Raw genomic sequence first — 60,948 nt, 5'->3', positions numbered from 1 at the left:
ACACTTCACCCTGACAAACAGGGCGACCATTCTGCCTTTGTTGGGGCTTTCTTCCTTCTATGGCTGTTTGTCTCTCTTCCGAAACGCTTATTCTTCTCATACAGTTAAGCCTAGTGACTATTTGATCCTTCTGTTAGGATATTGTTGCCTATATCAAACCTTAAATACGCTATTCGAATGCCTTTTCTGTATCAAAAACGCTACCAACCCGCCCCGTTTTATTATCTTCTTGGTTTCTCTACACAACTCCTTAAAATTTAATAGATGTGGCATTTCATTAATTACACTTCGTGAAGAAATTTGAAAAGAAGAAAGTTTCGACAGCTAAGTCCTTCTCTTTTAATGAACGCCTCATGAAATGTCCTTTATGTAAAGGTCACCATTAGTCTTGATTAACAGGCATGGGAAGTGTTGAAAGTTCACGTCAATTTTCTCCTAGTACTTTATCGACGCCATGATAGAGAACTTGTCACAAGAAAAAAAGATGATAAGTTGTTCTCCTCACAATGCCAGCTTCTCGAAAACACCACCCTTTTAGCAACAGCATTAATAGCAACCTTCAATTAACTCTTATTAAGACAGTTCTATCCCCTAACAGTGCCCATGGCTTTGAGGGTTGACAAAAGCAGTGGGTCCTGAATGGGGACATGGAGAGTCACCAAGACAAAAGACCTAATCCTCATGAGCAAGTGCTACTCTTGGTTACTGTTGGCTTTCCCAGCATCAGGGCACCCCCTACTGACTAAAGTCCAAATGAAGCTGCTGGGAAACACCATCTCGTGAATGCCCTGAGACATCACCGACTGGCTACCCTGTGAAGAACCTCTGGCTGCTGTCTCAGGAGCTTGACTGGGTCTTCATGAGCTGTGTGGTGATATATTAAACCTCTCATGTGACACTCAACACCATTCAACATCTGAAAGAACTCTTTTCCCATGGTTCCCACCAAACATTCAGTCTACACCACTGAAAGGATTGAATCAAAGATGGCCGATGGAGTCCTCACCCTCTAACCCTTCTGAGGGAGTGAGACCCTGCCACGAAATCTTCCGAGCTTGTCTTCTGACATTGTGAACCCCCTGTAACCGTGACAGAGTGCTCAACTGTCCCTAACCCCATTCAGCACCCTGTCATATACCTTCCCTACCCCCACGCTCTTCTTTCTCTCTAGAACCCCACTTTCTCTCTAGAACCTCACAAAACACTTCTCTTCCTCTACAAGCCAATTAATGGATAGTGTTTTGAACTCCAGAAGATGGTTTGGTTTTTCGTTTGTTTGTTTCAATTTTATCTTACTACAAATAATTCTATGGTCTGCACGTTTGTTCAACTTTCTGAATATACGGCTCCAAAATTCTGCACCAATAGGAATCACCAGGACCAATGGGAACCTTTGAGACTTCTCCCAGCTTTTTACCCTCTGAGAGATTATGTCCATCCGTACTTTGAGTAGAAGTATATGGAAATCTCCATTTCGATTCACAGGCACCAGCTCTGAATATAGTGTGTTTTGATTTGGTAAGTTCAGAAGTCCCAAACTGGTACACTCTTTTAATTGCATCTGATGGCTCCCACTGAGTGGTGGGTCACTCCTCAGCATCCGCCATGCACCCCTCTTCGGTCATGATGGTCTACTCGTAGTTTTTCATTTCCAAAAAATCTTTAGTAGGCTTTAGTGGCTGCTGTCCATTTGAAAACAATACAAAACTAGTTCTCTTTGGCTGTCCTAGAACTTATTCTATAGACCAAGATGCCCTTGAACTCACAGAGGTCCATCTACTTCTGCTTCCCAAGCACCTGGATTAGCCGCACCCACCATCACCACCTGACCAGAAACAGACAATTCTGTTTGCACGCCCTCTTTCCCTTCTATTATTACTTTTTCATACTTTCTCGTGTGTCTGAATATATATTTGTTCTAAATACTCACTTGGGTCTTCACAGAGCATTTGGCTTTCCGTGTTTTCTCTCTGGTTGATCTGGGTTGATTTTGACATACAGCCTGGGGTGATCCAATGCGCCCCTTTCCCCGGGTTCTTCGCTACTATCCCAGCCTTCCATTCACTGCTCCCTCCTCTAACTTTGGACTCAAAAGGCTGATGTAAACCACCTTTTGACACCACACAAGGTTGGGTTGAAAGCTACCCATTTCTCTCTGCCCATTATTTTAACCCAGTACCACAATGTTCTCAAAGCTGAGACAACATTCCACGGTGTCACATCCGTTGGGGCAGCACTTTCTCTTCTCCTTTTCAGAGACATTCTGGAGATCCTCCTCCATGTAGCCTTCTGAATGAGGGTTAGAATTGCTCTCCCAGGTCCCTAGTGTGTCCTATGGAGATTCATTTAGGGATAATTGACAAGATGAAAATATCCTCTTTCTGCCCAATAGCATGGTGTGCCTTCTTGCAGCCAAGTTTCTTGTTACGTTCTTTTGAAAATGTTCGCAGGACTGGAGAGATGGCTCCGTGATCAAGAGCACTTGCTGTTCTTGCAGAAGACCAGTATTCAGTTCCCAGCACCCACACCGTGAGACACAGACAGACAGAAAGAAGAGAGAGCACGGGAGAGACAGAGAGAGAAAAGGAGAGATAGAGAGAGACAGAGAGAGGCATTAAGAATAAATTACTTTTGGTTGCTTTGATTGAGATCCCATATGCCTCTTGCTAAGATTTTTTTTCCAGAAAATCCACACTTTGGACAGAATTTTGTATCTGATATTTTTAATCTGATAATTATCTGATCACTGCTGGGTATGAACTGAATGTGTCAAGTTTGAAGGTTTTCAGTTAATTTTTAATCAAACATAAAAGTTGGTGATTTGGGTTCTTTTGCTTAAGACAGAGTCTCACTCTGTAGACAAGGCTGGCCTCAAACTCACAGAAATCCACCTACCTCTGCCTCCCGAGTACTAGGATTGAAAACATGCACCACCATGCCTGGTCATAAAAGATATTTTATTAAGTTTAAAAAAAAATACTTGGTTTCCCAACTGTAATTTCAGTGGACACACAAAGAACACTGTGGTCTGGTTAGCTGTGTTTAAAATGCAGACACCTGAACGCCGTTACAGTGAAGGAACCAAGGCGTTCGTGTCAGTAACAGATGCTCCATGAGGCCCACCTTATTCCAATCTACATTTAACACTGCTCTAGTAGTTTTGTGTTGTCACAGCAACAAGACACCTAGCAAAGGCACCTCAAGGAAAACAGACTTTATTTTGTCTCATGTTGCAGCCATGAAGGCTGTCAAGTCACGGAAGGCATGGCGGCAGGAGTTGGCGTCACATCCCATCCACAGACAGGAAGCAAGGGAAAGTGATGGTTGGCACTCAGCTCACTTTCTCCGTTTTATCCACACGGGATTACAGCCCATGAAATGGCTCTGGCCACCTTTGGAGATGGTCTCCTCACACCAGTTAACCTATTCCAGGGGATCCGATCTCTCACGGACACACTCAGACATTTGTTTCCATGCTGATTCTAAATTCCATCAGGTCGATGACCAACGTGAACCATCACAGACACCATCGGAAGACAAGAAAATGCACTCCTTCCTGCATTTCCTTCTGGGAAACAGGAAACAATAAAGGAAAATGACTAGGCACTAACTGTGGTCCTCTTCCTTCTCCATATTCCAAAGACCCTCAACACATGAGTACACGTGGCTCTTTTCCTATCTGCCAGCTGCCATTGCGTGTGATTAGAACAAAGATCTGTATAGACTTAAGACCCCATGATGGTGTTGGAGATGTAGACCATTCACTAAAGTGCTTGCACTGTAAGCAAGAGGTCATGAATTCAATCCCAGAACCCAAGTAAAATGCCAGGGACAATAGCACACACCTATAGTTTCAGCACTGAAGAAGCAGGGACGGAAATGTCCTGGGGGTTACTGACCAGTCAGCCTAATTTAGTCAGTAAGTTCCAATCCAATAAGAGACCCTGTCTTAAAGGAAGTGAGTGACATTTTTCAGAAAGACACCTAAGGTTGTCGTCTGGCTTTCATACATGTGTACACATATGAATGCACACATGCATCATCATTGTTAGCACCATCACTCTCACTGTCATCATCATTATCATTATCATTATCATTGTCATCTTCACCGTTGTCATCACCATCATTGTCATTGTCATCATCATCATCATCATCATCATTGTCATCATCATCATCATCATTGTCATCATCATCGTCGTTGTGGTCGTCGTCGTCAACGTCATTGTCATCATTATTCATTGACATCATTGTCATCATCATTGTCATTGTCATCATCATTGTCATTGTCATCATCATTGTCATTGTCATCATCATTGCCATTGTCACCGTCATCATCATCATAGTCATTGTCATCATCATCATTGTCATTGTCACTGTCATCATCATCATCGTCGTCATTGTCGTCGTCATCATTATTCATTGACATCATCATTGTCATCATCATCATCATTGTCATAATCTTCATTGTCATCATCATCATTGTCATGACATCATCATTCATTGTCATCATTGTCATCCTCGTCAACACTGTCATCGTATCATTATCATCATTGTCATTGTCATCTCTATCGTCTTCATTGTCATCATCATTGTCGTCATCATCATTATAATCTTCATTGTCATCATCATCACTGTCATCATCATTATCATTATCATCATTATCATTGTCATCACCATCGTCTTCGTTGTCATCATCATCATCATCATCATCATCATCATCGTCATCATCGTCTGTTGGGAGCCCTCATCCCAGTAGTGATGTGGCTTTTCCTCATTGTTAACATAACAATACATTAAATGTAACAATTCGTGAAGGGGGCTTTTCCGGTTAGATTTGTGTTTCCTTTTGAGTCCCAGCTCTTCAGAACACATTTTACTCAGTTACCCCCCAACCCGCAGCAGAAACAACAAAGCTGTTTATCAAATATTCCCTTGATGAACAATGGAGAGAGAAGGAGCTGGGCACATGCTGCTGAACATTGAACCAACCTTCAGCAGTATGGCCACGCTCCAGAGCTGGCTGGGGACTGTCCGATCGATCATCTGGACACTTCTAATTGGGACACACCAAGGACATATGGATTAGCATTTTTTTCCCTTGGACCTGAACACAACAGCTGTTCTCCGAACTGGAGGCCATTTGAGTGTGAGCACAAACCTCCCCCAGGACCTACTCTGAGCTCCACTGGACCACAACCCTGCGGCTCTCAGTTCTGGTTTCCTTAGACATGCTCTTGGGCCCAAGGGAACTGGTGAGGCTGCTGGTCAGATCTAAATACTTGCCGGTGCTCTACCTGTAACTGTGTTCTGCCTGGTTTAGGGACCTTCACGGCATGCTTTATGAATTCCAAGTTTTGTTTATGAGTTCATTGGCTGTTTACACTGCTGGGCTCCATAGCTAAGCCAGACCAGGTATTCTCAAATGTTCAGTCAGTCTCAAATGTTCATGGAGTCTCAGCTGACTCCATGCCAAGTCCTCGTTTGTTCAGTAATGGCTTTCTGAGCAGAGGTTGTGTGCCTGGCACTGTGCTAGGAACTTGTAAGGATACATTTGCAAATGACAGAGATCACCTTTGAACACCGTATAGCCTGGTGTTCTCTCTCTCCACACACTACCTCACACCAGGCCTGAGAAGATCAAGACCCTAGACCCCTGCAGGCTTCTGGATCTCTCAGATCCGCTTCAGGTTGCTTCATTGTCTGGATGCTACTGATTGATATTTTATTTTTAAAAGTCCTCTTGGCGCATCCCTGGAGTGCTGCTGGAGCAGCTAAATAGACAAGTGACAGAGTGACAAGTGGGTTTACAGCTGGGAGGGATGTGGTCATGGTTTGATTTGCCTTGGTTTGGTTTGCCTTGGTTTGGTTTGCTCTGAGAGGACGTATGGGGACAGAGGACACATGATTGGTATGGCGGTTTGAATAAGAATGACCCCATAGGCTCATATATTTAAATGCTTAGTCTCTAGGAAGTAGTAGAACTATTTGAAAGGATGAAGATTAGAAGGTACGGCCTCGTTGGAGAAAGCCTGTCACTGGGGCCTCTCTCTCTCTCTCTCTCTCTCTCTCTCTCTCTCTCTCTCTCTCTGTCTCTGTCTCTCTGTCTCTGTCCCTCTCTCTCTCTCTCTCTCTCTCTCTCTCTCTCTCTCTCTCTCTCTCTCTCTCTCTCTCTCTCTCCTCTGCCTGTGGATGAGGTTGTCCTCTCAGCTACATCTCCAGCACCATGTCTGCTTGTGTGCTGCCATGCTCCTGCCATGATGATAATGGACTAAGTCTATAAAATTCTAAGAAAGCCCTCGATTAAGCGCTTCCTTCTGTAAGAGTTGCCTTGGTCATGGTGTCTCTTCACAGCAATGGATCAGCGATTAAGCAATGGGAGTGGAAAAGAATGTCTTCATGCCAATTCATCCCACGTGTTGTCCCAGGTGACACTTGGGTATTCAAAGCCTATGACAGCCCACTGGCAAAACCGGCCAGCCACAGTCTGCTTGCCATGCTGGGTATCAATAATCCCACTGAGTCTTTTCAATGGCTCATTGTGAATGTCATCTCAACCAGATTTGCAGTCACCTAGGAGCCATATCAGTGGGCGTGTCTGTAGGGGTGTTTCCTGAGAGATTTAACTGAGATGACATACCCTTAATGTGGAAATCACAATCCCATGGGCTGGGGTCCTAACAGAACTAAAAGGAGGCAGTGAACTGCCCCTCATCTCTCTGTCTTCTCCCCTCTCTCCCTCTTTCTACTCCTCTTCCCTCTTTCTTCCCTGATCCCTGACCTTCCCCCTCTTCCTGTTTGCTGACCTGACTATAGACACATGACTGACACCTTAGCTCCTACGTCCATACCTTCCCCATCACGATGATCTGCATAGCAAATATGATCCAAGGTAAAATAAACTTTTCCCTCCATCGGGTGCTTCTGTCAATGGCTTCAGCATAGCAGTGAGACCTGCAGCCCTGTCCCTCACCATGGAAGTGAGACTGATAGCCCGTGCTATCATCCTGCCCCTTACTTGACTAGATATACTCAGAGGGGGCCCTTGGCAGCCTGCTAGGTTTACAAGCAACCACCCTCAAAGGTGTGGTGATCCCCAGGGTCTTAGAAAAGAACTACCTCTGAGGGCCTTGTGTAAGAACCTTCTACCTACATGGTACCACATGTCAGGCTGCCCTGCCACTCTGGGGCTCTGTCTGTAGGATACTAAGTTACCAGACCAGTCCTTTAAAGATGATTAATGGCAGACAACTGACTTTCTTTCTACACTTCCTCCTTTTTATGTAGCTTCTTTGGTTTAATATTTGTTGATTTTATCATCATCATCATCATCATCATCATCATCATCATCATCATCATCACTGTTTTAGGCTCATGTAACCCAGACCAGCCTGAAACTTTCTACCTACATCAAGATAACGTTGGGATTGATGATCATCCAGCATCCCTCTCCCAAGTGTTGGAATAACTGGATTCTGCCACCCTGCACAGTTTATGTGGTACCGGGGACCAAACCCATAACCTGGTTGTATGTGAGGGCAGGATTCTTCCAGCCAAGCTCCACCCTCAAGCCTTTGAAAAAGTTTCTGAAACATACACAGAACGTTTCTTCCAAAGGATTTTAGGAAATGCACGATAAGTTAAGACACCAACTTACCCTTTTGTTCTATGTACATTTTGATGTTTTTTTTTTATTTATTGGGGGAGGGGATGTGCGAGTGTGTGGGGAAAAGGATATAACTCGAAGGTATTGGTTCTCTCTTTACATCACGTGGGATCCAGGGATCGAACTCAGGTCATCAGGCTTGCAATCAAGCACCCTACCCACTGAGCCACCTTGCCGGCCCTTTACCACCAATTCTCTCGGTAGAATCTGCCCAGGATTTGTCACACTTTCACTAGTGCTCAAAGCAATGCATGGTGTGGACCATCTTACCCAGTAGTGAGTAAGGGCTACTTAGCAGGTCACCCTGTCACCAGCTATCACCCAAGTAATGAATTTGTATTGTAGTTAGGTCACAACAACCCAATGATAAGAGGATCTGACAGGAAGGAATCAAACAGAAGTCACCCTGAATCTCTTTGCCTCTGCTTCTTAGCTCTGATGTGGGGATAATGGTGCCTCTTCTCTTCATCCAAAGATTCCATGCTGGCTGGTCATTGAATGGAGAGATCAGTTTGGAGCCACTGTAGAGAAAGACAAGACACTGACTAACCCAGATGGTTCCCAGGCACTCACTGGGGTAAGGGTTTGGGCCACAGGTATGAAAGAGGTGACAGTTTGATCCTTTGAAACTGTGGGCAGTTGAACCCCTCTTGGCAAATAGTTCATGGCTGTACTTGCTCTAACTACCCCCAGTCATCCCACTGGATGATGGATGCTGTTAGATCTCATGGCTCATCGAGAAGAAGCATCAGCAAGACGGGCCATACAAAAAGAAGCCATCTGAACCCATCCCCAGACAACACGCAGCACTAATGTGCCCATTTCCAAGGTCCCCTGTGGAGGCCCAAGACTGGGTCTGGTCCACTCTCCTCCAGCATGGCTAGAGAACTATTTTGCCTCCACTTAGATGGAGAGAACTGCCAAGTTCCACAGGAGAGCTATGCAAACCTAATTACATTCTTACAAAGAAAATGGCTCACAGACTGCCATGCTCTCCCCCTTGGAGCTATGAAAGACCTGCAGCCATGGCCATCAAACAGCAGGCCATCCTTTGACTGACTTCCAATCATTCCAACAAGAAACAAGAAGAGAAGCAGCTCTGTGCTTGCCCCTCCCCATGCTACCTACACCTCCTCAGGTGTTCCAGAACCTGATGGCTGCCTTTGGAACTCTTCCTGTCCCTGCATGCTTCTGGTGAGATAATGACCAAACCACACCAATTAGATGAATAAGAGAGACAAAGGGGTGTGGGAACAGTTCCTTCAGGGCACACACACACAAATGTGACATTCTAGCGTCCGGTAAGGAATTTTAGCCAAATTACATACCCCTGGGTAAAAGAGTCTTTTCTTGGAAAATGCTTTTAGCATAGAAAAAGAGGGAGGTAATTTTGGTAAAGCCCACCACCTGATGTTTCATGACTGTAATAAGGCAAACTGGATTAGCTTTTTAAAAATTACCCCTTTGTGAGTGGTGAGGCAGATAGCTTGGCAGGCAGATGGCTTGTTTGCCTCACAAACACGAGAACCCGAGCTTAGTCCTGAGAACTTGTGTTTGAAGGAGAAATATATTATATATATATATGTATATATGTGTATATACATATATATACATACATATATACATACATATATATACATATATATATATATATATATGCATTGCTTTGCCATCTCTGTACCATGGGCCTCACTGACCAGCCAACAGAGGCTACTCGAGGAGGCCCCAAGCCAGAGAGAAACCATGTCTCAAAAACCAACCTGAACAGACCCTGAGAAATAATAATCTCAGTTGTCACTGAGCCTGCATGCTGTACACACACATGCACACACACACACACACACACACACACACACACACCTGAGTACACACCAACATACACAAAAGAAGTTCCACCGTGTTTCTCAGGATGAGGGGTTGCTGGGTTTGCAAAGAGGCAGGAATTTAAGAATAACTTGCTTAGGGGTGTGAGAAACAGTAGACAGACAGAAAGTCTCATCTAGACAGACAGAAAGTTCTGGACACATGCTTGAACTATGAGGCCACTGGTGGGAACAAGGTTGAGCTTGACTAGAGTTTCTTTTCTTTTTTTTTTTTTTTTTAAGAATTAGTTATCTATGTTTTGATTGGTTGGTTGATTGATTGGGAATGTGTTGTTCTTGGGGATCAAGCTCAGGTCATCAGATTTGGCAGCAAGTCCTTTAGCTGTGGAGCCCTCTTATACCCCCCAACTACAGTAGACCTATCAAACCAAAGCAACGTGAGAGTCTTGTGGTGGATGGGTCTCTTTGAGGGAAGGCTTGTGGATTCCACACAGGTCTGGAAGGGTGTTTGCCTCTGTCTAAGCTTCCCGCTTCACTCATTCCTTCCAGCTGCCTGAACACTTCAATAAGACTAGAGGGTTGTTGTACTCTCTACCTGCATTCTTCTTAGTCACCTCTGGGACTCAGCATAGCATGGAGCGCCTGGGCCAGGAAGTCAAAGAAAAAGAGAGACCCAGAGTCTTCTTTTGCCAGGAAAGCTGACTGAATTTGCCTGCCCTCCCACCCCTTCCTTCAGGCTCAGTCCTCCAAGTCCCTCACACTAGGCACTCACTACATCTCTCTTCTAACCGTTCCTTCCAGTGTCCCACGTTGGTGGTTGTCCTAGTCAGGGTCACTAGCACTGTGACGAAACACCATGATCAAAAGCAACTTGGGGAGGAAAGGGCTTATTTCATTCACAGCTCCATGAAACAGTTCATCACTGAAAGCAGTGAGGACAGGAACTCAAGCAAGGCAGGAACCTGGAGGCAGGAGCTGATGCAGAGACCAGGAGGGGTGCTGCTGACTCGCTTGCTCCCTGTGGCTTGCTCAGCCTGCTTTCTTATAGAACTCAGGACCACCAATCCAGAGATAGCCCCACCCACAATAGGCTAGGCCCTCCCCCATCAATCATTAATTAAGAAAATCCCCTAAAGCCAGATCTCAATTGAGGTTATCTCCTTTCAAATGTATCTAGTTTGTATCAAGTTGACATAAAACTAACCAGCACAGAGGTTTCTGTAAACACTTTATAAAGATTGGAATGCAATGACATCATCACCACTCCCCCAGTCCCCACCCCTCCTCCCTGGCTCTACCTCTCTTCCTCCAAACCTTCCTATGAATCTTGCCGTACCTGCTTTCAAATTCATGGTTTCTTTTTCTTTGTTATTACAGTGTGTGTGTGTGTGTGTGTGTGTGTGTGTGTATGTATGTGTGTGTAATGCTACTTGTCTGTGTGTATTTTCAGAGCTGCTCATTTAGTATTGGACAGCCAATTGGTCTGCTCTTCCCCTGACAAATGGATAATGAAAGTGAGTTACATATACACGGTGAGAATATTGTTCCGCTGTAAAGAAAAATGAAATCTTCAGGTAAATGGGTAGAATCAGAAAAGATTTTACTGAGTGATGTAACCCATACACACACAAACAAAAAAGTCATATACTTTCTCTCATATGAGGCTCCACACTACAAATCTCCAGATGTCTCACACACACACACACACACACACACACACACACACACACATCTCCTGGGGTAATTGCAGAAGCCAAGGAAGTAACAGGGAAGCAGTGTCGGGAAGTTAGGAAGAGCAGCAATAGAGAGGGGATATTGGGCTTCCAGTCAGTGATCTGATAAGGGAAATGGAAAGATGGGGGGCTATAATTAGGGAGGGAGGTAAATATGGGAGGGGAGAGGAATGCAGGATAGCAGAGAGGACACCTCACTGCTCATGAATGATACTATTAACTACCTAAGGGTAAGACACGGAAGTCAGTGTGTATAAAAGTAGGGGCTGGCCGTGAAGCTTTATTCAACTGTGAAAAGTGAGGTTATATCATCTCCATGTGTGAAACCAGAAAGCACCATAGCCAGAGAAGTCAGCCAGACTCAACAAGAAGGACAGCATGCTTGCTCTCAGTCCTGAACTCTGGACTTGAATATGTACATACAGATAGCATGTATGATACTGTACACATATATATGACACGAAGGGAAGGAATGGGGCTAAGAGGGGGACAAAAGAGGACAATGGGCAGAGGGACAGAACCAATGGAAAGAGTATATAGGGGGTTTATTAGAGTGGCTTACAGGCTGGAGTCCAACAGTCCAACAACGGCCTTCTCCTGATGGACAGGACAAGAATCTATTTCTCTTAGTTCATCCCAGGAGGCTGTATGTCTCAGCTGGTCTTCAGTCTATGTTGGAGTCCTAAAGACATAGGTTCTAATGCCCTAGAGAATGCCTCGGCAATAGGATAGATGAACTTGCCAGTGAGGGTAAGGGCAAGCAGGCAAACAGCAGAAGCTCCCTTCTTCCATGTTCTTTTATGTGGGCTGCCACGAGAAGATGCGGCCCACATTGAGGGTGGGGCTTCTCATCTCAAACGATCCAGCTAAGAAAACCCCATGTGATAAAACATCCCATGTTCTGCCACACAGAGTCCAGACTCAATGTCTCTTCTTGGTTGTTAAGTTGTTAAGTTGACTACATCTGGAGTTAATTAAAACTCAAGCAGCTGGATATACCTCTGTGTGTGTGGGGGGGGGTCTTCTTAATTAAATCATTTGAAGTAGGATACTCAATTTCAACCCAGATTTTTTTGAGGTGGGAAGATACACTCAAATCTAGGCCACACCTTCTGCAGGCAGCATGTATAAAGGACATGGAAGAAGGAGGCTTGCTCTTGCTCTGCTAGCAAGCACGCTTGCTAGAAAAGCCACTCCTTCGCTGGTATAGGATTCTAGTGTATACTGAACACCAGCTGAGACATCCAGCCATGTCAACTGAACAACCACTCACTGGATTCTTGGACCTTCTGTTGGGACACAGTCTTGTTGGACTAGCTATTCTACAGCCCAAAGCTATTCTAACAAATCCCCTCTCTGTGTGGCTATATAGATTCACTCTATAAACTCTGTTTCTCTAGAATGGCAGTTCTCAACCTGTGGTTCATGACCCATTTGGGGGCTTGAACAACGATTTAACAGGGGTTGCCTAAGACCACTGGAAAACACATATATGTACATTACAATTCATAACCATAGGAAAATTACAGTTATGAGTAGCAACACGTATAATTTTAGGCTGGTGGGGGGTCACCACAACACGAGGAGCTGTATTAAGGGTCACAGCGTTAGGAAGGTGGAGAACCACTGCTCAGGAGAATCCTGGATAATACACCAGATTTACCTGTAGAGATTCACATACACAGCTGGGAAACAATATAGACTCTGCTAAGGGAGGCACAACAGAGAAAGAAACTGGAGGATGAGGGGGAAGCAGGCACAGAGATGTGCGTGTAGAAAGATGTCATAGTAAAGATGTGTTCATTTGTATTCTGGTTTTAAAATTTAATCTTGTTGCCAGCCATAGTGGTATACACACCAAACCCATCAACTGGGAAGCTAAGACAGGCAGATCCCTGAGTTCAAGGCCAGCCTGGTCTACATAGTGAGACCTTGTCTCAAAAACAAACAATGAAAATAATTAATTTTTGTTTAAAAAAAAGTCCTAGTTGAGACTTTAATATGAAAAGAGTGAAGTATAAAACTATGGTAGTACATATCCACATGTATGATACATACATGTAGTAGTACAAATGTATTATAGTATACATATATGAGACCTATAAACAATCAAAACTTAGAATTGAAACTTTACATATCTGTATTACATGCATTAGTCCAATGCCAATTCTGCCATAATCTGCCCCTTCCCCACAGAACTGCAAAGTTGTGCTATCCATCCATTCGCATTTCACAGGCCAATCACCATCATGGATGTCTTTGTAGAAACATCCAAAGACTTGACTCACTTCCCTGAAGCTCTCTCCCAATCTCTTTCAAGTGATTGTTTCACAGCATGCTAGTCTTGTGCCTTGTGTGGGTGGGATGGGGGTGAGGTGACCCTGTCTTCCTCTTTAAGTGGTACTGCCAGCTTGCTATAGGACAATGGAATTCTGGAGCAGACCATCAACTTGAGGAGATCTAGAATCTCTTAGAGACTGGCCTCTGGGCATGCCTGTTGAGGGGTTCTCTCCCTTAGCTTAATTGAAGTAGAAAAGGCTGCCCACTATGGGTGACACCATTCATCCTGGACTGCATGAATAGGAGAAAGTGGGCTGAGCACAGCACTCATTGCTCTCTGCTATTTATCTTTGTATTTATGTGCCTCTTTTTGTGAATGTATGCATGTGTGTGTTCCATGTATGCATCTGTGTGTGCATGTGCACCAGTGTGTGCATGTGTAGTACACACATCATAATGCTAATCTGGCTGTCAGAGACAACCCTCTGGAGTAGATGCTCTCTCTTACCCTTCATCTGACTGAGGCAAGGTCTCATGTTTCTGCTTTGTACTTCCGGCTAAGTTAGCTAGCCCACAAGTTTCTGGGCCATTTTCCTGTCTCCACTTCCAATCTTGCTGCTGGGATTACAGAGTCAAGCCACCAAATCTGGCTCTTTCCCATCAGTTCCAGGCTTCGAACTCAGGTTGTCAGGCTTCTGAAGCAAAGGTTTTGACCTGCTGAGCCCTTCTACATTTTTGTTCATGTATTTGTTTCTTGACTGTGATACAATATGATACAATGTGATACAATGATACAATGTGATACAATGTGATACCAGCTGCCTCAAACTCCTGCCCTTGTGACTTGCCACATGAACTACAACCTGGAAAGAGAAACTAAGCCTCCACCCCCACCTCTTTACTTTGTTTCTTGCCAATTATTTTACCACAGCAGTGAGAAAAGTAAGTCAGCACAAGTTGGTAATTGTTTGGTAGTGAATATGTGCAAGTCAGAATGACCCTTCCTTCCTGGTGGCGGCTTGTGACAAGGACTGAAAGATGAAGAGAGGGTAAGAAGGACTTCCATCTCTCTGACAGGGATGCCTTCATTTGTCCTCTAAGCTGTGGCTGTGGACACTTTGATCCTTGTGTAATGAATGATATGCAGTGTACCAGCCAAGTGGGTTTCACACAGAGTTCCAAGAAAGGCACCTCCAGGATGCCTTTAGGGAGTGGAGTATTTGAACAGAACTTCAAAAAGGTAAGATTGTTAAGGGTAAATACAGGGAGAGTACAGAAAACCCAGGCTCGAAGTCCAAGGGTGTGGAGGGGTATGGCCACAGGTGTCGGGTTGCTTGTGTCACGATAAAGTACAGCATGGTTGACAAGTGAGGGACAGAAGACCCGAGCTAGCCAAGTAAAAGGACCATGTTACCAGAGTCTATCAGCCACACACCAGGATCTCCACCCTGGAACCTCACTGACATTGGAACTACATTCTTTTTGTTATGGGATACCTGTCGCCATCCTGTGCTTAGGAGCTGCTGGGCAGCCATCCTGGCCTCTGCTCACTGGGTGCCAAGAGCAACCACACTGCTAACAGAGGCAACCAACCATGTCTCCAAACCGGCCAGTGCCTCATGCGTGGGGAAGCTGTTCAAAGCAAGAACAGTTATTGGAGGAAGTGAGGAGAGCAACGGCCTCTATTAGAGGTTGCCAGAAGCAATGCCCTTAGTGAATTAAGGCAGGGAGCAAAGATGAAAGACTGGAAAGGGCAAACAGGAGACTCGCTGAGTCCAGGGGCTGGAGAAATGCTTGGTGAATGTAGTTCCTACTGTAGAAGCCCAAAGACCCAAGTATCCCAGCAACCCCTGTGTAAAAATGTCAGGCACGAAGCTAACAACCAGCAGAGCCACTTAGTAAGGGTCAGGTTCAGTGAGAGACCCTGCCTCCAAGGAAGCATGTGGAATGATAGAGGAAGACATCTGTCTTAGGATTTACCGCTGAGAACAGACACCATGACCAAGGCAACTCTTACAAGGACAACATTTAATTGGGGCTGGCTTACAGGCTCAGAGGTTCAGTCCATTAGCATCAAGGTGGGAGCAGGGCAGTGTCCAGGCAGGCATGGTGCAGGCATAGCTGAGAGTTCTACATCTTCATCTGAAGGCTGCTAGAAGACTGCTAGATCCTCGAGGCAGCCAGGAGGAGAGTCTTAAAGCCCAAGCCCCCAGTGACACACCTACTCCAACAAGGCCACTCCTCCTAAGAGTGCCACTCCCTGGGCCAAGCATATACAAACTATCACAACATCTGACACTGACCTTGAGCCTCTGCATACACACACACACACACACACACACACACACACACACACACACATGTGCACTTGCACTGGCACACACCAGACACATATACTTCAATCCCAGCATTTCTCAGGCACAGACAAGAAGATTCTTCAGACAGGAGGACTACTGGCCAGCCTAACCTAATTGGTGAGTTCCAGGCCAATAAGAGACCGGAGAATAATACCCAAAGTTGTCTTCTGACCTACATTCATAAACACACACACACACACACACACACACACACACACACACACACACACATTTAAAAAAGAAGTTAGGATTAAAGATAGCAGGTACATGTTAAGGGGAAGGGAGGAAGTCCAACCCTTCATGGCATTGCCCAAAGGATCAGGTGAGATCAGATGAGAGTCTAAAGAATGGGTGAAGGAGGGCACCAGGCTGTCCCAAAGTGAGTGACACTTGAAGAGCATGTGGCATGCCATCAGCAAGCCTGTGGGCCTTGCTTCCTTTCAGGAGTTACATACTTAGCCCATGCTGAAGCAGACACTGGCTGTCTATTGAAGCACGGTAGTTGTGCAAGGGGCTAGTTCTGACGGTCACTTCCTACTGGTCTCTCCACACAAACATACTAATGTGAGAGGAGGGCACACATGTGCAGTTTGCAGAGGACACTCTGCCTGGAGATAGAGTAAGCCCCACAGGCTAAGCATATAGTCCCCCAGGACTGCCCTTACCCCCACCATCTTTGGACCTCTGATCTCAACTTCCGCCTGGTCACCTGCACTCCTGAGTAGCCAGCTATAAACTATGTCTCTGTCTACACCCTCCTCTTTTACAACTTGCTAGGATGTCTTTAAAGGCCCCAAGGGGAAAACCCTTCATTTTGTCATTATAATCGAGGACAGTGATGGATAGTCAGATGGAGAAGTTCACGGGGTGGGGTTCATAAGGGTCCAGTACACAAGAGCTTCTGTCCCCATGGAGTGAGCATAATACCCTCCGGCCTGTGAATGTGCTCACCAACCCACAAAGCCATCAGATCCCCCTGTCCATGATGCTTTGTGGAGTTCAATCTCCGGCTGTGGCCGCCCTAGGAAGTTTGGGAACACAGATGAAGGTTCTAGCCCTCTAATCAGTCTTTCCCATATCTGGTTCCACCCTGAGGCCAGTATCGCATTCACACCATCTTATTACCATCCTTACTGTGAACTGAGACATCGAAAGGAACTCACCGCGACTCAGGAAATCACAAGAGGTCAGGAGTTCTGTGACAGAAACCAGGGACAAGTACCAAATACATATATCATTATGATAGTGGCTTCTTATTCTCTGGGATGTGTTTCAAGACCCACAGTGGGTTCCTGGAATCATAGATGCGTAGTGCATACAGCACAGACACCCTGGAGAGAGATGGTCTGTGTTGGTGGGGAGTGTACATAACCCAAGACACCCTGGAGAAGGATGGTATACATCAGTGGTACAGTACAGACACCCTGGAGAGGAATGGTATACATCAGTGGTACAGTACAGACACCCTGGAGAGGAATGGTTTACATCAGTGGGTGGTGTACATTGCAGACACAGCAGGGTGCATGTCTGGGACAGAGGAGACCGAGCTGCAACAAGAATTCCTCACGCCACTCAGAATAGTATACAACTTCAATCTTGTGAATTATTTACTTCTGCAGTCTGTCATTTAGTATCTACAGTAGACCACGGATGGTTGAAGAATTATGGAAAACAAACCTATGGGTAAGGTGGATTATTGTATACCACAGCAATCCAGAATTTTAAGTATCGATGAATCAGATGAAATAATGATACAAAAGCGGAGGACAAATGAGCAAAGCTTTGAAATCAAAGAGGCCGGTCAGAGTCAGAGCCAGGGCTTGTCACTGAAGCCCACTCATACCAGTGCTTGCAGGTGCCCCAACCTCTGCGGTTGTCCCATTTGCAATCTCAGTGAGGTCTGAGGCTCCTCCTCACAGTCCATGGTCTCCCTGACACAGAGCCTTCTGTCTGGATACTTTCTAGTTTTCTCTTCACTTCTGGTTTGTCCACAAACCAGTTCCTGGCAGGTAGGAGTCACAGGTGCCATCCCTGGGCCAGACCCACAAGATCCAGTCACCTCATTCCAAATCACGTTAATGGCCTAATGACTTCTCTCTTGGTAAAAGGAACCATCACGAACACGGCGCTTAAGGATCTAAAAATCTTGTTTTGCTCCCTTAGTGAGCCTCTTAGTGTGTCTCTAGGAGGCAGTGATAGAAGACCTTGCTCTCCCAACCCAAGAGAGTTATTAGCGTTTTTAGTACAGGGAGACGCAGAAAAGACCCTTGGACCCCAGACCTCCATCTGCCCATCACTCCATCCCAATCACTCCAGATGTAGGAAGGAAAATCAGTAGACCAGTACAGTGGTATTCTGGAGAGCAATGGAAAAGAAGTAAGTTTTCTGGTATGACTTTGACAAATAAAAACCTTGAACTAGAGGGCAAAGAAAGAGGAGAGAAGAAGAGGAGGAGGAAGAGGAGGAGGAGGAGGCTGGGCAGCTAGCTAGCTTCACAAAACTCTAGGGCAGCAGGGACCGACTGTTCTGTACTGACGGCTCTAGAGTCAGTAATACCCAGCAACACTAAGTTCACATCTTTACCAAGGCTGGGGCCCTCTCAGCAGCCCTTAAAGCATTACCTCCCCAAGAAATTACTCAAAGTACGAATATTAAAAGAAAAAAAAAAAAACCCCAGATACCACAAATTGCACTTAGAAGCTACCAACCATATTATTTCCTTCCTATCTAATGTAATTTTTTATCTTTTGAAATATAAACGGCTTTGGCTATTAAAAAAAAAAAAAAGAACGATTCACCCTCCTAAACTAACCTGGCTTAGTTTGTTTTTAACAATTGAGCAAATTAGGGACAAACGGTAATTCTAAGTAGCTCTTTAAGTACCAAGATGCAAAGATTTTCCTCCAACTGTCATTTCAAATGGCAAATTGCTCTGTCGGGAGGCACAGATGGGGGGAACAACGGGTTGCACAGAGGTGGGAAGTCACACCTGAAACCCAAGCCAAGCAGTTCGTCCATCTTACCCGACACGTCTCTGAATAGAACCACATGCCATCCGCTCCTGCCCCCTCACTTCTTAGTCACTCTCTCACGAATGTCATCTGTAATTATTAGGTACAGGGAGGAAATCACTGAACAAGCCTAGCAGGAGCCTCACCCTCACGTGCCAACAGACTAGAAGTCAAGCAGATAAACTAGATGGCTTAATTAATTCATTCCTCAAATAACTATTTCATGTTCAATAACCTTTCAATCTCTGCTATCCAGAGGCGCAGAGGGCCATCATGGAGACAGGCCAGGGCTGCCATTCTCGGGGATGACTTATACTGGGAGCTAACAGATAAACAAGATGACTTCAGAGTGGTAATTGCTGAGGAATATGTCACAGGAAGTTGTGATGGAGGCACGGGAGGGCGTGGGCAGCACTAAGAAATGGTGATGGAGATGACCTATGACCACAGGGCAATTGGTCCAGCCCTGTCTAGGCAGCCTGTCACACCAAGGGTCATGATCCCTGGGATGACAAGAAGGGGACGGAACAGACTGTGGCCGCCCTCCCCCTCTCCCATTGCTTAGATTGAGAGATGGGATTAACTATCTAAGACAACACCACGAAACTGTGCTCTGGCAAACGCCGCCAGGCTCAGCCAAGTCCAAAGGGAACATGAGAAACCTTTCAGTAACCCGCCAAACCCTCCAAAATGTCCCGCCGACAAGGCCCGTGCATGCGCAGTACGGCGCCAGCCCGCTGGCCGCCGCGCTATGCGGCTCTGCGCCGGCGCACTGAGCCTTCACGAGGGCGGAACTTGGTTGCGCCGAGCGCGGGGGGCGGGGCTTAGTTGCGCTGCGCCAAGAAGGCGGGGCCTGACTGCGCCGAGGGGCGGGGCCAAGCCCTGTTCGGCTAGGCCGCGGGACGGCACTTCCGGGTGTCCCAGCGCCAAGTCCGACGGCGCCTGCGCGCCGCGAGGCCGGCCGGCCCGGACGGGGCGGGGCTGCAAACTTCTGTGCCTCACTGTCCCTGGACACTGAGGGACACCGGGCAGGCGGCTGGCACCATGAAGATCTGGACTTCGGAGCACGTCTTTGAGTGAGTGTGGGTGCGGCGACCGCCTCCGGCGCCCTCGGGGAACTTCCTGGCGTCAGGTGTAGCGCGGCAAGCGGAGCTGAGCGGGTCTCGGGGTACCGCCAAGGTCACGACCCCAACCCGAGCTAGGGCTCCGTGACCCTGGGCCTGGGTATCCCTCCCGCTCCGCCGCCACTGACGGAAGACAAAAGCCGGCCGTCGAACCTGACCCGGAAGTGACTCCAGGGGTCGCAGAGAACTAGGCCTGCTGGCTTCATAGTGTTTTGGGGTGTCTTGAGCTCCGACGGCCTCAGGGTATCCTGGAGTGCCCCGACTAATACCTAACAGACTCACGATGTCCTGACTGAACCCCAGTGATGCTATGATAGCCTGAGATGTCCTGAGCCCCGACGGGATCACAGTGTCCTGGGGTGTTCAGACTGAGATGCCACATGTTATAGATCAGGAAGCTGGGCAACCAGGTGTAGTTTCTTCCTGGTCTCAGCTCATGCCACCATGATGCGAAGCACTGGTGACAGTCAACATGGGTAGCAGAGCCAGAGTTCTAGACACCAGGGCCTGCTTTTCCAGATAATTTGTGACCTTAGTTTCCTATTCCTTTGAGCCATGACAGCTGACCAGATAGCCAGTGTCTACTATCACATCCAGTCATAGCTTCATGGTTCTCTAAACTTACAATGGGAAACAGGACCAGAGTCAGTGAGGTGTTGGGAATTATACCACCCAGGTTCAAGGTGCCCCACACAAGAACCACAGGGCTTTCTACCTACATAACTGGTTAACGCCTTGTTCCTGCCGTTCCTTTCTGATTGACTTATTGTTCTCTATTATACAATCTCACCTTATCATAATTATTGTTGACTTACATTTGAATCCACGTCCGGATGATCGAGCTCTTTCACTAAACCTTGCCTTTCTTGCCACACTGTTTCAATAGCATAGCTTTGTGTTGTGTTTCAACCTACATAAGGCAATTCTAAGATCTAAAAGAAGTTTTAAACCTTTTACATAACAGATCAGATGCATCTGAGTATCTGCTGTGTCCCAGGAAGGACAGAATACTAGAACTAAGAAGAGAATCTCAACACGTGTAACACTCAGGACTGTGGAAATGTTGTCCTTAGGTTGCTCTTTAACATCCTTTGATAGAACAAGGGGTTCTGGACCCCAGTCCTCCTCTGCATCTGAAGGCTTTGCTTCAGAGTCGTTTCCAACAAGTCCCATTCTCAGAACTCGTTCCTCAGCGTGGTTCCTCACCCCACTCCTCTGCCCTTGGACCCATCCCTCCTCTTTCAGGGTGTGTATTCAATGAAAGTTGGTTGTTGGCCTTCCTGTCTTACTCTTCATCCAGGCTCTTGGCCCTTTTTTGTCACAGACCTCTAAGAGCCCGTGAAAGCCGCAGGACCTGTCTCCGAGAAGATAGATACACAAATGCATGCCGTCGTACCCTGGGAGGAACCCAGGACCTGTCACCTAGAACATAGATACACAAATGCATTCTGCTGTACCCTGGGAGGAGCCAGATAGGCTGTGCCACCCAATCAAAGTCCCATACACTTTGGCACCAGGATCACGTCAGCCAGGATGGTGCTACATGCCCATAACAGTTGGCAGCCTGAGACAGGAGAATTGCTGTGAATTTCAGGCTAGCCTAAGCATACAGGTACATAGTGTGTGCTGGGCAGCCAGGACTGCACAGCAAGGCCACATCTCAAAACAGAGTGACAGAGACAGAAGCACACTGGGCTTCCACCCTCCCCTCCTGAACCACACTCTTGATGTCTTGCTACCATTTTCAGGGTTCCATCTTGAGAACATTGCTCTCTTAGGCAGGGCCCCAGGCCATTCCTCATCCGACCCATCTTGGGTTTTTTGGGCACTCCCTTCTTGATAAGCCTTGGCTAACCAGTCAATGCCAAAGCTGTTGGTATATCTGTAGACTCACCCCACTGCTTCCTGTACTGTGTGTCCTTGCTTTCTGAGGATGGATTTCAAGTTCTGCATAATGCGTAAATGAGCCTTGATTTGTATTTAATCTCAAGCCCTATTCCACAGTCAACACAGGTCTGTAAGTGGAAGTTTCATAAATCTAAACAGCCCCCAAATGGCAGTGATATAGGCCAAGGCCTCTTCTTGTCACCATGGCAACTATCTAAAATGAAAATCAGAGGAGGCCCTTCTTGGTCCCTCATCCAGTCAGGAAGCATGGTTAGCTGCCTTCCATGCGCTTATCTCTCCCCCCTCCCTCCCCCACTTCTGAAAATTAATAAACGGCCTGGGGCTGCTGTGCTTCAGTGTGATTTTCCATATCTCTCCTCTTCAGGCCAACAGGAAAACATCACCGTTGACCTAGCTCAAACTTCACCAAGGGCACATCCATGATAACTAGTGTCCCAGCAATTAGTTTTAGCTGCATTAACATAGCATAACTATGTGAAGAAGACCTTGGCAGACTTTTGTAGAGCACCAAAGTGGAGTTGGGAGACCCTGGCCACAGCTGACTGGCCTGTCCAATCTCATTCCTGTACATGGGAACACTGATCACTGACAGAGATGGCAGCAGTTATCTCGGACTTGTCCAGAGCAGTGCCTAGGACATACTGTACACTCAACTGCTGGGGTGCTCAAAGGTGACACACACTTGAGCACCAACCATACATATGCCATGTCTCAGAAGTCCCCCAGAAATCCAAGATGGGTTGGATGAAGAATCACAGTCTGCTCCCAGAGGGCAGGTGCTCAGGCTAAAGATCATTGGGGCCTCTGCATTTCCTATTGAGCGACCTTTGCAGAGCAGAAGCCAGACATGGGAAAAACAACAGATAATGGCCAAAGGAGCTGTGTTATTTACCATATTGGTAAGGAAGATGCTAATTGTAAATTGATGGTGGGACCTTCCTAATTCTTATCCCAGGCCCTTGACTTCTTAAAGCTAGACAGTTGCGTTAGATGCAGGAATAAGCGGTAGGCTGGCATTTTCCCACTTGTTTCTATGAGCATAATTCCTTTAATGCATTTTCATGGGCTGTTTTTTCTTCCCTCCTGTGGAAGTGGAGAGTGGTAAGGGTGAGAGTGTCATCACAGTGCGCCTCTGTAAAGTGCTTTGCTTCGTAGATATCAGATGTGTCATACCTTCTGTGTTCTGGAAATCACTGAAGCCTGTTGACATTTACAATCATCATCACTCATCATCTTCAAAGTTATTTCCACACAAAAAACCTATCGACATCATAAGGCATGACTCGCTGTGGTATAAGAATGGTTTACCTCATCGTGGTATAAGAATGGTTTACCTCATCCAAAGTTTTGCACATTGAGTTTTTGGTTTGTCTGCAGCCATCCATGGGAAACAGTTACTACAGCTGCAATGCAGAAATACCCAAACCCCATGAACCCGAGCGTGGTTGGTGTTGATGTGCTGGACAGACATGTCGATCCCTCTGGAAAGTTGCACAGCCACAGACTGCTCAGCACAGAGTGGGGCCTGCCTTCCATTGTGAAGTCTGTAAGTGTGCTAGCGAACTCTACCATGTTTCCGTTCAAATGCCATGTGTGAATTTTGCTTGGGCTGGTATTGCATTCTAAAGGAGGAGGTAGGAGCATGCGATGAAGTAGAAATACCATTCAGTCTTCCTAAAGGGACCATGTACTTCCTTCAGGAAGCCAGCTCTAGAGCAGGAGTCACATCTCGTCCTGTTTTTGCTGCAGCCTGAGGCCTACGATGAGATTTACAATGGTCAGGTCCTGATTGTTGGGTGACACTGGGCTCTTGTAGGTTGTGCACATTAAGTGATAAGAGTTCTGTTTGCTGTGGTTTTTTTTTTTCACTTTTAGGCCATGGTGTCTGCATTTAGAAGTAGTTCTGTTTCTATAACAAACGACCAAGCTTTAGTTAGCTGAGAGAGGTAGTGAGAAATCAGAATGCCAGTCAGTGAGGATACAACCACTGTGGTGGGTAAGTCCAGGTTTCCGAGTTGTCTCTAGCGAAGGTTGCTCTGTTCACAGTAGGGAAGAGCCTGCGTTCCACCACAGCTGAGGAGGGCGGGCCTCTAGGACACACCCAGAGAGGGGTACTAGGTACCGTCCCCTGCCCCAGCTGTGATTCCTGCTTATGTGGATGACAGGGGCACAGGGCTTCTCTCTGGGCTGGCTGAGACACTGGCTGGTCTGGGCAGTGTTCCTACTTCCCCAGGTCTTATGACTTCCAGACATACTTTTTCCTGGCCCACTGTCACACCTCAGCAAATAGTGTCACGTCATGGCAAGTACAGTGTCATACCATCAGTGAGCTGGTTACTGGTTGCCTCTGAGGAAGGTTCTCCAGTTGGGCGTGTGGCCATCTTGGGTTCCTCTGTGGGTGAGTCCCTGTTGCCTCTAGTAGGTTTTGGTTCATTGTAATGATCACATTTGTGCCTTCAAGTGAAAGATGCTTGGCTGGAAACTGATTGCTAACTGAGTGTTGCTTGCAGCTTATTGGTGCAGCAAGAACGAAAACATACGTGCAAGAGCATTCTGTAGTTGACCCAATAAGAAGGACGATGGAGCTCAAGTCCACCAATGTGAGTCCTGCCTTCTGTTTTAATTCCTGCCTTCTCTTTTCTTACAATAAAATGTGTGTGAATATACTAGCTGTTGAAGGCAGTATCTGGCTGGGCCCAGTGGCCTATGCCTGTAATCCCAGCTGCTTTAAAGGCTCAGCAGGGATCCCAGACAAAGACACCCTAGTCCAGATTGCATTCAGGGCTGCTTGGGGCAGCATAGAGAAGGGCCTCTTCCTCCTCCTCCTCCTCCTCCTCCTCCTCCTCCTCCTCCTCCTCCTCCTCCTCTTCCTCCTCCTCCTCTTCTTCTTCTTCCTCCTCCTCCTCACCCTCTTCCTCTTCCTTCTCTTCCTCCTCCTTCTCCTCCTCTTCCTCCTCCTCCTCCTCATCCTCTTCTTCTTCTTCCTCCTCCTCCTCCTCTTCATCCTCTTCTTCCTCCTCTTCCTCCCCCTCCTTGTCATCCTCCTCCTCCTCTTCATCCTCTTCTTCCTCCCCCTCTTCTTCTTCCTCCTCCTCCTCCTCCTTCTTCCTTCTTCCTCCTTTTTTTCTTTTCGTTCTTTTTTTAAAGGCTGGGGGTATAACAGAGCACCTGCCCAGCATACTACAAAGTTAAAAATAAATACTAAAAATGAGGAAAGGCGCTGCATGCTCCAGGGTCTCCCTCCTCACCCTATGCAGCCTCCTTGCCACATGGCCTTGCCTTTTTAGGTGCCAGCATTCAGGAGAGTGAGCACAGCACTGTGCATGATGGTAGCAGATATTTCCTAAATTCATTTTTTCTCTTCCTTTCTTTCTTCCTTCCCTTCTTCCTTCCTTTTCCTTTCTTTTTACAATTAGAGTATAGGGGTGGGTATGCTCAGGAAACTATGTGAAGAGTCAGAAGACAGCTTGCTATGCAAGTTGCTTCCCTCCTTCCCAGGATTTATGGGGATAGAACTCAGGTCAGCAGGTGTCTTAGGATTTCATTGCTCTAAAGAGACACCATGACAAAGGTAACTCTTACAGAGGCAAATATTTAATTGGGGCTGGCTTACAGTTTCAGAGGTTCAGTCCACTATCATAGCAGGAAGCATTGCAGTGTGCTGAAGGAACTGAGAGTTCTGCATCTTTATTCAAAGACATCCAGAAGAGACTATCCTCTAGGAAGGTCTCAAAGCCCACCCCACAGTGACACACACTTCCTCCAGCAAGGCCACACCTCCCAATAGTGCCACCTCCATGGGCCAAGCATGTTCAAACCACAGGAAACACATTTCTTTACCCACACGCAGAGCCACCTCCCTTTCCAGGTAAAAGTTTGGTGAAATTTAAATTTAAATATTGAAAATTAAATTCTAGTTACTCAGTAATACCAGGATGGTTTGTTCTAAGTGGTTTGTTCTATGTGTTTAGTTACCCAGTAGTACCAGGATGGTTTGTCTTAAGTGTTTTGTTCTGTGCGTTTAGCAAATAAGATTTAAGTTGTGTTGGTTTGGAAATCTCTAGTCTTCCTTTCTAAAACGGCTTGACTTCCTACCTGCAGATCTCATTTACAAATATGGTCTCAGTGGACGAGAGGCTCACCTACAAGCCACACCCTCAGGACCCAGAGAAGTAAGTAAAGACAGGCACTGGACTCACAGTGAGACTCTTTGTTTCTGGGTGGATTGCTTTTTGCAAACCAAACATGACTCCTAAAGCTGTGTGTTGTTTTGCCAGAACTGTCTTAACCCAGGAAGCCCTCATCACTGTGAAGGGGGTCAGCCTTAGCAGCTACCTTGAAGGACTCATGGCAAGCACCATATCTTCCAATGCTAACAAAGTAAGTGGGCCAGTCTCCAGCTCAAGACTCACCACCCGCCTCACTCCCTGGAAGGGCCTGTGCTGAATGCAGCTGTCCCCTAGGCTAACAGGAGGTTTAGGGGGAAAGACGCCTGCCATGTTGTTTCTTTAGCATATTTTATCAAGTCATCTCATTGAAGTGTACAGGCAGCCAAACAAATGCACTCAGCCCTCACAGGGCTCCAGGAGGAGGCGTTCATCATACTCCGTTAGGACAGGAAAAGTAGAGGCAGACCTGAGTGTGTAATGAACGTTTGCTAATTGGTGTTTTTGCCAAGTGTTAAGAGGAAAGGACTTGGTGCAAGCAGTATCCAGGAAGAACGTTCGAGTGGGGGTTGCTGCACATGCAAAGGCCCTTCAGCAGGAAGCGTAAAGTGCTCCTTCATTCCTCAAGAAACTGTAGAGCCACAGGAAGGAAGAGGGCGAGTGGCTGTGGGGGTGGGAGGTGGACGTGTCAAGGACCAGATCCCAAGGTGTGTACATGATTGATGTACAGTGTTGATATGAAAAGAAAAGGGGCTTGACCACACTAACCAGTCAGTCAGAAAGACAGCCTGCCACTCAGTTGTACATGATTCTGAGAACATCTTCTGCATACAAAATAAAACTGGTTTCTGGATCAAGCCAATTGCTCAAGGCATTTGGTATTTGGTAAATAAAACTGAAAAGAGAAAGACAGCACAGCAAGGAAAAGAGATCTGTCCGTGGGGTTTAGTTAGCCTGAAACACACCCACCACCCACCCCAAAGCTGGTCACACCTTCGCTATTGGTAACAATAATGCATTGCACTTTTAAGGGCCGAGAAGCAATGGAGTGGGTGATACATAAACTGAACGCTGAGATTGAAGAGTTGGCAGCATCAGCAAGAGGAAGCATAAGGACACCAATGGCGGCGGCGGCAGCATTAGTGGACAAATGACAGTGGAAATTGGTGTGCAGCCTCGGGGCCCCAGGACTGTCAAGCTGGCATCATATCATTTGTTATTTAAAAGACAATTATTTTAGGTAGTTTTTTTGTTTGTTTGTTTTGTTTTTATGAGCTGGGGTAAAGCTGTGACTTTGGATCAAAACAAAAGATCCAGAGTTTCTAAATCAAAGGGATCCTCTGAGGCTAGGACTGAGAGGACTGACTGGGAGAGGCTGTGTTCATGTGAACAGCTAACGGGTTTGTTGTTCTTTAAGTACTTAGAAGAAGTCGGTGTTGATCTGGAGTCTCTTAAAGCTCCTCATACTGGAACACTACCTGGCTGCGGACCAAGCAGAACAGAGCCCAGCCGCCCTCCTGTCCACACAGCTGCCCGCTGCTGTGAACCAGAACCGACTGCATGAGGAACTCACTTTACAAACAGAAATTGTAAAATTTTAAGTGACATTAATTTGTATAAAATAACCTGCCCTGCTGGAAACCAGTGTTTGGATTTGGTTCTTAAATGATATTTTTGGAGTGAAAATTAGCACTAAGGTGATATATGACTCCAGCAAAAATAGTATTCTATTGTATTAATGGGTACTATATTGATTTGCCAAATTTTGTGACTCAGTAAAGGCATTCCCTTCCTTGAATTTGTACCTTGTGATTTCATGTGTTGTACTGTGGACTGGCTATGTTAGCTGAAAGAATAAAGTCTTTACCTGAAACAGAGCGCTGAGACAGGGGAGCAGCTCTTCCCATCCCTGGGCATGTCACATGGGCTCAACATTGCCACATGTCAGAATCATGGTTTGTGATATGATTACTTCTTGGCCATTATGACCACAAAACGTCTTTTCTACTGAAGAGCTAGCTGTCCATCGTCTGAGACAGCTCATGGCACGTAAGACCCAAATTCTCTCACCTTAGCTCAGCGTTGGGTGAGAAGAACAAAGCAAATGCCTGGGAGGAACATGGCAGTCAGAGGGAAGTCCTAGGGGATTGCAGCCCTTGGGGACTCAGGATGGCTGCAAAACAGCCGCAGTGATCGTCTAAGTGCTGTTTGCCATGTACAGTATTGTCTGGGTGAATAGTTATTGCCTTTTATGGGGTGGGCTACTAGTTGGGTTTTCTTGTAGAGACAGTTAGCATGCATACAAAACCACAACTTCAAATTCCTGGCTTCCTACTTTAAAAAGTTGCTCAGTTTAAGAATTCTTTGGACTTTTGTAAAAGCAGATTTAAAAAGGAAGAAAAAAAACAAATACTTTTGACAAGTGGTGTGTTAATTCCAGCTAAACATTGTTGGACGAAGTGTCGGGTACGGTTCCTAAGAGTTACACCTGCCCCGGAAAGGGCCCGATGCCCTGATCATTTTTTAAGTATGTAAATTTTTGACTTTGCAATGTGGTTCCTTCACGAGTACTGCTTGAGCACGAATGGAATCCAGCATGTGTACATGCGGATAGGAACATTCGCTGTCACTCAGCACCGGCTCGAGGAGGCCCCGCCCTCTGCCCGCTGCACCTGGGAAGGTGACCGGCATGCAGCTGCCTCACTTTCCCAGGTATCCCTACGACCGCAGTTTCCGGTAGCCGCTCGGCCAATGAACAAGGCGCGACTGGCGCTCCTATTGGCTCCTGGCCTTGGGAGGGCGGGGCGAGGCACTGACTGGCAGGTCCGCGTACCCCACCCCTTCCGCTACCCAGGCCTGACCTTCCTGCTGCCGGTCCGGGCTCAGGCTACTCTGAAGCGACCCAGCGGTTCTGCCTGACACGCCCCGCTCGAGACACCATGGTGGCGTACTGGCGACAGGCTGGACTCAGGTACTCCCGGGAAGCATTGGGAAAGCCCGGCCGGCCGTCAGCAGGCCGCGGGAGACGGCCAAGCCACGCGGCCACCCGCCAAGATGGCGTCGCGGTGGACAAGGCACGCCGCGGGGTCATGGGGTCATGGACCCCAAACAGAGGTGGCCGCTCCTCGCTGGAGGAAACCTACAGAACCCTCATGGTCGCCTTGACGGCCAAGTGCACAGGGCTTCCACTGACACTGGCCTTCCTCACCTGCACAGAGGGAGGGGCGCGCAAGCTCATTTTTCAAGTGTGACCGTAGTGACCTTTCCCAGTCGTGAAGAAAGGTGAAATCCCTCTAAACTGTGGAGAGCCCTGCAGGAGCCCGTGTGGGCACCCACCCTATGATGGGTGGGAGCTGTGGGCCTAGGAGTGATGCATGGTTCCCATGCTCCAGGTAGTACACTTTGTTAGTCTACTGGGTGGAGGAACACCTTCCTGAGTGTCTGAAGGCTCAGTGCCCTGACAGAGTTCAAACCAAGTTGTGGAGAACAAAAGGATGGTAGGGTCACAGTAGATGCCACTTATTAAGCTATCTCCCTGGGCGTCCATCACCTCATTTTCCTCTGCCCAGCCCCTTGCAGGGTAGCAATTTTTACTCTGTTGTCTTGGAGGTGCGTTAGGAACAGAAAAGTTAAACCCCAAACAAATTTAAAGCAGGGGAAGCAGACAGCCTCTACCCCATCTCTGGTTTCAAAAAGTGTGAAAAGTGACATCTTTTGGGATAATAAAAGGTTGACAGGTGAATCCTGTCAATGTTCTCCAAGAACTTCTGGTTGAGTTTGGAAACCTTGGGTAGGAGGTGTTTCCACTGATAGACAGGAGGCAAAAATCCAGTATTTTCAGCAACACCTTTAAATTATTGACCATATCAATCACTTTTTAATTCAAAATAGCCTTCCTACACACAAATATACATTAGGAATACTGTAATTAAAACAAATACAGAAATGGGCTGAGGAACCTTTCCTTCACTGTGGGACTTTAAAATAACAAACACTTCATTTTTAATTACTGCGTCCTAAAAAGGTAACACTGCCAAGAAGAATTGTGATCTCCCAGCCAAGCACCAGCTAATCTGGGGGACATGTTCCCTTTGCATAGATTCTATTTGATATTGCCCGGTTTTCCGTCCAGTTTTACCGTAGTGAGTAACCAACCAAAATTCAGAGCGTGGAAAGAAAACCAGGGTATCACACCTCATGACACCACCCATCTAGCTGTTGGTAACCAGCCATATCCTCTCTCACTTTGCCAGCTACATCCGGTTCTCCCAGATCTGTGCAAAAGCAGTGAGGGATGCCCTGAAGACTGAGTTCAAAGCGAACGCTGAGAAGACTTCGGGCACCAGCATAAAAACAGTGAAAATAAAGAAGGAGTAGCCGGTGAGTCGCCTCTTCAAGTCCTAGAGTTCCGTAAAACCAGAACTCAAAAACTTTACTTTGAGTGTCTGCCCCTCTTCGGGTAGATTTGTATGCGGGTTACTGGGGTGATGATTCCGAGTGTGGGGGTGGTAGACGTCTCCTGGCATGAGGAAGGAGAGCCCTGTGCAGCCCCGATGAGCAGAATAATTGGCACATTGATTTTCAGTGTAGTTAGCAACCCTGAGATAGAAAGCCATCTTATTTTAATTAAACCTGGTTCATTTATCTGCACAAAAATCAAGTAATTGGGAGGCTAGGCCCCCTCCCCACTCTGTAATTGCTATTGGAGTTATGTAACGGTCTGGAGCATGAGACTCGGATGGCAGTGCTTCCCATGTTTCTCCCCCATATCTGCTAGTGTCCTCATGCATCCCTTCTCCCAGAGCATCCGGGCAGGAAGGGCTTCTAACCCCAGGTGAGTCCTGTGCTACTGAGTTCCTTATGGGGTCAGGGAGGCCGGCTCGTTTTACCTGTGCAGAGGTGTTGGGGGTGTAAGAAGTTGCCAGGGTGAGGTAGTTCAGTGAACCCAGACTGAAGTTCTCCAGACTGATTTCTATCTCCCAGCTACTTCATTTACATTGTTATTTCAAAGATAAGCACCTCAAGGTATCAGAGAGACGTTCCTGAGATTTCACTTTCTTGCTTTGGAAAAGCGTCGACTCTGCAGTAGCATAGCCCATGACCCTGTGCTCTGAGCCTGACTGAAGCTCCTCCCTAAGTACTCTCCATCCATCTTCATCTCGAATGAGCAGACATCTCACTCTGAACCTGGACATGCAGGGTTGTGAATGGCGCCCCTTTCCTGGAGTCTGTCTAATCTCAGAATTTGGACCAGAAACACCTGATTTCTGTTGGGCTGATTTCTCACCACAGAGCTGAGTGAGGCCACCCCCTCACCTGCCCGAGGTCACACCATGATAGCCTTAGCCTTACTCCTGGGCCTTTGTCAGAGCCTTGGTTTGGCCAGGCATCTCTATAACAGGGAGAACCCAGCATGTTGGGAAGTGGGAAGAGGGTCATAGTATCTTGAGGACAAGGCTTTTTCTGTCACCACAGTGATTGACTCAAGGATGTGCCTATCGAAAGTTCAGGGCCCCTGTGGGTCGCTGCCACAGTCGGCTGCAGGCAGATGCAAGCTTCTCTTGGGCGTGGTGAGTGTGAGGGAGCCATAGCAGACTAGCAACTGTTGTGTTTTCTTTTTACTTCCTAGAGCCTGACTGAAGCCTGACGTGCGGAGTCTTCCAGGTGAAGCATGTGGGCACCTGTTCCGGCAGATGGAGGTCAGCCGTACCTCCTGGAGACAGACACCCATCTTGTTGATGAATTGACTATGCCAATAAATTAACACGGTTCACTCTCGGCTGTGCTTTGTTCTGGTCTACTTTTTTTTTTGTAATAGGAATTTTCCACATAGTGATGTCAGTTTGACCATTGGAACCAGGAGTTTATAAAAGGAGGGAAGGGCTTGATACCTACTGACCATGGACTATAGGGACCCCTGCTTACACGTGTCAAAGTGAACGTTCCGTTTGTCGAGGCAGTAATGGGTGAAAATTCGGCACTGTCGTGGAGGTTGTGTCGTGTCAGGAGCTATCATAGGAGAAGCTAATAACTAGCAGGTGATCTTCCTGAGGTGGGTCCTGCTACAGTAGGCGAAGCCCAGGAGAAATCCATTTTAGGAAAGATTTCTGCTAGCTACTAGCAGCTTCTCCTATGGTGTGTTATGCCCCTGACAGTGTTGTTCCTAGTCCCTGAATGGCATTCACATTGAAGCAGTGGTTCTAGGTGGTTCCAATTAGGTGGTAACCCAGCTGAAACCTCCCGCAACCTGTGGAGCAGAGCCATTAACATCAGAGTTTATCTAGACAAAGTGTTGTCCACTTCTATTAATCTGTATTTTCTGGGCGCCTTTCTCACTGGGAATGAGTCAGAGCTGGTCAATACCTTGTGTCCTGTGTCGATGGCTGAACCACAATTAAAACCTGCAACTCTTAATGACCAGTCTAGGCACAGTGATTAGGGCAGTCTGATGATATTTGGGTGGCCATTCATTCATTAAATGTTCAGGAATGAAGTGTTTTGTTCTTGCCTTTCTTTGGAACATGGCCACTCTTGGCTGAGCAGAACCACTGAAAAGTTTAGAGCAGGAAAATGACTAGAACACACCCCTCCCCCTGCTCAGCTTGCTGCTTCAACTGAGGCTGAAGACAGAAGAGGGAGAAAGCCTCTCTGTTCTCAACCCCTAGGGCTGACTTCCTGCCCTCGGTACACTTCACATCTGGGTCTTACTGGATTCTCAGCTCAAGGCTGACCAGCAGATTGAAAGATTAGGAGCCCTGGTGTCTGCCCAGATTCCGAAGTCCTCTGATGGACTTATAGCACTCATCTCTCTACCACCTTCCCCTAGGTTAAGGTCCCAGGAAGCATTTCCCATGACCAGGGATGAGGGCAGCAGATTCAGAGGCCTTCTTAACACCTGGTTAAGCAAAGAGCTAAGTAACTCCAGCTTAGGGAGTCATTTATTAAGGGAGCCAGAGAGATGACTAGAGGTGAGGCTCAGAAATTATGGATTAAAGTAACAAATACAACCAAATGAGAGTCCAGCTGATCCAACAAAAATACTGAATTAACACCAGGATCAAACAGACTCAGACCCAGCCCCTCAGGGTAACACAGGACAACTTGCCAAGATAGGAGGCAATCCAGCCCCTTATCAGCATGTGACTAACTAGTATCAGAGGCAGAAATGTGTCCTTATGTGCAAAACAAAGGGATCCGGGGAGCTTTGAAACTGACTCCTGTTGATTTGAGCTGCATCAACGTCACCATGGCAACCATATGACTGAAGGGACCAGGTGTCCCTGGGCATTTTAGTCAGCTGGTGATTCAATCTACCCGCGCCTTATAGAACAGGAGGTGAGATGCATCAGTCTGAGCGGTGGGGCTCCAAGAAAAGGAGTCTGAGATAAAATGACTTAGTCATTTAAAGTGGAGTTTATTTGCATTTTAGTGATTATTAGTGAACAAACGGAAGTCTTCACAGTCTTAAAAAGCAAAAAAAAATTTTTTTCAAAAGAATTACAGTCTTTTTTTTTTTTTTTTGCACATATGTAATTACCTTTTGAGGTTTGCAGTGAAAGCGTCCAGGTTAAGCGTGGGGCTGACACCCGCAGAGTCGTGAACTATAAGGAAGTTTATCCAGGAGTGGAGAGGTGCGCGTATCTCACTTAAGCTACTGTTTCTCAGTCCACACCAAAGCGGAAAGTATTTAAAAAGACTTGGCGCTTTTTTCAATCGTATGAACAGGAGCTTGGCAAGTCATAGCAACAATAGGGCCTGGTTTTCTCACTTTAAGCATTTCCTCACAGCGCACATACGAAGAGAGTGCCTCCACCTGCTGCCTTATCGTCGATGATCATAAACTGAAGCCCAAGGGAACAGCTGGTGACAGAGGACTTGCCTAGCACATCCCAAGGCCTTCCATCCCCAGCGTCCTGGAGACAAACCGAGACGTGAGACTCCAGCTTCACGCAAATAACTCCCTTTAGAAGGTCAGACAGGAGAGCTGGATAATTTCAGCGGATCACAAAGACCCTGTGCACCTCAGACCTAGGTAACTGTAAGAGGCGCCCGCGTGCTCAGTCCTGCTATAATGAATGTGGCATTACAAGGCTGTGTCATCCTGCTAATGTCTATGGCAACTTCTGCAAATTAATCTGAACTATAAAAGTTCCCTAATGAGACCGTCCGTGTCCACTGTCACCAAGGAGGACGCTGCGGCATCGCGGCTACGTTCCTGCCTTCAGACGGTTGCTGAGCATGCCTCGTGCCCTTTCCAGAGAGCGGAGAGTCTGTACAGCAGCTTCAGGGGGCGGGGAGTGAGCGAAAAGTGAAAAGGACATTCTCGGCCGTTAAGAGGAAAACCAAGGACAATCATTAGCGAACTACTGGCATCTCGTTCTAATAAGAAGACACGGAGAAATAGGTTGGAAGCTGGTTACTGAGAAACAAAGGCCCGCGGACTGGAATGCCTCGCTCTTGATGGTCTTTTGGACGGTGGGAGCCGACGGGAGAGAGGTGGTTTTTCCAGACTCCCTTTGTCTTTTTCCAGTCAGCCTGTCGAGTGGTGCATAAGGCCCACGCGGCTTGACCACGGAGGCGGACTCGTGCTTCCGTTGGCCCTGAACCTCCCACACGCTGTTCAGACAGCTTTGTGAACGAGGACTCTGAAGCACCCCAGCTGCCCTGGGTGCTGGATACCCAGCAACGCTGCTACAGGGCTCCTGGCAAACTTGCACACTTCGTCTGCATGTCTATGCTACAGCTCGTAAAAAAAAAATAAATAAGTAGGGCTCCCTACAGTAAATTCACTTGCTATTTAAAAAGAAAGAAAGGGGGTTGGGGATTTAACTCAATGGTAGAGCGCTTGCCTAGCAAGCGCAAGGCCCTGGGTTTGGTCCCCAGCTCCGGAAAAGAAAGAAAGAAAGAAAGAAAGAAAGAAAGAAAGAAAGAAAGAAAGAAAGAAAGAAAGAAAGAAAGAAAGAAAGAAAGAAAGAGAGGGGGGGAGGGAGGGAGGGAGGGAGGAAGGAAGGAAGAAAGAAAGAAAGGAAGGAAGGAAGGAAGGAAGGAAGAAAGAAAGAAAGAAAGAAAGAAAGAAAGAAAGAAAGAAGGAACAATGTGCATTTGACTATCAAGTCCTGTCTAGGAACTGTGGGCGAAAGCCTTGCTGCTCTCACTGCTATGCCGAGGTGAGGGATGAGGGCCCTAAGGGCTTCAGGACAGCCACAGATCTTTGGAGAAACTTCTGAAAGTGGCTGCCTTCTAGCTTCTCTCCTAGCTAATGGTTTTTGTCTTCTGCCCCCATCTCTGCCTCCTCCTCCCCACCCTCTTCGATGTCCTCTAGCCCTGCTCGGACATCTTGGAATTGTTGGTACTCGGACACCAGGTCGAGGATGTCTGCCTCCGCTTCCCCAAACTCACTTATGTCCATCCCTTCACTGGTGTACCAGTGCACAAAAGCTCTCCTCCTGAACATGGCTGAGAAGTGCTCAGAGACCCGGGTGAAGAGCTCTTGAATGGCTGTATTGTTACCCAGGAAGGTAGCCGCCATGTTCAGTCCCCGGGGTGGGATGTCACACACAGCTACCTTGACATTGTTGGGGATCCATTCCACAAAGCAGTTGCTGTTCCTTGTCTGAATGGACAGCAGCTGTTGATCCACTTCCTTGGTGGACATCTTACCCCGGAAGATACAAGCCACAGTCAGGTAGCGGCCACGGCGAGGATCACAGGCAGCCATGATGTTGCGGGCATCGAACATCTGTTGGGTGAGCTCCGCCACTGAGAGGGCTCGGTACTGCTGGCTACCCTGGGCTGTGAGTGGAGCGAAGCCAGGCATGAAGAAGTGAAGACGAGGAAAGGGCACCATATTCACTGCCAGCTTGCGCAGGTCTGCATTAAGCTGGCCCGGAAAACGCAGTGAGGTCGTGATCCCACTCATGGTCAAGGACACCAGGTGGTTGAGGTCCCCGTAAGTGGGCGTGGTCAGCCTCAGGGTGCGGAAACAGATATCGTAGAGTGCTTCGTTGTCGATGCAGAAGCAGGCATCTGTGTTCTCTATCAGCTGGTGGATGGAGAGCACCGCGTTGTAGGGCTCTACCACGGTGTCTGACACCTTGGGGGACGGCATGACGCTAAAGGAATTAAGGATCCGATCCGGGTACTCCTCCCTGATCTTGTTCATGAGCAGGGTGCCCATGCCTGAGCCTGTGCCTCCACCCAGAGAGTGCACGATCTGGAAACCTTGCAGGCAGTCGCAGCTCTCGCTCTCTCTCCTCACCACATCCATGACCGTCTCGATCAGCTCCGCTCCCTCTGTGTAGTGGCCCTTGGCCCAATTGTTACCAGCACCAGAGTTACCTATGAGCAGGAGAAATATGGGAGGGGGGAAAGGTAAGATGAGAACCACTGGAAGACATCCAGCTCTTCCTGGTAGAAGCTTCTGGAAAAAAGCCTACCGTGAACAAAACTGTCAGGCTGAAAGAGGATTCCCAATCTGCTGGATCGGATGCTGTCCATTGTCCCAGGTTCCAGGTCCACAAGGACAGCTCGGGGCACGTACTTCTTACCTGTGCAGATTAGTCGGAACAAGTCAGCAGGTGAAATGGATCCTTGGTATGCTGGTCCAAAACCACGAGCATTCTACACGGAGGCCTTTAGTAAACAGACATTTTCTTTCTTTCTTTCGTTTTTAGTATAGAATATATAGTAGTGTGTGTGTGTGTGTGTGTGTGTGTGTGTGTAGAGAGAGAGAGAGAGAGACAGACAGACAGACAGACAGACAGACAGAGGAGACACAGAGAAGAGTAGAGGCTGGCCATGTGGAGAGAGAGGGGCGAGGGGAATGGGAGAGAAGGGACAGAGAGGAAAGAGCAAGAGAAGAGGTTAAGTAGACATCTTAATATCTATGACCATATCTGACCCAGCCCACCATGATATGAGCCTGTAAAAATACCTTTCGAAAACTCTGCTCCTCTCTTTCCTGTGTGTCTGGCTCATTGTCTCACCAAGAACATGGCTTCTTGCCCTTCCTGTGGGGGAATAGCTGGCTAATGTGGCTGAACGCCTTCTCACCCTGCCCCTTGCAACTGGAGTGGGCCACTTGCCGTGCAGACTCCAAAGCCCTGCATGCCTGCCCACCTGTTGTTCCTTGTTGGGACTTCGTTCTTTCACACTAGGGTCATCTCTCTACCTAGGCTGCCCAGATGGCAGGCCAGAGCTCACCCAGCAGGCAGGCAGCCCTACCGTAGGCTTCGTTGTAGTAAACGCTGATTCTCTCCAGCTGAAGGGCTGAAGTCCCGCAGTAGCTCCCAGCGCAGTCAATCCCATGTTCTTCCCCGATCACCTCCCAGAACTGCAGGCAGAGAGAATAAAGTCAGTCCACAGGCTGAAGAGCTGAGCCAGGAAAGGTGTTTGCCACCAAGGCTGACCACCTAGGTTTGATCCCTGTGACCCCACGTGGTGGCAGGAGAGAACCAACTACCCCCAAATTGTCCACTGACCACCACACTTACACCACAGCATGTGTACACCCTTTTGCATGGGCATGCACACCAACACACATAGATAGATAGATAGATAGATAGATAGATAGATAGATAGATAGATAGATAGATACATACATACATACATACATACATACATACATACATAGATACATAGATAGATACATAGATAGATACATAGATAGATACATAGATACATAGATAGATACATAGATACAGAGATACAGAGATACAGAGATAGGTGATAGATACATACATAGATAGATAGATCAATAGATGATTGATAGGCAGACAGACAGATAGATGTAGTGAGAAGAAAAGTCATTGAAAGGGAGAGTTGGCCCCTGTGAGGGAATGGGTGGCCTGGAGGCTACCTGATCCTGCCCAACACGTCCTCTTTCACTGTGTGTGACTAAGAAGGCTGTGCTAGATCCATCTGAGCTCCTGAAGTGAAACATCAGACACACATAGCATTACATTGAATTTTGCTGTTAACCCCAGTTCGTTAGAGCAGGTCCTTTTAGAATCTCACTTCAGTTGAGGGAGCTGGAACTTCACCTTGCCTCAGTCTGAGCTGGAGAAGTGTTGATCTCAGGAAATGAGAACAAACTGAATTCTTATTTATTTCACAACAGTGTCTCCTCTCCGCTTTGGGAAGTTTTCCTTCATGAAATTCACTCCAAAAGCCCTCAACCAGGGCCCTTCTGCACAATTTGACGTATTGTGTTTTGACCATCCAACCTAATTCCAATTCAGAATTAGGTATAGTGTTGTCTTGGAATAGTCTACGTTTCCAATCATGCATACAGCATTTTTTTTTTTTGAGATAGACTCTTACTGTGTGTCCCTGGCTGGTTTGCAACTTGTCATGTAGACCAGGCTGACAAACTCACAGAGATCTGACTCTGCCTCCTGCGTGCTGGCTTAAAAGGGATGTGCCATCATACCCTGCTGAGTAAAGAAAGCATTTTACTCTTGCTCTTCCCCTCTTACCCCACCCACTTTGTGCCTTCTCTCCCCATTCCCTTCCCCCCTTCTCTCCACATGCTCATGGCTGGTCTCTACACCTCTACTCCTCTTCCTCCTCCTCCTCTTCTTCCTCTCTCTCTCTCTCCCCCCCCACTACTTAACTCCCCTCTCCATGCCCTGAATAAACTCTATTCTATACTTTAAAAAAGCATTTCATTATTTTTGCATTCATTCATTACTTTTCCATGTGTGTTGGCTGATGTGTGCAAAAACAATCAGTGGTAGTGAGGCCTCTCAACCAGGTAGGCCCCCAGGATGGAGCTCAAGTCTCGGTGGCACCTTTACCAGCTGAGCCATCTTGCCAGCCCACAGCATCTATTAACATAGGGAACTACTGGAATGGTCTCATTAGGCCATTCAGAAAAGCTCTCATATTAAAGCACAATGGAAAACACATCCCCTCGAGTCCAAAACCTCCAAGGGTAATAAACTCCCCAAGCCTACTCTGTGAGCAGCACCTCTGCTTCGGCCACACCTCTGGATAAGAATGCACTGTGCTAGAATGGGCTTTACAGAGCGGGGGAGGAAGTTCGAGGAAGTTATGAGATGATGGAGATGAAATGTGTCTTATGTATGTGCACATGACTGTGTGCACTCATGCCTGTAGGTGCACATACACTTGCTAGGACGTGCGCGTGAAGGTCAGAGGTCGAGGCCCGGTGGTTTCCTCCGTCACCCTTACCCTTACTTTTAAAGACCGAGTTGCTCACTGAACTGGAGTTCATTGATTTTGATCCAAACCTGTGACCGTTAACCTGCCCCCACTCCCCGATATGGGTGTTTGGGATTTAAACTCAGGTCTTCATGCTTCCAAGGCAAGAGTTCTTTCAGGTAAGCCATCTCTTCAGCCTACAATATTTCTTGAGATTCTTTTTTTTTTGGGGGGGGGGTTCTTTTTTTCGGAGCTGGGGACCGAACCCAGGGCCTTGCCCTTCCTAGGTAAGCGCTCTACCACTGAGCTAAATCCCCAGCCCCATTTCTTGCGATTCTTAAAGGCACAACAGGAAGTCAATGCTGGGACCCCGCCTACCAGAGGAAGTCATTGCTGGGACTCCGCCCACCAGAGGAATTCATTGCTGGGACTCCACCCACCAGATGGTACAACCCGGAAGGCTGCAGGAGCGGACCATCCCATATCTTTCCGTTCATTTCCTCCGCCAGGCCTCTCCCCACCTTATCACCTAAGGTCAGCGCAGTCTCCCTAGCCCTCCCCACCCCCACTACTCTGGTGATTACAAAGGTCTGACCGGACTCCTGTGGTACGTAAGGGTGACTGATGCTTTTCAGGCAGCAATAGTGTTTGCCCTAGACTCCAAAACCTGCAGTTCAAGGCAACCCAGCCCTCGCTCTCCCGGGTGTTCACTCACCCAAAGGCCTCCAAGTCAACACAGCACAGAGACACTTGCGCATCCGTGTAGATTGTACACCGTTGGTCAGAGCTAAGGAATGGAACTTACTCTGCAGTCTCCCAAGTGAAGTATCGGATAGGAAACACGACTATACACAGTGGGGTTTTTATTTTTCAGCCTCAAAGAACCAAGTTTTGTCACTTACTGGAAAATGGTCGAAGCCGGAGATAATTGTGAGGACTGAGCCAGTCTCCGAAAGACAAATATGTTTTCCCCCATTTGTGTATATAGTCATATAGAATAACGTATGCATATACAAGATAAAAGTGGGGGAGTAAAAGGGTAATAGGGACTTGGTGTGAAGGAACGTACTAAAGATACAGCACAGATTTGGTTAACGATGTAATCGTAGACAAGAAAATTAGGAGAGTGGAAAGGCCCTCAGGTTTTCCCAGCTGCATTCCCTACAGTAGAGGAGGCCAGCGTCCATCCCTGGGTCAAACACTATGTGGTCCGAACACACAGTGAGCTACAGCTACTGCCCAACTCAAAATGAGGGGCGGGGTTTGCCCCTGCTAGCACATGGATCCCCTCAAGGTGCCTGGAAGGGCAGCCGTGCACAAAGACCTGAGGTGGAAAGGCGGTTGTCAGGGAAGACAGTGAAAGATACAGTTGTGTGAGCGGGGCAGAGTTTGCAGTTCATACGTTTATTTTGCAGTATGCCGTTTATTTCGATGGGGGGGGGTTTATACAACATACTCACTACTACTGAATTTGCACGCAAAGAACGACAGGGAAAGCTTCATGTAGCATACATTTTACTGTGCCCAAAAGTTTTTCATTGTATCTTTCTTTTTAGAGCTACATGATAGTTCACTGAATTCATAACGAACAGGACACAACTGTGTTCATATATGTGCACGTCAGGTGAATCCCTGTAGGTATTTGGAGATTCCTTCCCTTTAAAAATGTGTCTTGTACGTTGATTTATGTATGCGGGTGGAGAGCACACACGTGCCACAGCACAAAAGTGGAGGTCAGAGAGTAGTTTGTAGGAGTCTATGCTCTCTTACCATACGGGTCTTGAGGGTCACACTCAGGTCCTAAGGTTTGGCAGCAAGTTTCTTTACCCACTGAACTATCTCGCGGGCCCTGGTCCTCCCACCCTTTTGACTGTGTTCGTGAGGGTGGTATGAAGAAACAAAGGTCTCTAATGGTGGTGTTTTTAAACACATAATTCATACACATAAAAATAATTTCCAATTAGCACAGTGAGCTCTCTCCACAGATGCTTCAAATCCATTGTTGGTCTTAAAATTAGGAGTGCAGATCCTAGCTTCCAGGCCCTGCCTTCCTGGCTTTGCACAGGGGAAGGAGTCAAGAGCCTCACTCAGAATTGCAGCAGGAGAAAGGAAGTAAAGAGGAGAACTTATGCGTATACCAGAATGTTTTAATTACTTATCTCTGTATTTGTCACTTTAATTTTCTATCGCATATTAAGTTTCTTTGTACCATAAGCGTAGACTCTACCTGACCCATCATGGCTCACTGAACAGTGAGGAAGAGGGAGCAGAAAGATTCGAGAGGCGGAGACTTGGGGGAGTGCTGGGAGACGTCTTCCAGACATGGGCTGACCATGGCACTCAATAATTTACAGAATCTGTGGCTGCCTGTACCGGCTCAAGCCAAGATTCCTCAGTAGTCCAGCAGGCAGCACTGAGGGGACTCCATGAATTATAAAGTGTGTGTGTGTGTGTGTGTGTGTGTGTGTGTGTGTGTGTGTGAGAGAGAGAGAGAGAGAGAGAGGCAGACAGAACAGAGAAAGACAGAGAGACAAAGAAGGAGAAGAAGGAGAAGAGGAAGAGGAGGATATGGATGTATTAGAGAGACTGTCTAGGGAAACTGGTAGGAGGTAGATAGTCCTGGTGGATCTAAGCAATAAGTATGTGTAAAATTGCCAAAGAATGAGTTTTTAGAGGAACTTTGGGGATGAAAGACAACACAGTGACATAGCAGACAAACAAAAAACAAAAACAAACAAACAGAAAAACCTTCTGGTAAGGCTGAGGAGATGGCTCAGCAGGGAAAGGGAGCTGGCCAGCAATCTTTAAAGACCTGAGTTCAATTCTTTATAATGCAAAGAGAGAACCAGCTCCAGCAGGCTGTGCAGTGATCACCATAAATACACAACTGGCACCCACACTCTCTAATAAATAATTCAAATTAAGAAAAACATTTTAAAGCCCTGCTTCTGCTGATGGTTAACAAGGAAAAGAAGCTTGTGGTCAAACCTAATGACCTGAGTCGAATCTCAGGGACCCACAGTGGAAGGAAAGGACCACCTGGGAAAATTGTCTTCTGACTTCCAAATGTATGCTGGGATGCCATACCTGCAGGAGTGCATGAGCAAGCGAGTGTGTGCGCACGCGCACACACACACACACACACACACACACACACACACACCCCCACCACCACCACCACCACCACCACCACCACAAACATACATAGTCACACACACAATTATAATAAACACAATTTAAATTAAGAAAATTTCCCAAAAAGCTTCAGAAAATGCTTGAAACAAATTACTGGGTTTAGATGAGGAAAGCTCATTTTAAAACACTAAAAGCAAAATGGCTCCTATACCCATTTACATGTGTAATTACAGGCAAGATTAACATTAATTAACACTCTAACTCTAATAGTTTTGCTAAAAGACCTTCTTTAATAAGCCACCCATTTAGCAAGTATTTGCAAACCTGAGAGGCCCAGCTTCCTCCCAGGGACCTGAGTGTATGTTGGTTGGGCACCAAGCTGGTTTGCTCTGCCCTTACTTACCTTGGCTCCGATCTGGTTGCCACACTGGCCAATCTGAATGTGCACGATTTCCCGCATCCTAGCCTTGAACCCAAGGGTCAGTTAGGTCGAAGAGTCTGGAAGAGCCTGGGTCACCAGTGAGAGCTGGGTGCAGTTTCATGGTCTTGGTGGGACCAGCCCACCCAGCTGCTCTCCCAATTGGCCTGAGGGCGTGTCTGGCTGAAGGCCCCACCCCAGGCCTTCCCTGCTTTCCACTGTCAGGGTAAGAGGGGGCACTTTCCTCTCCTGAGTTGTGCTCAGTCATTTCCTAGATATGCATCCAACTGAGGCTTCCTCTGTGTGGCTGGAACCCGGAGCTGGCCCCTCTCACAGACCTGGTCTCAATGGCCTCTGAGCTATGGTAGTGTCACTGACTGACATCCACAAGTTATGGGTGCATCCATGAGTTATGGGTGAATGGGGCCACTGGATCCCACCCCAAAAGAGCTTTCCATATCCAAGTCACCATTTTGCCCATCTATGGCCTGCCTTGCTGTCTTCAGCCACATGGCCTACAGAGCAATTTGGGAGCCAGCCTCGGGCCTCGGGAATGTGGTTGGACATTCTAAAATTACAAATTTTAATAGTAAAAACAAGTACTAGGCTGACCAGATGGTTCATTGGTAAAGTGACCTGACATGAAACCCAATGACCAGGGTCCAATCCCGGAAACCCATATAGTGGAGAGAACTGATCCCCACACATGGGCTGTGAGGCAGACACACACACACACACACACACACACACACACACACACACACACTAAAATAAACTAAGAATTAAAAAAAATAGCTACTACTTATAACAGTAAAATGGTCATAAAATTAAGCTCCCTTTTATACCTGGCAAAAGCTGAGAAGGTGACACGGATGTCTTGAGCGCTTGGTTAAGCACGAGGACCAGAGTTTGGTTTTCAGCACTCAGTTCAGGAGGCTCACAACCAACTGCAACTCCGGTTCCAGGGAATGCAACACCGTCAGCCTCGGAAGGCACCTGCCACTCATAGGTGCCCACACCGCTCTCAGACACAAACGCAGATGCATAATTAAAAATAGAATAAATCTTTCAAACAGAAATAAATCACCTTTGAGAGAGAAAATGTGGGACTGGGGCTACGGGTCAGTTTGGTAGAGTGCTTGCCTAGTGTGCATAAAGCCCTGAGTTGGATCCCCAGCACTGCATAAAACGATCATTGTGGTGCACATCTATAATCTTAGCACACGGGGGTGGAGGTAGGAAGATCAGAAGTTTAAGATTGTCCTCAGCTGCGTAGTGAGTTCAAGGCCAACCTGGGCTACCTGGTCTCAGCCCCTTTTCCAGAGTTTGATCTGGGAAACCTGATGTTGTAACAGGCCAGAGAACCCATCTCATGGGATGTGGACTCAAGGGAGTACCATGCTAGATCAAAGGCTGGAAGTTCATGCCCCTGCTGCCTGCTCACATAGACTCATCCCTACACGGATGGGAACAAACCATGACACTATTTTCCCAGGGCCTGTGTAAGGGGCTGGGTCCTTAGGCTCAGTGGGGCCCCCAGTGCACAGGGAGGTGACTAACAAGGCCCAGAGAGGAGATGAGTCTCTCCCTCCACAGGGGTTGAATCAGCTGTGGAAAAGGCTTGACTCCAAACCAAAGAGAGGCCCTGGAAAAGACCTTGTCTCCAGAGGGCCAGGTTAAATACATTCTGACCAGGGTGCCCATTCCCCCAGACCCCAGTCCCAGCAGGGTTCCACAGCACAAGACAGAGCTGCCACAAAGGGGGAACTTGGCATTGCTTACAAATGCAAATGCAGACTGTGAACACTGAACAGAATATCATATCTGCATTTGGTCTTAGCTTTGTCTTTGGTGTAGTGGTCCCTGAGTGGTAAGAGATATCCCACCGGAGAGCTGGCCACTGGCTGTCTAATGAAACTACAGAAGTGACAACATGCAACAGGCACTGAACGAAGTTGTCAAGATGCCACCAGAGAGGGGACTCTCCACAAAGTCAGTGTGGGCTTCCTTTCTGTAGCCTTGGGACCTACTTCAGAAGTCTGGCTGACCACAAGATTCTCAGATGAACTTGTCCCAACCACAGAGCAGCAGGGATGAGGAGGGCGTGTAAAACTCGGGAGGCAGCTAAGCAGTTAGAGAGCTGTATACACAGAGGACCAGATCCCCAGAACCCGTGGAAAATGCCAGTGGGGTGTGGAAACCCACTTGGAATTCCAGCCTTGGAAAGAAGATAGGGGATCCCCAAGGCAAGCTGGCTAGCAAGACTAACCAGACTGGTAAGCTCTGGGTTTGATCGAGAGACCCTGTCTCAGAGAATAAGGCGGAAGAATGGAGAAAGATTCCTGATACTAAGATCAGGTATCTATGTGCACAAACACACGTGCACAACCACACACAGGAAAACAGACATGTACCCCATATGCGTACACATGGAAAGGGCAGAAAAAAGAGAGAGAGAAAAGATACACTCAAGTTTGATGTGTTGGTATACACCTGTCATCCCGTCATCTGGCGAAGCCGGGACAGGAGGATTACCATAAGTTAGAGCTGACCACTGTGGGCTACATAGTGAGGTTGTGTTCCAAAGGTATTAAGTAAGAGCCAGGAAGATGGACGAGTAGGCATAGGTGCCTTCCACTGAGCTCGTCAATGTGAACTCAACCCCCAGGGCCTCATACGGTAGGAGAGAATCAACTCCCACAAACTGTCCTCTGACTTCTGCATGCACTGTGGCACCTGCCTCCCGTGATTTACAAAATCGATCTGTAAAACATAATTAATCTAATAAGTGCCTGTGGCGTCCATTCAGAAGCCGGCGCAACCTTTCGCCTCCCTCTCACTTCACTCTTGATTGCTTTTGGGAACCCTGGTGGCTGAGAGGCAGCTGCCGGGTCCTCGAAGCCCCTCACATCCTCAGGATTAGAGCACAGAAGTGCACAGCGGCCATGGGCAGCTGTTTGCTAATTACTCAGAGGCATGCCTTCCCTCCTGGCCTGTTGGCCCCACGTTGGCTTTGAGACCCTCAAGTGCCCGATACACAACAGGGACCCCAGCAGCAGCTCACCAGCAGTTGGGTGAGCTTGTGTAGCCAGACTCAGAGTCCAGGTTTCCTTCCAGCCCATAATGGGTTCTTTCAAGAGTGTGCCCTTGCAATGGTGGATAGAGACACCGTGCTCAAGGACACCTTCCTCCACCCACCGAGAGGCGGTCTAAGCTGAAAGTAGACAGTGTTCCAAGAAACTTGGCCATAAGTCTCACCCGGGCGGGGAATAGCCACAGTGTGCTATTGTGGGAAGCCGTGTCGGTGGTAGCCCCGGCTTCTGAGCAGAAGCCTTGAAAGGGACCCGTGTGGCTGCACGCTGCCTTGCTGTGTGGACCTCAGGACTGGATCCAAGGATCCTTTTTGATCTCCCTGTGTTCATTCTTCACAGTATGACCAGGACGCAGTTTGCTTGGGTCCCCCCAGAGCAGCCCTCACTCGAGCGCATTCCTCCTGGTCATCTCAGTTTGCTTAGGGAGGGGAATGCCTGACTCCCAGATGGGGCCTTAAAAGGCTTTTCTGTTAATGGGGCAGTTGGCAAAAAGAGAGTCCTTGTTTGCTTTGATTCCTGTATCATCAACAGTGTTTACTCAGTCTCGGTCCAGTGCTTGACTTTGGATGCTGACTGCAAGAAGGCTGGGGCGGAGGTAGATGCTGGGCAGGAGAGGGCTGGCAGGCCCCCAGAGCTGCCCCTGAGAGGGGCCCATCTTCTCCCAGACTGAGAATATCTTCATCTGAAAAAAATGGATTAACAGTCTCAAAGTCACAAATCCCTTTGGAGGAGTTAACAGTAGGAACAACCCCAACACCTCAGAGGCGTCTCAAACTCCGTGGAGGACTAGATGCAGCTGTCTGCATAGATACCGCACATGGACACAACCTCCTGGTCATCCCTGACACTCAGGTGCATGGAGCATTGAGCTACACTGGCAGGGATGGGAATACACACATAGAACTTAGGAAACGTAGCCCGTCATCTCTCAGGTCCTTGCTTATGAGAAGGACCTGCTCTCTCAGGGAAAGGACTTTCAACTGACAGTCAACTGGGGAAACGTGGGGCAGCTTCTCAGACGGATGGAAGCTCCCCGTTCAAGATGCAGGTGAGCAGCGTCCCCCGAGAGCGCCATGTCACTCTCAGGTCTGACCCCTTCGCCCTGAACTGTGGCGAGTGGGGAAGAGTGGCCCTCTGTGACGAATGACAAAGTCATTCTCTGGCCCCGTGAGAATGGATAAGGCAAGGTCAGGTTAGCAACGACTGAGTTCAGGTGCAAAGTTTCACCTGATGCTGCTCCCGGGGGGCACAGAGGGCAGGAGAGGTGGCTCTGTTTAGCATGCAAGGTGGGACTCAGAGTCACTGAGATTCCTAAACACGAAACAGGCAGCACCTTCCCCCCGCAGGCTCGCAATCATCGGGCCACAAGACGATGGCTGTAGCAAGCCTTTTCCGGGATGACTCTGGGATCTATTATGGGAATGGAACCTAGAAGATAAGAAAAGAGCAGTGTCACACGAAGACCCCAATCAGCCACTTCCAGACTTCCCCCCTGGGAGCTGTCCCCCAGGGGTCACACACAACTCCCAGACTCCCACTTAGCAGATGAAATGTACCCAAGTACTCAGAAGACTCTTTGATTTCACCCGCCCCTGGTTGGTCGGATGCGTTGAAGTTCCTTGAATAACTAGAGAAGATTGTTGAATTACACTGTTTGCTCGTGATTCAGGAGCAGAAATTCCCCCTAATGTCTCAGCAAGAAAATGACATCCGAGAGGCCATTATGAGTGACTCAGCAGGTGTGGGCAGCACCTCTGAGGAGCTGAGCTCCACTCTCCTGCATCATGCCTCCTCGGTTTCCTCTAAGTCAGAAAGAAAGTTCCAGGAAGAAAAGGTCACTTCAAGCAGAGAGGGGCTGGAATGTGGATGATTTTCTAGCTCTACAAAGGAACCTGCCATCTTGTTCTCCTGAAGCTGAAATGCTGCAAGAGCTCAAACCATGCTGGGCTCCTCCTCACGTGGCCTAGAGTGCCAGAGAGACCATGAAGAAACGCAGGCAGTGCTTAGGCACCTTGACAGCAGCCTCTTGAGCCAAGGTTTCTCTTACTAAAAGACAGAATTATGAGTGCATGTGTTACACACACATAGACACACACAGGCACACACACACACACCACACACACACATACACAGTCATGAACACACACACACATGAACACACACACGCACACACACATGCACACATGCATGAACACACACACACGCATGAACGCACACACACGCACACACACCACACACATGCACACACACACACACACACGAACACGCACACACACGAGCTGCTGTGACATCTGTGGCAATGTCTCTTGAGCCTTCCCAGTTATACTTTCAGTTCCCAAAGTGTGCAGCTGCAGATAAGCAGTGATCCACGGTGGAGACAGAGATACACTCATGGCCGTTAGCACCTGCAGCCAGAAACCAAACAAAAACACTTCTTGAGTTCTTCAAGTCTGGGGTTTGTTGGAGAGAGCTGCCACCTGAGTCTTAGAAATGATCTATTTACCTGGCAAATATTATCCGAGGGGCCTTAGAGAAGATCCTGCCCTCCAAGGATTTGAGGCACATACTGGAGCACAGGCTGTCTCTCTCTCTCTCTCTCTCTCTCTCTCTCTCTCTCTCTCTCTCTCTCTCTCTCTCTCTCTCTCTCTGCGACCCTGAAGTGTGGGCTTGGGGAAGAAACTGACTCACCGCAACTTCAGAATAGCTTGGCATGTCTTCAGAGTCATTCAGCCAAGGGTTTAGTCCAAGGTGTCAGAAGACAGTCTAGTGAGAGGTCTTCCAATCAGGAACCTTGGGGGCTGAGAGTGCTCACAGTATGCTAACACCCCCATTTCATCATACCTCTCTCCAAAGCTCTCTCGTACATGACATTCAACTCAGACCCCCGTAGATGCGCCCTTCCTCGACAGCTACCAGACACATCCCTAAGCATTTTCCTGAAACCGGTGACAACCAGGCTTAGTTCGGTTTCTCTCGCTGTGATAAACACCATGGTCAAAGTAACTTTGGGAAGAAAAGGGCCTAATGTATTTTATAGATTAGAGTCCATTCTCGAGGGGACCCAAGGCAGAAGCTTGAGACTGAAACCATGAAAGAATCTTGCTTTCTTTCTCCCAGGTTCAAGTTCATCTCTCTTTTCCATGCAGCACAAGGCCACCCTCATATGGATGGTGCTGCCCATGGTGGGCTGGTGCTTTCTTGAGAGATGGCGTCTTAAGGCAGATAAAAAAAATTAAAAATTCCAGGGCATCTGGTACTGACTCATTCACCGGCCCTCCGGATGTGAGTAAACGAGTAACCAACCCTACTCCTGTGATGTTTGTCTAAGTCCTTATTGTATACTGATCTAGTCATTGTGTCCTACAGATAGAGTTCCGGGGAGCCGGAGCAAAGCCTATCCAGATGTTTATCAGGTGCAGGAGCTTCATCAATTCTAACAAACATTTACCCTAAAGGACAATCAGGATCTGTTCTCAGGAGAATGAGAGCTTGACCTTTCCCCTCATTTAAACCCTAGAGTCTTAAGAACAATTCTGTGACTTTGAGAGTTTCCCCTTGTGACATTTTTGGTATTTCCTTTTGACATCCCCCCATCTCCTGGAGCTTGTGACTTCTTCTTTTAAAAAGTCCTTCTCCCAGCCACTCGGGGTCGACACCTCTGTCTCCTGCGTGGGATACGTGTCAGCCCGGATATCTCGGTAATAGATCTCCATAATAAACCTCGCCTTTGCATATTACATCCAAAATGGTCTCTCTGTGTCTGGGGTCCGAGACTTCCCGAGACTTGAGTAAGGGTCTCCCTTCGGGGATCTTTCATTCTGTATTAATAAGCAATCGAGAAAAGGCTCTATGCGTATGCTGACAGGCCAATCTCATGGCTGTAATTCCTCAATAGAGGCTCGCTCTTCCCAGGCATGTCAAGTAGACCATGACAAGATTAGCCATCCCATGAGGTAGGTCCACCCTTCTGTTGCCTCCCCATAAGCACCCTCTGCTTTATCGTACCTGTCAGTGCTTTCCACACACCGAGGAATACATGTTCTTTCCTCCAGAATGACTGACGACTATAGTCTCACCATTCAGGTCATAGGATAAGAAATTGGTTCCAAAAGACCCCAGTCTCTCAGTCTTTCTCCCTCCTCGTGTGTGTGTGTGTGTGTGTGTGTGTGTGTGTGTGTGTGTGTACGAGCGCACATGCACGTGTGTAAGTAACACAGATGTGCATGGAGGTCAGGTGCCATCTATCATTTTTTTTTTAAACAAGATCTCTCATTGGCTTCCAACTTGCCAATTAGGCTGGGCTGATTGATCAGCAAGTCCTAGGGGTCTGATTGTTCCAATCTCTCCAGCACTGGGATGGCAAAAGTGTCATCATAGACAGACTTCTGGTTTTGTTTTTTTTTGGCGGGGGGGCTTGGGATGATTTCAAGTCCTTACCCACTGACTTGGCACCGGCTCTGTATTACTTGGGGTTCTCTAGAGTCACAGAACTTGTGGAAGACCTCTATATAGTGAGGGAATTTATTGTGATGACTTACAGTCTGCAGTCTAACTAACCCAACAATGGGCAGCTGTGAATGGGAAGTCCAAGAGCCTAATAGCTGCCCAGTCCCATGAAGCTGGGTGTTTCAGCTGATCCTCTGCATAAGCTGGAATCCTGCAGAAGTGGGTTCCAACAGACGTGCTGGCAAGCAGGTGCAAGCAGGCAGAGAAGGAAGCCTTTCTTCTTCCACTGTCTTCCAGCAGGAAGTACGGCCCGGATTAAAAGTGTGTACCACGTGGACCTAAACTTTTTACTTGGAACTTGCTCTGTCTCAGGCTGGCCTTGAACTCAGGGATCTGCTTGCATCTGCCTCCCGGGATTAAAGGCGTGTACCACCTTGCCTGGGCCACTATGCCTGAGGATGAAGACACAAGGCTGTGTCTTCCAGCCTCAGGAGCTGGAATCACAGGGGAGCCTTCCGTTTCTGGATGGTAGTTCATTCCAGATGTAGTCCAGTTGACAGTGGGAATGGCCATCACAGACTCTGAGTACGTTCTACTTTTCCATACATTTTCCTTGGCAGAATGCAAGCTTCTCCCCGCCCCTCCCCCTCCCCCCATGGTCCTACTCCCTCCTGGGGCTGAAAACAGAAGCCTGTCACATACTAAATACCACCCAATAGGTGCTAGAATCCGTCCTTCAGAGGGCAAGTGAATTCTATCGCAGGAAAGATGAACTGTCCTTTTGAAAGAGCTCAAGTGTGGATTCACGTGTCAGCTATACATATATTAGGTGCCCAGCTGCAGGCATCGTGTTCTGGAAATGACGGCCTTGAAACCGACCTCATGAGTATGAATGACTCCAGGAAACTACTTTCATGGCAAGCACGTGCCGACGACGGCAGGTCAGGATGTGAAGGAAGACGGTCCTGGGGACAGTGGCAGGGTCCGGGGAAGAGCGGAGCCGCCCAATCAGAAGGCCTCCTCTGCCGGGATGTCTGTAAGCTAGCACAGGCTTTTGGCCATTGATGATGGGGATAAAGGAGAGGCCTGTGGCTAGTGAGAAGGCCAAGGTGCCCTGCAAAACCAGCCTGATTCTGGAACACTGTCAGCAGCCATCAAAACAAACGCTGTCTCCAGGATGTGGCCCCGCTCAGGAATGTGCAATAATAGGAAATGTGTGTAGCTCGCCAGGGTAGGAGCCAGACAGCACCACACAAAGGAAGAAGAGAGAAAAGATCCTGAGGCTGCTCCACCATGCAGAACTCTAGCCCACCCTCCCACTGGGTTAGGGAGGTGGGCTGACCCTGGCCTAAATCAAAAATATGCATGTTGTTCTTTATTAGGACGAGGGGAAAAAAATCAACCTTATTTTTAGAAATGAATAGTCTTTTGTGTCTATGGCCTTGGATCATGTGTTTGCCAGGAGACTTTATGGAATATTAAAAAAAAAAAAAACAACTCACATTTAGATCTGCACCCGGGAGCCGCACGTTAAAAGTTCCGGCTTCTCTGGAAGCGCCGTCTTCCCACGTGTGAAGTGGGGTAATAGTATCTACCTCTTCCCAGTCAGGAGAGGATGAAGGATCGAAGCAGGACCAGGTTACCTACTCCGGCAACAGGCCAAAGTGGGATGATTCAAGTTATCCCGAGAACAACCCAGGGCACACCGCCAGTTACTCGGGCAGAGAACTGTACAGTAGTTTCCGGGAAGCAAACCAGCTCATGCGCGTCTGCTTGACTGCCCCAAGCCTGGGTGGCAGAGACACACGACTGCTCATAAAACAGCTGCTAGAAGCCACACGTGTGTGAGCAGGGCCTCCAAGGCAGTAAGGTACGGGCCCTGCCCAGATCCTTTCCTATCCAGAGTCGGAGGTGAGTCACTGTGCCCAAAATGACCTCCCTGACACCTGAAGTGATGTCAAAAGGGAACACACCTTTTAGACTGTGCTTCCATGATGCCAGGCCAGTGAGTCTGCAGAGAGAGAGAGAGAGAGAGAGAGAGAGAGAGAGAGAGACTGACAGCCTCCTGCATGCATGGGATGGGGGCAGAGGTAGACCACATGTCATATACCTCCAGGTCCTAGCAACTGTCTCCCTTGACCCATGTGCCCTTCAGAGAAGTCCTTAGGAATAAGGCCCTTCAAGAATGAGCAGTAAATAATGGAATTTGCTTGGTGGCTGCCCCTGCAACAGGACACGCGCATGCGTGCATGCGCACTCGCACACATCCAAAAAAAAAAAAAAAAAAAAACAACAAAAACTACCTATGGGAAGGGATCCCCTTTAGCATGGTCCTAGAAAATTAGAAAGCAGTGTAGCCAGTGCGGTCTTTAAAACAGGGTGGTTAAATATCCCTCAAGCTAAGCTTCAAGGTGAAGAGCCCTTGGCAGCTCGGCTGCGCTGCCATCACAAGGGGCTGAAATAACACACCGAGAGTGAGTCACGGTCCCATTTCCTTCTTGGCTTGCAAATCACGGGCTCCCTTTCCTTCTCTCTAACCAACCTCTCTTCTCATCGCCTCCCAAGTTCCATTAGGGGAACTCCAATGAGGTTCAACTCACCCCCATCTTGGACAACGTATACCTCACTAGCCTGTAATATTGCAGCCCCTTCCCCCACCCCTTTAAGCTGCATTTAGCGAGATTCGTCAGATAAATGCTTCCTTGTGACAGTGCTTACAGAGCAAGACTATGGGTGACTATTTGCCTCCATAGCTTCCTGCAGGCCAGGCAGGTGACACTAAGGTCATCATCACACCCGCTATGCAATTTTCTGGGCCCAGGAAAAGTGAGGCTTCCCTCCTAAGCTTATGGACCTACATGACTGGGGGAGGTGGGTGGTCACATGTCCTCATGGCAGGCCCGTCATATCTAAATGGCTTCCCCAAGTGTTTGCTGTGACGGTGCCAAAGAGTGCTCACAGTGCCCCCAGGGCTGCCCACACCGCACGGGGAGATGAAGAGCTGGTAAGCTGAGGGTGTGTTCACACAGCATCGTGATGCCTGTAAACCATCATGACGCATGCGCACTCAGTCGGCGGCTGGCCTGCCTGCTGACTCCAGACGGACTGTAAGGCCTTGGAATGTGCGGGTGGACTTTGCACCCTAAGAAGACCCTGGCTGGCTTGCGGAGGGTGGAGACAACTTCTGTCGCTCACAAAGGGTTTTCAGCTCTTCCTTCCTTCCTTCCTTCCATCCATTCATTTTAACTAATTAATTAGTTCAAAAGTTTGAGAACACAGACTGCCCTTCCAGAAGGCCAGAGTTGGGTTCTCAGCACCCACATCTGTTGACTCGCAACATCTTGTAACCCCAACTCCATGGTCTGGTCCTGCTCTTCTGGCCTCCAAGGACACCTGGACTCATAGGCACATATGACGCATAGACACACATAGACACATTATTTAAAAATGCATCCTTTTTTAATTAAAAAAAAAAAAACCCGCTCATTCATTTACTCAATATCTGTGCCAGGGGTTGAACTTGGGACCGTGAGCAAGCTGAGTACACACTCATCCGACAAACATCGCTAGAGCTCTGTTGTTTTCTTCACCAGAGTGAAGACTGCCTGTATGACGTCCTAGAATCGCCCAGGCCTATTTTCCCCCTCCTGTGAGAGAGGAACCCATGTGGGAGATGGCATTTCCCTCCCCCAGAGTGGATGGAAGGGCTCTAAGGTGAATGCATGGTCACTTCTGGGGAGAATTAGCTTAGGGAGCTCAGACTGGAGGGTCTCTGCCTGGAGCTTGGGTGGCCTTCATTCCTACCATCCTACTTACCACCCAGCAGAAGAGAGGGGTTGCCATGACTACCCAAGATGAACGATCTCAACAGACAGGTGCCCAGTTTTCATTTGCCTCAGCGACCACTTTATAGCAACAGGGACCAAAACTCTTGCGCTGTTAAGGGTTAGCCCCAAGTTTGCTTCTGAGGTCTTGCTCTGCTCTCTGACAGGAGGTAACTAGCAGGCTTTGAGTCCTGTTGGAATTTTGGGTGATCTGGAAAGGCAGGCAGCATGGCAGCCATTGTGGTTTCCGACTGCTCCTATGCACAGGCAGAGGAACCAAGGAATGGTGAGGAACCGAGGAACAGTGGTAGCCCAGCTAACCACTGTGCATCGGGAATCCCACACCCACCACCTGGAGAGAGCCTCAGACAAAACACTAGGGAAGTTTTCTTACCAAAGAAGAGATAGCTTTGTGGCCCAAGGCTGCTAACTATAACTTACCAGGCACATGAGGAAGGGGAAATTCTTCCATTACGAAACCTAGACTGGCCAGGTCCTGCTTCTTTCTCAGTTCCCCATCTCAGAAGAGTCTGGTTAACAGAGACCATTTCTAGAACCCCAGGGACTCACGACATCTGTGCCAAGTGAAATTTTCCTTTAGGAATAATCATAGGAGGACCCTTCTCTGTGAAGGAGAGCCGTCTCTTCAGAGAAAGCCTGGGTCTTTTGGGGGAATGGGGTTCGGAAAGACAGGCTAGAGTTCAATGCTGGGCATGACCCACACATTCTTCCAGCCTCAGGATATCTCTGTGCGCTCCTAGAGGAGGCCTAACCCAATGGGACGCTGCCTCATCACTCCAGAGCAGACAAAAGAATCTGGCCTGAATGGGCCATGGAAGCCAGTTGAGCTCTACCCTGTCCCAGGATGCCTGGGTCTCTGGGTAGTAAACTTAAGTTGTGCTATCAGTCCGTGTTATCACAGTGGCTGGTGGAACTGTCAGATCTGGGGTCTGGTTGTGTGACCCCAGGTTCTGCTGTTCCGGCTGATCCCTAGGGAGGCAGATTCTCTCCTGGGGGCTGCCGGGCCGGGCGGGGCTGGGGCAGGAGCAGCGAGGAAGGCCCCGCCCTCGGGGTGTGTCCAACTTGGGCGCCTCCTAAAGGACCGGGCGGGGCGTCCCGAGCGCGTGGGCCTGCGGATCGGGTCAAGAGGTTGAAGGTGCTGTGCGTGATCCAGGATCCAAGTTGGCCCCCGGAGCAGGAGCATGGCGTCGTCGGGATCGGTGCAGCAGCTGCGGCTGGTGCTGCTGATGTTGCTGCTGGCCGGTGCGGCACGGGCCAGCCTCTACTTCCGCCCGGGCCAGACCTGCTACCGACCCCTTCACAGGGACCACCTGGCTCTGCTGGGGCGCAGGTGGGCACCGGGCTGTGCCTAGGGAGGAAAGGGGTCATCTTCTAGGCCAGGCGCGCGCCCCCTGACACTTGGGACCTTGCCTCTTTGTGGGTCGTTAGGCCTAGGAAGCACAAATCCCATCCCTACCTTTTAGGATAACTTTCACATCCAGGGGGCTGTGGGGTTTGCTGGTTTGGGTAGTTCTCGCCTCTCTGGACTTTGCTGGTGAGCACTAGGGTATTTCGGAGACGCTCTGTCACAGTCAGCTTTCAATAGTCCTGGGCTCTGCTGGTGGCTCTTCTGGGTCAAGCTCTGAAACTTCCACATTTTGGGAAATGGATTTGTGGGCCTGGTGGGGGAGGGGAGGCCCCATGCGTTCCAGGGTTGGTTTCCATTGCCCTGACCTCTTCCCAGGACCTATCCTCGGCCACATGAGTACCTGTCCCCAGCGGATCTCCCCAAGAACTGGGACTGGAGGAATGTGAACGGTGTCAACTATGCCAGCGTCACGAGGAATCAGCATATCCCACAGTACTGTGGTTCTTGCTGGGCCCACGGCAGCACCAGTGCCTTGGCAGGTGGGTAGCCTGAAGCTCCATGCCAAGCCTAGGGCAGGGCCGGTACCTTGGCCAAGTGGATGGCTGCATTTCACCATCCACGATGCCTCTAGGTGAGCCATGGTAGCCATAGCTCAGGCTATAGGGGTCCATGACCCCGTACCTGGATTCAGACTTGGTTCTCCCCTCAGCCAGAGTGAGGTGGCTGTGTCATTCTGGAGTCTTCTCCTGTGGGCCTACTAGGGACTCCCTGGGACAGGGTCGGACTGGAATCTGATGACAAGTGACTTCCAGGAACCTTCCCTTCCTCGCAGCTTCTGACTTCAGCCATTGAAAACCATGGAACCCATGTTGCAAAATCACTGAGCTCACAGTTGGTTTGTGGGGCATGGAAGTGAAACTGCTTCTCAGTAGCAGTTGGTATTTGGGGTAAACGTCTTCCCCAGTTTTGAAATGGCCCCCCAGCTCTCTTCTTTGAACCTTAGCCTGGTAGCTGAGGGGCAAGTAGAAGGCTCAGTAGGAAGAGAGAGGCCTGCCGAGATCCACACTATCCAGAGGGCTGCTGTGCCCTTCCTTGGAGAGAAAGTGGGGGCTAGGGAGCGCCAGTCTACCTGTAATATGTTCATTCAGCTTTGCCTTCTGCAGTGGTGGTGCCTGAAAACCAAGGGGGAAGGGAGTCTCGTGCCTGAGAGTGGGACTCTGGCAGTGTCCTCTCTTGATTAGGTATCTTTTTTCTTGCAAGGTCTGCTGTAGGTGGAGCCTCGCTTGAGGGTTAGCAAAATGAAATCTCATTAGTGAAATGGAAGTGCTCTTGCCTGCAGGGCTCATGTAGGCTTCTAGCCCACCAGTTGGCTCTCAGTCCCCAGCCTAGGAAGCCTTGGTCAGGTCGGAAAGACTGCACTGTGAGGTGAATGACAGTTGAGCCCATCAGCCTGGACTCTCTTTTTAGGGTGAGGAGTTCCTGTGTGAGGGCAGTCTGTACCCCAGAACTAGCCAGGTTCAGGCAGGTGTAGCTGTGGCCCCTTGCACAGTCACCCTCCCAGGGCTGGGGCGTACTGCTGACCTTTCAGAAAGAGGAAGAGGGAAGGTGGGCTGACTAGGTGCTTATCAGGCAGACAGAGGGTAGGGGGTAGGCAGCCATAGCAGAGATTAGAGCAAAGTCCAGCACACTTAGGAATGGTGTGGCCGGGACTGGTGTAGGGAGGGGAAGGGGAAGGCTCTTCTCGGCAGAGCATAGGGTGGGGTGACAGGGAGTGGAAAAGATTCATGCAACCGTGCAGTGAGGAGGGTGTGGAACATCACAGGAGCGGGAGAGAGGGCTGCAGGCTCTGGGACCTCCACCTCTTGGGTGGGCTCTAGGCCCTACTGAGTTTGGATCTTCCCCATCACTAGAAGCCAGTGTCCTTGGGGGAAAATGACTGCTTCATTCTTTCTTCTTAAGTCTCAGACATCTTCGTCAGTAGCAGTCGAGGCCTTGCTTCCTCTTTCGATGGGCAGACACCAGAGGGGACTTCCATAAGGCCCTGGTCACATGACAGGAACAGAGCAGGGGACCAGTTTGCCTTCCCCATCTCTGGGTTAAAGGATGTGTGGGTTCTTTAATGAAGAGTTTTATTGCATCTGCAAATGGTTGAAGTGGTTAGGCATCCAAGCGGCCTGTCCTTGATCAGTCACTTCCGGTAGGTGACCAAGAGACCCTTGGCCCCACTCATCTCTCACTGTCCAGTTGCCAACCCCCGTCCCCGCCCACTTGCTCTTCTCTGTCCTTGGCCTGCCTCACTTCCAAATTGCCCCCCCCTTTTGTTGTTGTTGTTATTGTTTGTTTGTTTTTGTTTTTGTTTTTTGAGCCTCACGAGTCAGGCCGTCTTGGCCTCCTAACATCCTAATGATGGGGTGAAGCGAGTCCCTCACCATACCACACCCGGCCCCGTCTCCCTCCTAGGTCCTTTGCTTCCCCAGCCCCCACACTGCTGAGTTCTGTGTTCTCAGCTGTGACTCTTCCTAACTCTCCTGTCCTGTCTACCCTCTGGCATCCATCCCTGCAGCCTTCAGCCTGACATTCCCATCATCTTACTGTCTTATTCACCAAGCCCATCCTGCCCCTGAGGATACTCAGGCAAAAGTGTAGAGGTTATCAGACCCACCTTATGTTCCTCCTGCAAACTGGTCACAGGTCCTTTAGGTGTTCACTAGTCCCTAGTGATGGGAATACGTGGTGTCTTTTCCGACACCCTGGCTCCTGTCCGGTCTTGGACTAGAGATTCCTACAGTCTGCCTGCTAGACCTGAGTCCCATCTTATTTCTGTATTTGATACCATCTCAGAATTCCTCTAAGACCAAAGACAGGTCCTTCTCCTTTTTCTAGAGCCTGCACAGTCTGGCACCTCCCCCTTCCTGTCCTCACGTCAGCAGGCCAGGGACAGTCACTTTCATACGCAAGTTACTCCTCACCTCTCCTGACATCCTCCTGAGTCTCTCCTTGGATGGCGTCTTGGTTATTTTATTGCCTCAATGAGACACCATGACCAAGGCAACTTACAAAAGACAGCGTGTAACTGGGGCCTTGCTTACAGTTTCAGAGCGTGACCATCATGGTGGGAAGTGTGGCAGCAGGCCTGCCGCTGGAGCAGTAACTGAGAACTTAAATCTGATCCACGCGGCCATGAGGTAGAGAGGTGTGGGTTTTTTTAAACCTCAAAGCCCAACCCCAGTGACACACCTCCTCCATCAAGGCCACACCTAATTCTTCCCCAAACAGTCCACCAACTAGAGACCAAGCAGTCAAATATGTGAGACTGTGGGAGCCATTCCCATTCAAACCACCGCGGGTGAACATCTCCCAGGCTGTGTACGTGATAGCGTAGCCCCCAGATGTTCCCCTAAACATCTCCTTGCAGTATTGTCCTGCTTGTCCACTGCCTTGCCTCCATGCCACACAAAGGAGCTTGGTCCGCTCCTGCTGGCCATTCCTACTGTGTGTACTGTCAGCTTGCAGAAGGTGTGAATGGAGATAGGATACTGGTGCTGAGGCCATGGAGGCAGAGTGCAGTTGTGTGGAAGGGCAATCACAAGAAGCCTGTGAGGTCTGGTGCCAGTTGATTGGTCAGGTTGAAACTAGACATTAAGTCAAGTCTAGAAGGTGCCAGGCCTGAGATTATCCAGACAGCCCCGACAGCAGGGTCTTAGCTGAGGTCACCAGAGGAAGAGACCTGAGGAGAGGTCTTGAGAAACGCACCGCTGGGGCCAAGTGCAGAAGAGACATCCCAGGTGCTTGCAGAAGGCTGGGGTGGCCCCTCTGCTGTCCGCTCTCTGGAAGAGGCCGTGGGATGAGGATGGAGAAGGGGTTTGGATAGATGGATGGGATAAGAACTCTGACAAGGGTAGCTTGAAAGGCCAAAGAGAGGCATGCAGGCAATGGTGGATCCCCCTCTCCCAGTGCTGAGAGGGAAGACGTGGAGCCATTGGACTCTGGGAAAGGGGTCTGTGCTTGAGGGTGCCCCTCATTGAGAGGTGAGCTGCTTCTGGGGATGCAGAAGGGAAAGGCTAGAGGGAACCAAGCTCGGGGAAGGAGAGAGGAGGGAGGGTCCATCTTGCCTTGGGCAGCTGGGAGCCTGCTTGCCACTGGCACAGAAAGACATTCTAGGCACAGAAACAGGTCTAAATGGTGTCAAGACAAGGTCTGCTTTTGCACTGTCTGGTGACAAGCCCTCTGAGGTGATAGAGTACAAGTAGGGCATGCAAGGGGCAGTTGTAGAAGGTTCTGGACTGGTTAGATGGTGGCCTTGTGGAGCAGGAACACAGTGGTAAAGTACGGGAGATGGCTCAGAGCTGAAAGCCATTCGATGGAGGGAAAACAAAGGTAAGCTTTTGCTTTAGGGGAGGAGTGGGTGAAGCTGTAGGAGAAATGGCCTGGGGTGCACGGCTGCTTTCTATCGTGTGTAGAGCTTGGGCGTGAAGAAGCAAGATGGCTTCTCATGATGCAGGTTGGCCATCCCCTGGTGGATGTGGTGATGATTCTAGCTGTCTCTCAGTGTGTGAGCCCAGCACCTGAGCAGAGTGCTGCTGTCTGGCCCCTCACTGAAACTCATCCGGCTCCCCTAGACTGCCCTTCTCAGTATGGTGTCTGGTCTCTAGCTTCCTCACACAAGCGGTTTCATTGCCATCCTATAGTGAAACCTTACAAGTTTCTTGGACTTCTAGATCTGCCCTTGCCTCATGGCACTTGCAGAAAGACATGCAGACATCATGGTGCCCGAGGAAAACCAGAGAAGGTCTTTGAAGCCACAGCTGAGCTGAGGCCCCCACAACTAGAAGGACCCTGGGGCAGAGCCCTGCAGCATTTGCTGGGGGATCGTGGTGCTGGGGGAACTTGGGTGCTGACCAGGGTTTTGCCTGTTACAGATCGCATCAACATCAAGAGAAAAGGTGCATGGCCCTCCACCCTGTTGTCGGTGCAGAATGTCATCGACTGCGGCAATGCTGGTTCTTGTGAGGGGGGCAATGACCTTCCGGTGTGGGAGTATGCCCACAAGCATGGCATCCCCGATGAGACCTGCAACAACTACCAGGCCAAGGACCAAGGTAGGCCCTGCCTATGTCCCTGCGTTGCTGTGTACCTGTCTAATTCCAAGGAAGGGTGGCTGAGAGCCCACCTCTCTACCCTGTATCTGTCCCACTACATGGCGGGGATGCTGCAGTGGGTTGGGATGGAGACTGCAGCCCCCAAGAAGAGCTAGACGGTTTCTGGTGCTGGCTCCGGGCTTACCTGATGGTCCTTGTTTAGTTCAGCCTGGAATACTACCAAGAAAACAAGTCCCGACTGGAGATTTAGCGCAGTGGTAGAGTGCTGGCTACCATACGTGAGGCCCTGGGCTCAATCTTGTCTTAGAAATAAGCAGAGTTTCCCATGATTGGATG

General features: G+C 48.5%; 4 protein-coding genes and 1 long non-coding RNA gene across 7 annotated transcripts in view; 3 read left to right on the top strand and 2 right to left on the bottom strand.

The window, feature by feature from the left end:
* Window positions 1-2,940: 2,940 nt before the first annotated feature.
* Window positions 2,941-19,630, bottom strand: LOC134486508 (uncharacterized). Of its 2 annotated transcripts, XR_010065555.1 has the most exons (3): window positions 19,530-19,630; window positions 15,547-18,957; window positions 2,941-8,184 (listed from the first exon to the last, which is right to left on the bottom strand). It is a non-coding gene; the product is annotated as an uncharacterized LOC134486508 (long non-coding RNA). The 2 variants fall into 2 exon arrangements; XR_010065554.1 differs by having other exon boundaries at window positions 15,547-19,574.
* A 232-nt stretch (window positions 19,631-19,862) lies between these two features.
* Window positions 19,863-27,859, top strand: Prelid3b (PRELI domain containing 3B). The gene is made up of 6 exons (NM_001009543.2): window positions 19,863-19,943; window positions 23,277-23,445; window positions 24,410-24,499; window positions 26,001-26,071; window positions 26,177-26,279; window positions 27,097-27,859. Exons 1-6 carry the CDS (start codon window positions 19,912-19,914, stop codon window positions 27,217-27,219), a joined length of 588 nt encoding a protein of 195 aa, NP_001009543.1. The 5' UTR covers window positions 19,863-19,911; the 3' UTR covers window positions 27,220-27,859.
* A 1,084-nt stretch (window positions 27,860-28,943) lies between these two features.
* Window positions 28,944-31,846, top strand: Atp5f1e (ATP synthase F1 subunit epsilon). The gene is made up of 3 exons (NM_139099.2): window positions 28,944-29,036; window positions 30,319-30,445; window positions 31,695-31,846. The coding sequence occupies exons 1-2, from the start codon at window positions 29,005-29,007 to the stop codon at window positions 30,440-30,442; spliced, it is 156 nt and encodes a 51-aa protein (NP_620799.1). The 5' UTR covers window positions 28,944-29,004; the 3' UTR covers window positions 30,443-30,445; window positions 31,695-31,846.
* Window positions 31,847-33,459: 1,613 nt separating this feature from the next.
* On the bottom strand, window positions 33,460-42,927 carry Tubb1 (tubulin, beta 1 class VI). Of its 2 annotated transcripts, XM_039106739.2 has the most exons (5): window positions 42,768-42,927; window positions 37,289-37,397; window positions 36,502-36,612; window positions 35,631-36,403; window positions 33,460-34,802 (listed from the first exon to the last, which is right to left on the bottom strand). In XM_039106739.2, the coding sequence occupies exons 1-5, from the start codon at window positions 42,822-42,824 to the stop codon at window positions 34,686-34,688; spliced, it is 1,167 nt and encodes a 388-aa protein (XP_038962667.1). In that variant the 5' UTR covers window positions 42,825-42,927; the 3' UTR covers window positions 33,460-34,685. The 2 variants fall into 2 exon arrangements, with proteins under 2 accessions (XP_038962667.1, XP_003749686.1); XM_003749638.6 differs by having other exon boundaries at window positions 33,460-36,403; window positions 42,768-42,925.
* Window positions 42,928-55,268: 12,341 nt separating this feature from the next.
* Window positions 55,269-60,948, top strand: part of Ctsz (cathepsin Z) — a 10,771-nt gene continuing 5,091 nt past the window's right edge. The window contains exons 1-3 of the mRNA NM_183330.2: window positions 55,269-55,495; window positions 55,889-56,052; window positions 60,433-60,612. Of these exons, the coding sequence (NP_899159.1) occupies window positions 55,347-55,495; window positions 55,889-56,052; window positions 60,433-60,612 (493 nt within the window). The 5' untranslated portion in view covers window positions 55,269-55,346. The remainder of the gene's footprint in view (window positions 55,496-55,888; window positions 56,053-60,432; window positions 60,613-60,948) is intronic.

Source organism: Rattus norvegicus, chromosome 3 (assembly GCF_036323735.1).
Source record: "Rattus norvegicus strain BN/NHsdMcwi chromosome 3, GRCr8, whole genome shotgun sequence".
NCBI classification, from domain to species: Eukaryota; Metazoa; Chordata; class Mammalia; order Rodentia; family Muridae; genus Rattus; species Rattus norvegicus.
Note: the sequence above shows the minus strand (reverse complement) of the source record. Positions and strands in the feature narration are given on the sequence as shown.

Coding starts and splice junctions, on each gene's coding strand:
- Prelid3b (NM_001009543.2), top strand. CDS start 19,912: ATGAAGATCTGGACTTCGGAGCACGTCTTTGA. Junction 24,500..26,000: donor TGGAGCTCAAGTCCACCAAT/GTGAGTCCTGCC, acceptor TCCTACCTGCAG/ATCTCATTTACAAATATGGT. Junction 26,280..27,096: donor TATCTTCCAATGCTAACAAA/GTAAGTGGGCCA, acceptor TGCACTTTTAAG/GGCCGAGAAGCAATGGAGTG.
- Atp5f1e (NM_139099.2), top strand. CDS start 29,005: ATGGTGGCGTACTGGCGACAGGCTGGACTCAG. Junction 29,037..30,318: donor TGGCGACAGGCTGGACTCAG/GTACTCCCGGGA, acceptor TCACTTTGCCAG/CTACATCCGGTTCTCCCAGA.
- Tubb1 (XM_003749638.6), bottom strand. CDS start 42,824: ATGCGGGAAATCGTGCACATTCAGATTGGCCAGTGTGGCAACCAGATC. Junction 37,398..42,767: donor GCAACCAGATCGGAGCCAAG/GTAAGTAAGGGC, acceptor CTCTGCCTGCAG/TTCTGGGAGGTGATCGGGGA. Junction 36,613..37,288: donor TTACTACAACGAAGCCTACG/GTAGGGCTGCCT, acceptor TAATCTGCACAG/GTAAGAAGTACGTGCCCCGA.